Genomic DNA, 71,651 nt, shown 5'->3' on the forward strand with positions numbered 1-71,651 from the left:
ATCTGAGTCATGCTATGCCCAGCACTTTTTTTTCCCTTTAGGTGACTTTTCCCATGAGGTCTCACACTAGCTAGCTCCAGACCACAATCTCGTCCCTACACTTCTACATAGCTGGGATGACATTTGTGTATCATCACACCTCGTTGATTTGTGGAGATAGAGGCTCTCTGTTTGCCTGGATAATCTTGAACCACGATCCTTCTGATCGCTGCCTGTTGGGAACTGGATTGCAGATATGAATATACCTGGCACCCAGGTACCTTCTGTGCGGTAGATGGAAAAGCTAAGTCCTCAACGCCTCACAATTGAACATTGGTTGGTACTGTTTTGTGTAAACTTGCGTGTGACAACCCACCGCCTCGTGCCTCCGTCTCCCATCACTACTGCAGCTCCTCTACGGGAAGCAACTTTCCAGAAGTGACTCTTCCATTCTCAGTTATAATTAATGAAAGACAAACATGTTTCTGACTTCCCAGCCATGAGAGACAGCAGTCTACTTGTTGACAGGCCATAGATGTCTGGAAGCTCTCAGCTATCAAGAAATTCAGAAATGTTCTTGAAGCTCGTGGCCAATGACTGCTTATGAAGTTAAAAAATTCTCACATTAAATATGAATATCTGAAACTATTGTAAATGCTGTTTTAAACTTGACTTCCTTTAATTTTATTTCATTTCCCCCTTATGTCATTATTATATTAAGCCTGTAGATATTGAGAATGATTAAAGCTTGATTATTTGCTGACTTAATTAGGTAGCTTCGAGTCTCAAACTGTCATCTGCAATTCAAATGTGAAGTGCTATTAGTTTTATTATAGATTAAATATTGTGGGAAACAGAAGGCAAACAAAAAATTTTCCATAACTGGATTTCCCAAACAAAAATAAATCAGGCTAGAACATGTTTAGCATTGACAAGATGTAAGACATAACTCACTGTAGATGCATAAGTAAGTGACAGGCTTGAACTATGCTGTGTGGCTGGTTGCAGCCAGGAATGAGGTTGATAACCATCTTGGGTGTTCTAATGGAAAAACCAGTTGGCTGAGGGCTGGTAGGCCTCTGTTGGGTTACTTTCTAGAATCTCATCCTCCTCTCCAGCCCCACCCAGCCACTCATCCCTCTCCTTCTCTCACGTGATTCTAACCACAGGGCTTTGGCAGATCTGCTGGGCTCCTTCTTGGCTTTACCCTCCGAATATTGGCTGGTTGAGGCATGGTGTCTGCTAAGACCTGCTGAAGCAGGACTCTGGAGGAGCCAGCTCCCTGACTTCTCAGGCTGAGAGCTGAGGGGATCCGAGGCATTGTGGCCTTGTTTCTGGATGGCCAAGCCTTCTGGCGGTTCTGAGAACAAGAAGCACACCTGCAGAAAGACTGCTGGTGGTGTAAAGGCCGCTTCCTCATCCTTCAGCCAGCTGCATCTGTGACCTTCGATTTGGTTGCCCAATCCTTTTAGATTTCAAGGGCTGTTCAATGTCTTTGGTGCCTAAGTTCGCCTGAGTAGGGTTTCTTACACTTGAAGCTACAAATGCTTCAAGGCATGTGTGTGTGTGTGTGTGTGTTTAACTTCTTAGATACTGTGTCAACAATTGGTTAGTGAATTGTGTCCAGATTTGAGTATTCTCCATGTTTGACTAAAGAAGCAGAGTTAAGGATCCAAAGTGAGAAGGAGGTCTGAGTGTCCTCTGGGGGACGGTTGGCTGGTCCCCTGCAGCGCAGCTTCTAGTGGTGTCTATAACCTGGGAGACGATAGCTCCAGGATCTAGGCAGGTTCATGTCCCAAACTCACCAGCTTCACCTCCCTAGACTCCAGGCAGCTCCTCTGCACACACTCTTCAGCACCTACCACCTCGCTAATGACAATTTAACGTGCGTCAGTTGCTTTCTGAGAACATATGGGAGACTTTAAGCTTGTTTCCTTCAGATGACAGACTTAGGAATAGTCGCAGAATGAGCTCCGGCCTTTTTCTTGTGGTCAGTCACTCCTAGACAGGTTTCTGCTGCTTGTCTTCTACTCTCAGGGCTGTGTGGCTGCACTGACAAAGGCAAACACCTCTGACAGACTCTAGGGGAGAAGCCTCCAGCTCCAATTTGGGGGGTCTGTGCATGGGCTGTTTCATTGCATACTTCAGACCTGAGGTCTGACTGGCTGTGCCAGGAGTCTTCACCTTTCAGTTCTCAGGTGACAGGAGGGTTACCAAAACCCTGCTTGAATTTATTTCTATTTCCAGTTTGTGGGAAAAGGAAGAAAAAGGGTGATATGCAATACCTAATAAGCAATTGCTTATGTAATCTCACTTAATCCTCACAACCAGTCTGTGCAGTAGCTTTCACGATTGTATTATTTTCCTAGGATTGCTAATAAAGCCTATCAGAGCTGGCTTAAAGAAGGCAATGAGGCACTTCTGGGAGGAAGCCCCGGAACTGTGAGCAGAGCTCCCCCTCCAGGCTTTCAGGAGCCTGAGCTTCAGCATCATGTCCTGGCTGCCCCTTCTCATTCCTTACCTTACGTAAGATGTCACATGGCCATCTTCCTTGTTTTTCTCTGCCTATCTATGCACTCTCCTTTCTTATAAGGACACAACTAATGGATTTGGGACCAACCTGAATTCACAGTGACCTATCTTTACTTACGAATGTATTAAATACACGTGCAAAGGCACCACCTCAAAAACTCATGCTCACCTGGGTTTTGAGGACCCACAGGTAGGAAATGCCACTATCTGATAGATGACTAAGCTAATAGGAGAGCAAGAAGGTTCTCCGTCCAGCTTCAACTTGTAAGAAGGCAGAGTGATGATTCTAGCCTGTCCTGATCTGGCCAGTGCTCGTCCTGCTGAGCCATGCAGTGACACCTGGCTGCTGGCATTCCCTCCACCATGCCAATCTACCTATCGGCTGCTGGCCAGTCCCTCTGCAGCCCACTCAGGTTTGTGTCCACAGGGCTGCATTGTAACACAAGGCACCAGTGCATCCTCAGTGGGAGAGAGAGCTGTTTGGAATTCTGGCCGGAGAGAGTGGCTGTGTCTATCTGCCCTGGGGACTCCATGGAGATGGAAGGGAAGGACTGCAGACCTTTGGAAGTCAGGAGCAGGCAGGGGCCTCGTCACTGCTGGTCTGTCACTTGAGCAGGTCCCCAGTTACCATGCAGGGAGAACGTGGGACCTTTGGAGCTACAGGGATGAGAGCATTCTGTATTCTCTTTGAATTGTAGAATTGTGTCCTTATTTCCAATGAGGAAATCACAGAGAACAACCAAGGACAGAGCTACACTGCCTGTTGTATATATCAGCTCATTATTTGTATTCCTCATGACACTAAATGATGTCCCATACATCACAGGCTCATTAAACTTTTTTTTTTTTTTGTTGCCAGTCCTGGGCTTGAGCTTAGGGCCTGAGCACTGTCCTTGGACTTTCTCAAGGCTAGAGCTCTACCACTTGAGCCTCAGCACCACTTCTGGCTTTTATCTATGTATGTGGTACCGAAGAATCGAACCCGGGTCTTCATGTATGCTAGGCAAGCACTCTACCACTAGGCCAAACTCCTGGCCATCATTAAACTTTTTAATAATCTACTGTTGAATACCTAATCCACACATTTTTTATCTTATACCCTCCTGTCATTAACATGTATGACATCATTCAAGTAAAAATATGATCTCTTCCTTTGATACCAGAAACACAGGTAGCTAGGCTGGCACTTGTAATCCTAACTGCTCAGGAGGTGGAGATCTGAGGATCACAGTTTAAAGCCAGCTGAGATGAGAAAGTCCATGAGACACTTATCTCCAATTAATCAATGCATGGCTGGAAGTGGAGCTGTGGCTCAAGTGGTAGAGCACTAGCCTTGAGCTAAAAAAGCTCAGGAAATAGTGTGCAGGCTCTGAGTTCATGTCCCAGGGCGCGCGTGCACACACACACACACATACACACACGCACGCACACACGCACGCACGTCAGGACAGAAAAAGTCCCAGTTGTCTTACAGAACGCAGCTAATTGTAACTGTTTTCATGAAGCTGGTGTGTTCATTCCTTATGGTGGTGGCCTGACGGTTAGAACTTTACTGTGGGGCTCAAGCAATGCTGGAGGCCTTGGGAATGCTCTCACCACCTCGTGGCCCAGGAGGGCTAGCACATGTAAGTTTGGAGTCAGAAAAAAACAATGGCAGAAAATGAATATTGTGAACAGTAATTGGTGGCAACGTGGCTTTTCTTGCTCCCATTAATCTTATGAAAATTCTAAAAGAGTAAATGAACAGTTGTCATAGGGAACCATAATGTGACATGTGTGACCTCTTTAGGTGCAGTATTCCCCTTGTGGGCAACTCTGGCATACAAACATGTTGGGGCACAATCATAGCAGTCATGGTGAAAGTCCTGGAAAATATAAATTGTCACTGATACCAGTGGCAAATACTCATGGAAATCTCCATGTAACTCACCACATTGATCCACTGATCCAACACCACCGTGACCTTCGTTTTCAGTTTTCAAATGCTGTGGACCAGTGTGGCAGCTGGAAGAGTGGCTCACGTTCAGAAGCCTGGGCTATGGTTGGCGATATGGTTCCAGTGGTAGAGCTTCTGCCCGGTAAGTGTGGGGCTTTGAGTTCAAACACAGAACTGAAAAAACAAAGCTACAAAAACACCACCCAAAGCAAATGTTTTGATTGTGTGTGCGTGTGTGTGCACGCACACTGGTAATGAGGCGTGAACACTGGGCCTGGGTGCTGTGCTCAATTCTTTTGCTCAAGGTTAGTGGTTTACCACTTGAACCACAGCTTCACTTCCAGCTTTTTGTGGTTAGTTGGTCTCACAAACTTTTCCTGCCCAGGCTGGCTTTGAATTGCCATCCTTAGATCTATTGAGTAGCTATGATTGCAGGCATGAGCCACTGGTACTCAGCTTGACTTTTATTTTTGATACTTTGTCATTTCTGGGACTTGAACTTTGGGCCTGGGCACTGTCCCTGAGCTCTTCAACTCAAGGCTAACTCGCTATTCCTTGGGCCAGCCAGAGTGTCACTTGCGGTTTTTTGGTGGTTAACTGGAGCCAAGTCTCATGTGCTTTCATGGCCAGGCTGTTTTTTTTTTTTTTTTTTTTTTGCCAGTCCTGGGCTTGAGCTCAGGGCCTGAGCACTGTCCTTGGACTTTTTCTCAAGGTTAGAGCTCTACCACTTGAGCCTCAGCACCACTTCTGGCTTTTTTCTATGTATGTGGTACCGAGGAATCAAACCCGGGCCTTCATGCATGCTAGGCAAGCACTTTAACCACTAGGCCAACCCCCCGGCCCCAGTCTGTTTTTTGAACTGTGATCCTCAGAGCTCAGCCTCCTGAGTAGCTAGGATTACAGGCATGACCACCAGCGCCTGCCTTTGACTTTTACTCATATAAGTTCTTCGTTGCAAATTAAAGCAAAATGATTTATCCAGATGCCTATTTGTACTGTCTTTCTACCATCTCTATTTTCATCCATTTATCCAGGTCTCTTTCCATATATGACCTACGTATGTATCTATATATCTATGTGTTATGTATCTATCACTATCTTTCCATCTCGTTATCTTTCTCTGGTTTCAGCCCAGTGGAAAGTAGGAACTCTAAGTTTGTGGCATAAATCAATGGTAGCAACTCTTACTTTACAGCATCACTCAAAAGAGCTGTATCTCCTTACTGATTAGTGGTTTTTAATATTAGTTGCTTTCATCATTATTTCAGCTATTGATGATTATTTATAATTATTGAATGAGATATAAATCATAACTAAATATATATCAAGGTGCTCTTGCTTTTTAGGAGAAACTGAGATGAAATCCTTGGGGAGGAAGAGTTGTCCAAAATGGAAAATTCATATTTCTTTAGAGAAAGACAGTAAATCAAAGGTAAATTAAGCAAGCAAATTAAGTCTTCCAAGTGTTGCAACCCCAGCTGAGGGATTTCTTCTTGCTCTTCTAAGAAGCAAGACACATAAAAGTACATGCTAATGGGTAATGAGGCAAACTGAGAAACACCTTCCAAATGCTTCTGCAGACACACAATGCATTCTCCTCATCATGGAGGACCTGCAAACATTCAGAGCTATATATCTTCAGGAAAAACAATGGAAGAACTGGGAGCATAGTCTAGTGGTAAAGTGCTTGCCTAGCATGCATGAAGCTCTGGTGCGATTCCTCAGTATCACATACATAGAAAAAGCTGGAAGCGGCACTACGGCTCAAGTGGTAGGGAGCTGGCCTTGAGCAAAAAAATTGCTCAAGGACAGTGCCCAGGACCCGAATTCAAGCCCCAGCCCTGCCACCCCCCAAAACCCTCAAAAACCAAACCAAAACAAAACTCAAAAACAAAAGCAGGAGACACATATTATAACCTGCAATGGTATCATGAATTTAGTGGTGCTTTGGCCACGTTTAAAAAAATGACAAGAATCCTGTTTCACAGATGTGAAGAAATCAGGAAATCAAAGGAGAGAACTTAGCAGCTTTGTGCATGTTCTCACTGTGTATGTGTAGTGGGGAGGAGAGACAGAGACAAATGGGAGAACCAGTGTCGAGAGAGAGAGAGGAAAGACACAGTGAGGAAATCGAGGAGAGGGACAGAAAAAGGGGAGAGGACAAAGAGGTGAGAGACAAATACAGAAAGAGAGGAGAGAGTGAAAGAAAAGGGAGAGGAGAGAGGAGAGAAGGGGAGGGAGAAGCAGGGGAGAGAGATCCAGCAGTCCCTTCCAGAATGCTGGGTCCATGCATGGAGACTGGGGAAAGTGGAGAGGTCCTGCCACCCACAGCCTAAGTTTCACTGTGAGATACTTTCCCAAACAAACACTGGGAGCTTCTACAAGGAACCACCGACAAATCTATCACAGCCTGTGGATCTGAAGTAATGGAATTTATTACAAGATTAGGAGGTGAGGGCCGGGAGTTTGGCCTAGTGGTTAAAGTGCTTGCCTAGCATGCATGAAGACCCAGGTTCGATTCCTCGGTACCACATACATAGAAAAAAGCCTGAAGTGGTGCTGAGGCTCAAGTGGTAGAGCTCTAACCTTGAGAAAGTCCAAGGACAGTGCTCAGGCCCTGAGCTCAAGCCCATGACTGGCAAAAAAAAAAAAAAATTAGGAGGTGTACTTACATTCTTGAAGGCAAATTTAAAAATGAAAACAGGGTTTAGAAGAAATAGAATTTTATATTACAACAGCTGCAATACAAATTATTTAAAAATTACTTTAAATTGCCACAATTTATGAATTAATATATTTCATTGCATTCTGATTCGAGTGACTTCAGCACTCCCGAAGCAGCATTTTCATTAGCTCCACAGGGAAGGCCAACCAAGGACACTGCTGAGTTGTGGGGTGCTTGGAGGCCACCTCTACTCCTGGAATGTTTGTTGGCATGGAGGCAGCAGGGCCCCGGGACAACTCGGCCCATGCCCAGCCTTGGGGTGTCAGACTTTCTCTCTCTGTGGCAGGCCTTGCTTCCTTCTCACTTCCCCTCTTCTTGATGGCCCCTGGATCACGTCTCAAATAAACTGGGTTCCATCTTTACAGGTCTCCACAGAACCAGGAGCCTGGGCCAGCACAGGATGCTCGTCCCATAGCGGAATCAGTACTGAAAGGTGTCCGTCCTCCTGACCCCGTTGTACCCTGCAAGGTGAGTGGCTTTGCAAAGTCCTAGACATGCTGCTACTTGTGCAATGGCAAGCTCTCTGTGCTGCAATATTCTTTTTTTTTTTTTTGCCAGTCCTGGGCCTTGAACTCAGGGCCTGAGCACTGTCCTTGGGCTTTCTCAAGGCTAGAGCTCTACCACTTGAGCCATAGCACCATTTCTGTCATTTTCTATGTATATGAGGTACCTTGGAATTGAATCCGGGTCTTCGTGCATGTTAGGCAAGCACTCTAACGCTATGCCAAACTCCCAGCCATGTGCTGCAATATTGATCAAAGCTGCAATTGGTCAGATGGGGTTAAAGGAAAAGGGAAGGAGAGCTTCAGGGCAGTAAGATGGTGGAATGGGATGGATGACCCCGATGGGAAAATACATGGGTGGGGGGACGTGAGCAGAGGGCCCTATCCTAGGATGATGGAGAGGAGGCCGAGAGGCAGCCACAGCCAAGAGCTCCCCGAGGCCCCTGGGAGCTGAAGCAGGTGGGAAGGTAGCCCTGTGGACAGATACCTTCATCTCTGACCGCTGGCCTCCATACTGTGAGCCTGAGTTCCTGTTATCTCAGCCAGGCTAGGGACATTTCTTTGGTAGTTATAGATGAATGAGGATCTGTTCTAGGTCTACTTAAGATTTGTTTTTGGACAACCAGACCGGGCGGGAAATGCTGAGTCAGTTCCTATGCTAATCATTAGGCAGGTAGGGAGATACCATGAGTCACTGGTCTGGCTGTGAGGTTTTCACACAAGGTGCATGGCGAGGTAATAGACAGGCTGGAGAGGTAGAAATCTTCAAGCCCACACTTCCAGAATCTTACTTGTGGCTTATGCTCTACCACCTGAGTCTCTATTTCAGCATTTTGCTGATTAACAAGATAAGAGAATTTTCTGTCTCTGCTGACTTCAAACTGTGATCCTGTGACCTGAGCCTCTTCAGTACCTAGAATTACAAGCAAGAGCCTCCGGTGCCTGGCTTGCCGACAGCATTAAAAAGTCGCACACGTTTAAATGAATCATGTATTTTTTTTTTTTTTTCTCAGTGTAAAGCCTTAGCGCAAACACTGAGGGGGCTGGGAACAGCCAGGGTATGTCTGTAGTTTTGTGTCTTCACACTAACTGGCCATGTGCCCCCAAGGTTCATTAAGTACCTGCTTCAAGCCAACTCATGGAGGGCATGTGTGAAATGGATCCCTAAAGACAATTCCATGTACACAGCTTTTGTAGGAGGAGTTTGTCACACAGGTCACTGAGCTTCTCATGTTCACGTGTTTATCTCGAATCAGATTCCAAAGCATATGGAAGATGCTTCTGATGTCATTTTGACAGCATTAATTTTTTTCTGCAGAATTTATGTAATTATACAATATAAAAAGCATAAAATACTGACATCTTTTATTTACATTGTGTAAAATTTTCAGTAAAAAATTCACATCATGAAAGCAGAGTAGAAATACTATCATGATTGACAAAAAATGTAAAATATACTGTTTCATGATTTCTCACAAGAAAAATCTAAGCACATCAACTATCTTCCTCCATTCTCTTGAGGAGTATACTTGTTCTGAGCAGATTCTGGAAGAGCTGTGAACACAGTTGTGCATCTGCACCCTCCACATCCTTCCAAGAGCAGCCTACTTGCTCGCTTCTTTTAACTGTCTTGAGACCGATTATCTTCAATGATAATTGTTCTTCTAGGAAAGGATTCTGTTTCCACAAATATGTATCGGAATTCATATTTGCCACTCTCTGGGTTCTAAAAAGGAATGTATTTGTAAGTGTTAGTTCACTTTGTGAAGCGTAAACAGCACTACTCCAAACCACTGCGTCACCCCCAGCATTCTTCCCTCCCCCCCTGCAGCCCTCCATCTTTCACTTCCACTGCCCCCACCCTTCCCCCTGCAGCCCCCCATCCTCACACCTCTCTCACTTCCACTGCCCCCACCCTTCCCCCTGCAGCCCCCCATCCTCACACCTCTCTCACTTCCACTGCCCCCACCCTTCCCCCTGCAGCCCCCCATCCTCACACCTCTCTCACTTCCACTGCCCCCACCCTTCCCCCTGCAGCCCCCCATCCTCACACCTCTCTCACTTCCACTGCCCCCACCCTTCCCCCTGCAGCCCCCCATCCTCACACCTCTCTCACTTCCACTGCCCCCACCCTTCCCCCTGCAGCCCCCCATCCTCACACCTCTTTCACTTCCACTGCCCCCACCCTTCCCCCTGCAGCCCCCCATCCTCACACCTCTTTCACTTCCACTGCCCCCCACCATCCCCCGGCAGCCCCCCATCCTCACACCTCTCTCACTTCCACTGCCCCCACCCTTCCCCCTGCAGCCCCCCATCCTCACACCTCTCTCACTTCCACTGCCTCCACCCTTCCCCCTGCAGCCCCCCATCCTCACACCTCTTTCACTTCCACTGCCCCCACCCTTCCCCCTGCAGCCCTCCATCTTTCACTTCCACTGCCCCCCACCATCCCCCTGCAGCCCCCCATCCTCACACCTCTCTCACTTCCACTGCCCCCACCCTTCCCCCTGCAGCCCCCCATCCTCACACCTCTCTCACTTCCACTGCCCCCACCATCCCCCTGCAGCCCCCCATCCTCACACCTCTCTCACTTCCACTGCCCCCACCCTTCCCCCTGCAGCCCCCCATCCTCACACCTCTTTCACTTCCACTGCCCCCACCCTTCCCCCTGCAGCCCCCCATCCTCACACCTCTCTCACTTCCACTGCCCCCACCATCCCCCTGCAGCCCCCCATCCTCACACCTCTCTCACTTCCACTGCCCCCACCCTTCCCCCTGCAGCCCCCCCATCCTCACACCTCTTTCACTTCCACTGCCCCCCACCCTTCCCCCTGCAGCCCCCCATCCTCACACCTCTTTCACTTCCACTGCCCCCACCATCCCCCTGCAGCCCCCCATCCTCACACCTCTTTCACTTCCACTGCCTCCACCCTTCCCCCTGCAGCCCCCCATCCTCACACCTCTCTCACTTCCACTGCCCCCACCCTTCCCCCTGCAGCCCCCCATCCTCACACCTCTTTCACTTCCACTGCCCCCACCCTTCCCCCTGCAGCCCCCCATCCTCACACCTCTTTCACTTCCACTGCCCCCCACCATCCCCCTGCAGCCCTCCATCCTCACACCTCTTTCACTTCCACTGCCCCCCACCATCCCCCTGCAGCCCCCCATCCTCACACCTCTCTCACTTCCACTGCCCCCCACCCTTCCCCCTGCAGCCCCCCATCCTCACACCTCTTTCACTTCCACTGCCCCCACCCTTCCCCCTGCAGCCCCCCATCCTCACACCTCTCTCACTTCCACTGCCCCCCACCATCCCCCTGCAGCCCCCCATCCTCACACCTCTCTCACTTCCACTGCCCCCACCCTTCCCCCTGCAGCCCCCCATCCTCACACCTCTTTCACTTCCACATGCACTGTTCCTTGCTTCCCTGGCTCAGAACCCTCAATGTAGAACTTCAAACGCATGTGTTTCAGCCCATCTTTAACATATTCAATAAAACTGTGGAGAAAACAAAGGTTTAAGTGTAAGGTGTAAGTTCCTGTCATTTAAAAATCATTTCTGGCTTCCCAACTCCAAGGTGGGTGTGGTACCTGACATGCTGCCTCCGACCCCGTCTGGACATTTCCCCGTAGCCTCTCAAGGGCTTACCGAACACACTGACCACCTGCAGTGGAGATAATGCCGATTCAGTGTCACTTGTTAAATGGGTCCTAGGGAAATATTTTCTGACAGTGAAAAAAATCAATGAGGCTAAGGCCCTTTTAAAAATGATGACTTCAAGGATAAGAAAACTGGACCAAAAAGAGCTAGGCAAAGAGCATTCTGTAAGTAATCCATGCACAGAAATGGTTATTTTACTATGGCAGGCATCTGTCATTTAAAGACAACGGAAATATTGGTTTCTTTTCACAATTAGGTTGTTTTGTGTCCTCACTGCATGTTTTCACTATTACTTATCAGGCATAAATGAAAAAGAACAATATGCAAGATATCTGACAGATTTAAGATCCATGTAGCGAAGCAAATGGAACAACTGTCTAAATAAGTGACTTTAATAAATTATCCAACAGTATCAGACACTAGGATTTCTATTTTTCAAGCAGACCCAGCACCTGGCAGAATGGCTCTTAAAACGTACTGGCAAGCTGGGCACTGTGGCTCACGCCTGTCATCCTAGCTACTCAGGAGGCTGAGATTGGAGGATCAAGGTTCAAAGTCAGCCCGGGCACAAAAGGACCTGATACTTTTATCTTCAAGTAACCTCTAGAAAACGGGAAGTGGGGCTTGGCTCCAGGGTAGGGTGGCAGCCTTGAGCTGAAGAGCTTAGGGGCAGCACCCAGGTTGAGTTCAAGCCCCATGAGTCCTCACCCCCCAAAAAAACTTACTGGCAAAACTAAGTGGTTAGGGCTTAATGATTAATCACAGAGCTCCTTTAAGGCAAGATATTAAGTAGTGATCTTACTAATATCTCACTTTTTGTACTTATTCTGTTGTAACTGGCTTGTATCGAAGTATACAGGAGGGGATTTCACGGCTATACCTCCATCCAGGTCCAGATTGCATCCCCTTCATCTCACCCCTATACCTCGCTCCCTGCAGTCTTCCCTCTAGGAAACAGCATCCCCCAACAGACTTCCTCCTTTCATTTTCATTGTTGCAAATACGTCTATTTTGGCAGTATTTACTTTTCTTTATCCCCTCCCTCCCCGTTTCCCTCTCACCAGTCTACTTCTCTCCACACCCCCACATCCCACTGATTAGCTTTTGTTCCTTTTCTCTGGGATGCTCTCACTCAAGCTTGACACATTACAGTTATTCACCCTGAAAAAACATTTTTTGTCACATATAATTTGGATTCCTAATAACTGCCTTAGTTTCAGCCACACTTTCAGCTTTCTTCCACACACATCTCCTATCCTTCCTTCCTCTACATGTTCCCATAGGCTTCCCAATCAAGAGACATCACTAGATTACTCTTATTTGACTTATTAGGAAGTAAAACTGGCGGCACTTGCTGGCAGCCCAATTACACACAGAAACCAGTGTCTTCCAGGAAAATTACAGTTGATTTTCACTATGAGTGTCAAAGCAAAGGGGTGACCTGTGGGCTCACATCTTTCCCTGCCCAGGGACTGCAGAGTCTCTCTCCTCTGCTCCACTGCTCGGTGAGGAGCAGCCTGGATTTTCTCTTTCGAACGCTCAGGGCACCAGGATTAGGATTTCACTGAGGATTGTTTTTTTTCTCAGTAAGAAATTTGGCTTGGGACAGGGAGTGAGCCACAGGGGCTTGCTGTCTGTGGCTATGATGGACTGCCTTCCTTTAGGCAGGCTTGTTCAGAGAACAGAGCCAGCCTGTCCCCACATCTGCTCTTCCAGGGAGTAGCTGTGGTGGGCTGTGCTGTGGAAGGCAAGTAAGATCTGGAATCAGACAGACTTGGGCTCAGTTCTGGGTGTCCCATTTACCAGCCCAGAGACTACGGCTGTGTTAGTGAAGAGTGCAATTATTGGAGAGGCAAAGGGCTTTTATGAGATTTAGCAAGATGATGTACTGTAAATCTCTGCACATGATACATGGGGACGGGCCAACAATTATTGTTATGAACAAGGACCACAAATCATGACTACATTTATCACTTGAGTTTGCTGCTTCGGTGTGTTTCAAGCATTTAGCATTTATGAACAACCAGTAAAGCAACTCATTTGCCTAGGATGAAAACACCTTATACTGACCTTTGAGGGTGTCATCAACGTGCTTCCAGTACAAAACAAAGGCCTAGTAACACAAAACCACCCCCCCATGCAGTTTATATTTTTACTGGTTTCGGACCTGGAATTTGATTTTGCATTTTTATATGGGGTGTGTGTGTGTGTGCATGCAGATTCTGGGACTTGAACTCAGGGCCTAGGTACTATTCCTGAACTTTTCTGCTCAAGGCCAGTGCTCTACTACTTGAGCCACATCTCCCAGCATTCTGGTGGCTAATTGATAAAAGTTTCTCATGGACTTTTCCTGCCTGGGTTGGTTTCAAACAATGGTTAGAATACACCATTCCTGGCTAGCTAGGATTACAGGTGTAAACCACCTGTACCAGCTGGGATTTGAACTCTTTCCACTTCTTTCTCCCCAACATGTTCTCCCTCTCATTAGAGGACTAACCTCAGGATGTATTCTGCATTTTTCTAGAGCTTTCCCATATATCTTATTAGGACTGGATGAAGAAAAAAGTTCTTTGAAAATCGCGTATAACAAGCTACCTGAAATCACAGAAAAAGAAGATGAACCAAAGCAACGTAAGATGAAGAGGTATGTTAAACGTTATTATTTGGGAGTGTGGTACTTGCTGTGTTTTTCAACCTGTAATGCTGATTCCAATGAGCACGACTATTAAGTACGTGAAATCTCTCCCAGCTTCTTTCACTGCAAAGAGAAAAAAATGGCACTAAGTTTCCTGTGTCCACTGTAACCCGACTCATACATGGCTTCAGCATTTCCAGCAGGTGACATGTGTTAGGGCTCAAAGGGGGGTTATGTTTTCAATAGTTATTCTCCAACATCCAGGGGCACCCAAACTTTGCAGGAGCCTTGGAGCAGGGCCTTCAACTCTCTCAAGTGCTAACTAGGACCATTCCCACTGAGCTTTTAAGATTCGATGAGACCAGGCATGCTTAGGGTGGCATGGGCAGACAGGGCCCGGGAACCTGTGTTTTTCTTTTAAATGTTATTAGAATACTATTTACTTTCAAGTCCCTCAGAATAACTTCCACAGGTCTGCCTACGTGCTCGCTTTGTCCACTGAAGGCCAAAAGTCCAAAGGGAATTTCAATCTGTGAAACTAGGTCTGTATTCTGTGTTTCTAAATAAGTCCTGTCCAGTGGGTTTTCTCTTCTTTTTTTCCAGTCCTGGGCTTGAGCTCAGGGCCTGAGCGCTGTCCTTGGGCTTTCTCAAGACTGGAGCTCTACCACTGGAGCCTCAGCACCACTTCTGGCTTTTTTTTCTATGTATGTGTTGCCGAGGACTCGAGCCCGGGTCTTGGTGCATGCTAGGCCCGCAGTCCACCGCTGGGCCACACGCCCGGCCCAGGGCGCTGCCTTCTGGCTCGTGCGAGTGGCTTTTCCTCGTTTGTGGAGTCGTGAACCTGGTGCGCCAGGGCGGCGGCCACGCTCCTGTACCTTTCTGGGCCGGCGACACGGCGGAGTCCCGTCTCTCGGTCCTGAGCGCCGGCACCTGCTTGCCGCCGCCGTCCTTGGCTTGCCGGGGCCCCCGGGCCTGCGACCAGAGGGTTTTCCGGGCGAGCGTGAGGACGGCCTGGGGCCGCACGGCTCCCCGGGGCTCCGCGCCGGCCGCCGCGCTCAGCCAGGCCCGGCCCAGCACACAGTGGGGCCGCAGCAGTCGCCCCGCGGACTCGGCCTTCTCCGCAGCCCGCAGCACCGTACGGATCATGGCTCCAGAAAAGTCCCGCTCCGCACTCTCAGCCAGACGCCAGCCCGGATCTACACACTCGCATGGCGGGGCGGGGCGCGAGCCCACTACCACCGAGCGGCACGTCCGACAGCCATCGGCCTCGTCCGCTTCCCCGGTGACTATGCGGACACTCGGACCTTCCCCGCCGCCATAGCTCCGCAAGGCACCCTGGGAAACGCCCAGGAGACCTGGGAATCGCAGTTTGACCACTGGACCTCCAACCCTCCCGGCGCACAGAAAAGAGGGGAGGATGGACTACATCTCCCACAGTGCCCGACGACGAGTGCCGCTGGCGGCTCGGCGCTTCCCAGGTAGCTTTGCGCTGGCGGCGGTGCGCACGCGCCGCACGCACATCCGGCGGAGGTGCGGCCTGCCGCGGTGGCCCTCGTGCCCGCGGGGCCTCGTGCCTCGAGGGGAGCTCACGCGTCCGCGGGTCTCCGGGACCTCCTGGCGTGGGCTTCGGCCGTCGAGAAGCGCGCCGTGGCGTCATGGCCCTGCCACACGGCAGATGACCGATGCCCGCGTTCCTTCTTGAGGAAGCAGTGGCCGGTGGAAACGCATGGGGCCTCCCCGGGACAGGCCGGGGTGCAGTGAACCGCGAAGGGCGCACTCGGGCCCGGGCCTGCCGGGCGTCCGGGCGGCGGGAGCCCGGGGGCGAAGCCGGCTCCGGAAGCGCCTGCGGCCCCTCCCCGAGGGCGCACGCGAGGACCCGGGCCTCCGGCTCGACGCCGCGCACGCGCGCGCCGCCTGGCGCCGGGGCCCGGGCGCCCCGCCTCCGAGCGGCCGCGCCGCCGGGTCCCGCCGGGTCTCCATGGCGACTGGACGCGGTCGGCTGCTGCGGCCGCGCTGGCTGGGCCTGCAGGCGCTGCGCGGGCCGCTCCCCGGCGGCGGCGAGGCCCGGGTCGGCGCAGAGGCCGCCCGGGGGTGCCCCGGGGCCTCCGGGTTCAGGTGAGGGCCCGCGCTCGAGGTGGGGCCGCCCTTCCGCGCTCCTCCGCGCGGCGCTCCCGGCCAGGATTTTTTTTTTTTTTTAAAGTTTCGTTGGTTCCGCTCTGGCACGGGTCGTAGTGGTTTTTAAACTTTTTAGTTGTGTGTGTTTTCTTTTAATTTTAATTTTTTCTTTAAGCGCGGGAAAGGTCGGAAGAATGCCGGTAGAACTTCTCTCCGTGGCGGGAACAAGGGGTGTCCTGTGTTGATCCAAGTGGAGGCACTTGGGAAGGAGACAGCGCCCTGGCACTCCCATCAGTTGGTTTGGCGGGAAGCAAGCCGCGGGGGAAGAGAGGTGCTGTCCACCAGTCCGCCTGTCTGGGGCGAGGCGCTCTGCGTGGATGTGTTCACAAAGGTCGCTGAGGCTCCTCTACTTCGTGTGTTTGATGCCTAGAGTCAGGAATGACCTTTTTTCTCTTTCAATGTAGAGACACAGGCTTCACCCATTTACATGCCTTCTTCCTCTACGACCCTCCCTTCCCCACCTTCCCCTCCAAGTAAGGCCAGCCTGCTCTTTACCTGGAGACCCCTGGCGGGCTGCCAAGGGGCACGGTCCTCTCCAGCAATGCTTTCTACAAAACCTGTGACCAAGGGCATATTGCTTGGTAAACAGTCACACTTAGATGCTTAACCCAGTTGCTTTCCTGTCTTCCCAAGTACCTGCAGAATAAGAACATTCTGGCCTAGAGGCCCTGTCTTTTCCATTTCTCTTGACTTCCAGTATCCGAAGGGTGATTCTTCTCTACCAGCTTCGTTTACTAAGTGGAAGAATAACCCATCAGAATTTACATTGTTGAAGATTCTTTTTGCCTTTGAAGTTTCTTGATCTGTAGATGCAAAAGGTGTCTTGAGTAGTTTGATTTATAATATGCGTCTTTGTGTACACACAAAACAGGATTTTATTATTACTTTACCAGCTTCAATTCTCCCTCCCCAATATCTAGTACGACATCCTCCTATGTCTCTCAGCTTTACCACAGTCTAAGAAATGCAGTCCTATTCTAACATAGTTCATCACTATAATACTGAATAAACCACAAAGTTTGTGACACAAAATGGTATCAGTGCTTTCAAAAATCCTATTATGTGGAAGAGAAAGATTGAGTTTTCTTCTGCCACTAAAGTTAATGTTTTTGTAGTGCCCTGATAGGGGAGGTAGAATGATTTTAATATGGTGATCCTTTATGCCTATAAATTGAACTTCCTGGTAAAATGGTGTAATTAAGGCCCCGTCATGTCACTAGACATAATGCCACTAAACATAATGAACCTACATTTCATCCATCTGTAGGTTCTTCCTGGTATAGGAAAGTCAGTTTCTAAAATTGTGGATTAATTGATTGATTGATTGATTGATTGATTGATTGATTGCCAACCCTGAGGCTTGAACTCAGGGCCTGGGTACTGTCCTTAGGCACTTTTTGCTCAAGGCGCTGCCACTTGAGCCACAGCAAGGTACTGAGGAATTGAACCCAAGGCTTTCTTTGTGCATGCAATGGGAGCAATCTACCACTAGGCTATACTCCTGGCCCAGAAGATGGTTATTTTTAATATCTTATTATGAAAATTTGGATATTAATAATGGATCTTTTTATTTTTTTGTTCCAGCCCTAAGGCTTGAACTTAGGGCCTGGATGCTATTGCTTGAGCTTATTTGCTCAAATCTATATCATTTGAACCACAGCTTCTGTCAGTTATCCTTTATAACACACTATATGAATGAATATCACAAACTAAGAAGTTAGATCAGAGTGAATATCAAGATGGATTAATTTATATATAGTCTAATTGATTTGATTTACTAGCCACTAAGAGTCAGGCATACACATAAGATTTCTTAAAATATTGAATGTGTTTAAAGCTATCAGGTAGTATAGAAATAAGATTTTACTGTTTTGAAACTTCAAAACTCTCAGGTGAAAATCTTTAAGTTGAAAAATGTTTTTAAATATTTTCAAATTTAGACATAAATTTGCATAAAGGCATGCAGTTTAGTCATTTGTTATATAGTCCATTACAGTGTGAAATTAGTTATAGGGAGAAATGGACTCGTGTTTTCAATAGTGACAAAAATTAAATTGATATAAAAAGAGCTCTGTCAGGGATGTGTAGCCTCTGCCCAACTTGGTACTATTAAGTTTGTTCCTTCCTTCCTTCCTTCCTTCCTTCCTTCCTTCCTTCCTTCCTTCCTTCCTTCCTTCCTTCCTTCCTTATGCTGATACTTGTACTTGAGATCTGGGCGTTGTCTGTGAGCTTTTTTACTCCAGGCCAGCTTCTGGCCATTTTTTTTTTTTTTTTTGCAGTTAATTGGAGATAAGAGTCCTAAATTTGCCTGCCTGGGCTGGTTTTGAACTGTTAACCTTAATTTCATCCTCCTGAGTAGCGAGGTGTGTGTGAGTCACCTGTGCTGGTTAAAGTTTTCTTTAATTTTTTAGTTGGAGCCTTAGGCTTCCAATCTGTGATATAGGGATTACTTGAGGTGTTTTAACTGGAGAAAGACAAAATAGCATAAAGGAGGCTTTTACATTGTAAATAAACCATGTAATAAAATAGCTTTTATTTTCCAATTAAGTGAAAGAAGACGCAGTTCTTTTTAAAGAAATAACTAAATGTTATCAGTAGAGAGTATGCCATTAACAAGTATTTGTACCATTGAACTGGATAAGTAAACCTTAGGTACTTTAAAGGAACTATATGCATTTGTGGTTGGGCAAAAGCCTTTGCTTTCAGTCAAAAATAACCAGTACCAAGGGGACTAACTTTCTTAATCATCATTTAAAACTACATTTGGAAGTTTATAGCTTAGTTGTAATCGTAGCTATTGCAGATTGCAGCTCACATCCTGCCTGGTCAGGATATAAGAGCCTCTCTTAAAAATAACCAGCGTGTGGGCCTGGAGTTTGGCCTAGTGGTTAAAGTGCTTGCCTAGCATGCATGAAGACCTGGGTTCAATTCCTCGGTACCACATACATAGAAAAAAAAAAAAAAAGCTGGAAGTGGTGCTGAGGCTCAAGTGGTAGAGCTCTAGCCTTGAGAAAGTCCAAGGACAGTGCTCAGGCCCTGAGCTCAAGCCCAGGACTGGCAAAAAAAAAAAAAAAAAACCAGCGTGAAAAAGGGCTGGAGGTGTGGCCTAGTGCAAAGAAGCTCTTTCTGTGCCTTCTTAGAAGCACAAGGGAATGCTGAACGTGGCAAATAGAAGCTGTAGGATGCTTTGGGTGCTTATGAGCAGATGTATCTCATGGTACTAACTTGGCAGTGAGCGGCCAGGTATTGACACAGCTGCTTGATCAGCTAAAAGCTCTGGGCGAAGGGCCTTCTTAATTGTGCTTCCATTAGCAGTGTGTGCTTGGAGTTGAGAATCATCTTCTGTTATATTTCCTAGTTCAGCTTGTGTAGGTTTCATAGTTAATCTTCCAGAGAGCTAATCAGCCTCCTTTTGAAGTTCTTAGGACACCTTATTTTTGCTCCTAATAATTCACATTTCCTGGGCAGTCAACTTGGTATTAAAAAAAACGCTTGATGCACAAACTACATATTCAAAACAATGGTGTTGGTAGATGGAGCGAATTGGGCAATGTATACTTTAGATTTTAGTTGCTTAAATAGCATGTTGGGAGGTGGATCAGTTGACAAATGTGTTTTGTAAATTCTTCAAGAAGCCACTTCTAGACTTTTTGGAGAGGTAGCATATCGATTGCTGGCAATGGAGCTGTCACTTTCTGTGTGTTTCAGATGCCCTTCAACTGCTAGTGAACGTCACTGGCTCTAGAGATCTTCATAAAAAGTTACTTAGGAACTCTGGAAAGAACTAACTATAAAACATTGTACCTATTTCACAAAATCTAAAAAGCTGTTAATTTTAAGATACACTATTTTATGGATTACTGAAACTTAAAGGTGTCATTCATTGTACAATATTAAGATGTGAGAAAGCTTGGGGATATGGGTCTTTGTCATAAGGTGTAGAATATTATCTATATGCTGCCATGATTAGAGTTGGAATCAGTTTCTATCCCTCAAGGAACAGTAAAGTTGTATGTATCAACAGTTCTAGTTCACAAATCTAAATTCAATTGAAGCTGGTCAGCCAGCGCATTGTAAAATCCTTTTTGTTTTCATTAAGTACATTTTGTAGCATCTCTTTGACTTGCTGGTTGCTTATAATGAGAGCAACTATTAAATCTTGGATTTAAATCAGAATAGATTGAGGCTTTACATATGCTTACTCAATGACAACCCATGTTTTATAGCCTCTTTTTCCCCCCCTCTCATCTTTTCCTTCTATCCCACCCTCCTCCCTCACTTTCTTCTCAGAAATGAAGTTTTAATGAGCAATCTTTGGCATTTATGGTCTTTCGAGGAATTTTGTAGTGGGAAACAGGTAATTCATTTGGAAATTACATTTGGATTTCCCACTTTTACTTGCAGAAAGGGACCAGGTATCAGATTTGCGGCAAGCTGTACTTGCGTGAGCCAGTATGCCAGATGTGGCCACCACTGTCAGAAGTCCTCCTTTAATTATTTTGTGTCCCTGGATGGGTAAGTAGCAGAAGTAGGGTGCCATTTTTTTGGAGGGTGGGAAGACTCTCTAGGCATACAGCTTTTGGAGAAAGTTGTAGTACAGCACATGTCAAGTTGCAGTTTTGAGCTCTCTAAGAATAGCATTGTGTAGGAAGAATGTACAACGCAAAAAGTTTGATATGAGTCATGAGCTTGTCACTATTATCCTTATTAAATGAGGTTTTTGAAACTAAACTTCTAACAGTGACAAGTAAATTGAATTTTCCTTTTATTAAAATGTTCTTTAAATTACTCACTTTTCAATTTATAAAGACCCTCAAAAAAGCAGAAAGAAGATCAGAGTGTACTTTCCTAAAGGTGTGAGAGCACTTTGAATTTCATAGCTTTCAGTAGTTTGAGATTCATTTTGTCATTATATGGTTCTATACTGTGATCCTCCAGATGAATATCCATAGAATCTTTTTTCTAAAAAAGCTTTAAAATTAATGCTAGTGGAAAATGCATATCAAAAGTGCCTCCAGAAAGTGAAAGAATAAAAAAAAAGGTATTAATTTTAGGGACTGATTACTTACTAAACATTGGATCACCTGGTTCCCTAAGTAAAAAAAATATTTTAATCATTGAAACATAAGAAGAGAGTATGCACAAACCATTTGAAGTAACTGAACATTTTTTTCTCCAATCCTTTCTCTGTAGATCCCTTCTGTCTTCATTACTTTCTGTTCATTTGCCTTTTACAGAATGCTTACAAAGGTGCTCAAAGATACATTCCTAGTAATGCCAGGCTTCTTAAGGTTCTTACAGTTTTGCAGAATTTTGCAGTTACGGGTATTGATGGGATCTGGAGAATACATCACAACATTATTTAGGCCTGTAATTGAAACGCTTCAGAAAAACCAAGCCAGAACAAAATTTTGTCTCCTTGAGCCTAGGAGGAAGTATAGTGTCCTAGTATGGGGGATATTAAGTGGGAAGATGCTTTGAGGGGCACAGGGTAGTTGAGAAGCAAGTTGACTTTTCCACTTCATTTTGCTGTGTGTGTGTGTGTGTGTGTGTGTGTGTGTGTGTGTGTGTGCGTGCGTGTGTGTGTGTGCGCGCGTGCGCGCGTGCGTGCGTGCACTGCCTTGAAACTCAGTACTGTGGCTTAAACTCAAGACCTGGGTACTATCCCTTAGATTTTTTTGTTCAAGGCAAGAGCTGTACCACTTGAACTATAGCTCTACTTCTGGGTTTTTGGTGGTTAGATAGTCATGAGTCTCACTGAACTTTCCTGCTTGGGTTGGTTTTGAACAAGGGATCCTTAGATCTTACTCTCCTCTCTTGGGTAGCTATGATTACTGGCATGAGCCATGGGTGTGTGTCTGCTGCTGCTTTTTTTTTTTTAAGGGAAAGATTCAGTGTCTTCCAAGTACTAGTTATAATGTGGCCTTTCTCCCTTAGTCATCTCACTTGAGAATAAAACACACTTTATGGTGTCCTTACTGATGTATGCTATGAGAATTGTAATAAACAGAAAAAAACAGTTGAGAAAATGATTGATGATGATGGTACAGTTTTCCTTTTATACAGGAAGAGTTTGTAATCTCCTATTTAGAGATGAATAGCCAGTTTTCTGGGTAATTTGTTATTAAGCATGGGTCTGATGCTTTCTGATGCTTTCTTCTCTTTCAGAATGCCTTCAGAGATCTTGCTGAAGATATTTTCCTACTTGGATGCTATAAGCCTGCTGTGTACCGGATGTGTGAGCAGGCGCTTCTATCATTTGGCCAATGACAAGTAAGGAGAAAACCAACATGTTTATATTTTGATGACAGTGATAGAAATCATGAAAGCTAGCAATAACTTTTTAACCATATTTTAAATTTTAAGAGAATCACTTTCAATACTATTTTTAGGTATAAATAGAAATATGCCTAATGCCATATGTAATCTCATTCTAAACAGTTACATTTATGTACTTAAAGATGGGAGCATTCTTTCATGGACTGAGAAAGTTGACTTGTTATTGCTACAACTATAAGCTGCAGCTTTGAGGGGCTCTGGCTCTGCTCACCCAAGAGCTGGACAGACTAATCCAAAATCTCCAGAAGTAGTGTAAGGACGTACCCCTAGTCTTGGCTCTGAATTTGTACACCAGATGATGTACCCTCTGCTCGTGGCAGTCAAGTAGTTCTTAGAGAAAGAAGCAGAACTAGCCATGTTAAATAGACTTCCTGCCTCCTCCCACCCTTCTCATCAAGTAAGCTTATTCTTTAGGGAGAATAAAAGAGGTTAGGAGAGGCCTTACCCCAAGAATCTTGGTTTATAGGATATCTGTTAATAAAAGTAACAAAAACAGGAATTTTTCTCTTTAATTTTGGAACACTATGGCCAAGAAACATTACCTGATACAATGGTTCTGAAATGCTAGTCCAGAAAAGACTGTTTCAGAGCAAGCCAGGAAATTAAAAAACAAACACTTGTTTTGAATCTGTATTTCCAGAGGTTATAGTTCAGTTCTTTGGAATCTACATTTTAAAATTTTCTTCAGATCATACTAATGAGGGTGTACTATGCCCTAATCTTTTTTTTTTTCTCCTAGTCCTGAGGCTTGAATGCAGGGCCTTGAATTTTCTCAATGCTAGCACTCTACCACTTGAGCCACAACACCACTTCGAGCTTTTTCTGTATATGTGGTGCCTAGAAATGGAACCCAGGGCTTTGTGCATGCTAGGCAAGCACTACTACTAAGCCACACTCCCAGCCCCTGGAAACCTTCTAATATAGGTACTCCCATTTGTCTTAGTGTCTAGGAAAAGAGTCCTATTCAGGAGTCTAATACTGATAATTTACAGAGTTTTCCCTATGTTTTGTTGTAGTGGATTTTCAGATTCTCCCCTCCCCCCCCTTTTTTTCTTTTTGCCAATATTGGGACTTCAGCTTGGAGCTGTGGGCTCTTTGCTCTGCTTTTTGTGTTCATATCTAACATTTTACCACTTTAACCATTCCTTCAGTCTAGCTTTTTTGGTGGTAAATTGGAAACAGAGTTTCAAAAACTTTTTTACCTGTTCTGGCTTTGTTGTGATCCTCAGCTTCCTATGAGTAGATATGAATTACTGGTATGAGCCATTGGTGCCTGGCGAAAGTTTCAGGTTATAGGGACTCTAGGATCTGTTTGGAGCTGGAATTTTTGTATAGGTGAGAGGTAGGGATCAAATTTAAGTCTCCTATGCACACAAGCAGTTTTGTCAGTACTATATATTAAAGAAGCTGTCTGTTCACGTGTATTTTTGGTTTCTTTGTCAAAAATGAAATGATGGAAGTGGTGTGATTTTTTTTTTTTTTTTTGCCAGTCCTGGGCTTGCGCTCAGGGCCTGAGCACTGTCCTTGGGACTTTCTCAAGGCTAGCACTCTACCACTTGAGCCTCAGCACCACTTCCGGCTTTTTCTATGTATGTGGTACCGAGGAATCGAACCCAGGTCTTTGTGCATGCTAGGCAAGCACTCTGCCACTAGGCCAAACTCCCGGCCCAGGTGTGTAATTTTTATTTCCAAGTCTTCTCTGCTCCCATTAGTCTTTGTGTTTTTTGTTACTATAGTTTTGTTGTATAATTTTAAATTTGGCATTGTGATTATTTGCTTTAAACTTGACCTGTGGAATTAGACTTTTCTTTCTTCCTTTTTTTCGTGGGAATTGATGGTTCTGAAACACTTCATTTCCAGTTGCAAGTGACTTTGGCATATGAACCAACTGATTTATTTATGGAATTGGGCTTTAAAAATTATATCTAACTTAATGTATTACTGTTTTATATATATATATATATATATGATGTCACTTAGTTAATATATTTTCTCCTTTGCTCCTAGTTTTATATGGATCAGAATCTATTCAACTGCTTTTTCACCTAAAAGATCGAATTGGAAAATTAATTCAGTAGAGGAGACGGCTATGTCTGTAAGCTTTCTATCAGTTGAGGATAAAGAAGCTGGATACTGGAAGAAAGAATATATTACAAAACAGATTACATCTGTGAAAGCAACACTAGCACAGATTCTCAAGCCTGTCAGCCCATATACAGGTCTTCCAGTGAAAACCAAAGAGGCTCTCAGGTATGTAATGTGCTCTTGCATAGTGGCCTCAGTGGCCCCCATACAGGGCTAAGAAATCTTTCCATTTACTAGACACTGGTAAAGAACACTGCCAGCTGAGGCTGTTATGTCCATGGTTATATGTACAAGGTGGATATACAGTCTAGATTGTAGGGGATTTCTCCTATATTTTTGTAAGTTTACAAAATATTTTCCTATTTCATATTTATGGCTAAGGTTTTTTTTCTTAAATGACAAAATAGAACTTATTTGTAAAGCCAGGGAGTTTGAGGTATCCTTACTGGGCAGAACCCTTGCCTTCTGTGTATATTGCCCTTTCTTAGACATCATAATATTCAGTGAGTGTATTGAAGATACTGTTGATAAAATGAAAATTATGTTGGTTATATTATGAGAATTCTTGATGTTGATAAAATAAATGTTTTGGAGGTAATACTTGAAATGATCTTTAGCTTTTGTTTTGTTTGGTAATGAGGTAAACATTGTTAGCTTTCTTTTCTTCTTCTTCAGAATCTCAGGCTTAGGTTGGGCAATTATATTGAAAGAAGAAAGTGGGAAAGAGCATATGATGCAGCATGTGGATCTTTCCTTAAATGACACATCTGTTACTGTTGTATGGTATGGCAAAACCTGGCCACGTTTAGCCACATTGTCAACCTTGGATCTGTGTGGTATGACACCAGTTTTTATGGACCGGTATAAACCCCCTGCACAAAATGCGTAAGTCCTAATGTAGTGGAAATTTCTTGTACAGAAATATTAGTTGGCTTCAGTTTTGTAATTCAGAAATACTACCATGATTTTAAAACTATACTGTATCTTATAGACGTTTTTACCATTCTGCATCACTATGGAACAGGAAAAAAATGGGGTTTTTACACTTTGTAGATACCACACTGTTGTATATTAAAAACATGAGGAACTTTAATTTAGACATAACCTGTATATAATAAAGTTAATAATAGGTGTAACTTTTTTATTTTTATTTTTATTTTTTTTTTTTGCCAGTCCTGGGCTTGAGCTCAGGGCCTGAGCACTGTCCTTGGACTTTCTCAAGGCTAGAGCTGTACCACTTGAGCCTCAGCACCACTTCCGGCTTTTTTTTTTTTTGTATGTATGTGGTGCCGAGGAATTGAACCCAGGTCTTTGTGCATGCTAGGCAAGCACTTTAACCACTAGGCCAAACTCCCAGCCCCTAGGTGTAACTTTTAAAAATTCTTAGAGACATAAAGCTAGCATGTTTTTTCTCTAGGAAATAATATATTAATTGTAGCTTAAATCTGAGGTCATAAGTTATTTCATGTGCCTTTCTCCTAAACTTTCTGGGATGTGATCTCATGCACATAACTTTCTGTGCCTCCATTTTCACTTCTGTAAGATGAAATAATACTGATGCCAGTATGGTGTGTAACATGGATGACTGCTAGGAGAAAAATTTCCAAAAATACTGTAAGATCAGATCAGTATGCTGGGCACGGAGGCTTACACCTGCAATCCTGGCTGAGATCTGAGGAGCGCCGTTCAAAGCCAGCTCCGGGCACTAAAGACCAGAGGCTCTTATCACCAGTTAACCACTAGAAAATGGGAAGTGGCGCTGTGGCTCAAGGGGTAGGGCAGTGGCTTAGAGCTGAAAAGCTCAAGAACATTGCCCAGTTCCAGAGTCCAAGCCCCACGACTGATCACCCCCCCCCCCCAAAAAAAAATCAGATCAGTGTACCTCAAAGAGCACTAATTATTATCCTGTTGTCAGGTGGTTTTTACATTGAAAGTTGATCATTTTTCCTAAAAGCTGGCTGTGCCATGATGGAATATTCATCTCTAGAGCAAGCTAATGAATAGATCATAATCTGTTGCAAATGCAAAGCTAAAATCAGCCTTTTCCTTAGTTGGTGTCCGCCAACCTCCCATCTCGTTTACCTGTCTCAGTTCCCTTTGACCTTCTACCAGCATTTTCTCTATCACTTTTCTTTCTGTCCTTACACACTACATTTCCAAGGGTCTCCCTCCTGTTTGTTGCAGTGGACAGTTTCTTTCTCTTTCCCTGGAGCTAGGGAGGTCTGTGTTGGACCTCTCTGTGACCCTTCCATCTTTTCAAGACTGTGTGCTGATTAGTGAGCTCTCTATATTCTGCAAGTGTGAGGAAACTTGGATCTCACACTGCCAGTGAGTGAAAAAAGCTAAGGGAAAGCATCTTGGTCTTGAGTTAAAGTCCTGTTAGAGAACCCCCATAATAGAATAGGACCCCCCAAAATAGAATGTTTAAAAAATTGACACAAGAAAAACTACCTATGATTTAAAAATGCTGGAATTGACTGGAGGAGTTCATTGAATGTAATTTGTTTTTATTAGCCTTGAATGAACTGTGCTAAACTAAACTAAGGAATGTGTTTAGTGGGCCACCTTTCATTTGCAAGAATAAAAATCCTTGTCCTCATCTGGGTGACATCTAGGAAGATACTTTGGAACTTGAATGTAGGTCTTCTTTTCTTCCCTGTTTCTTTTATGAAGTTCTTTTGTGGAAAAGTAAAAGCTATAGTTTGTAAATTGAATTTCCCTGAAATTCTATTTCTAGTTGGATTGTTAGGTTTTCTTCCTTGATAGGTTTACAGTTTATGTTATCCTGTTTTATGTTTATGTTATGCTTGTGTAAATGTGCACCTCAGTGTGTCAGTGGTCATTGGATAAGAGTTTCATGGACTTTCTGCCTGGGCTGGCTTCAAACTGCAGCCCTCAGATTTTTAGCCTCCAGAGTAGCTAGGATTAGGCCTCACCAGTGCCCCATGACTCCAGAGCACTGTCCTTAGACTTTTTTTTTTTTTTTTTTTCCAGTCCTGGGCTTGAGCTCAGGGCCTGAGCACTGTCCTTGGACTTTCTCAAGGCTAGAGCTCTACCACTTGAGCCCCAGCACCACTTCCGGCTTTTTTCTACATGTGGTACCAAGGAATCGAACCTGGGTCTTCATGCATGCTAGGCAAGCACTTTAATCACTAGGCCAAACTCCCGGCCTGTCCTTGGACTTTCTTAAGGCTAGAGCTCTACTTGAGCCTTAGCACCACTTTTTTTTTTTTTTTTCTATGTATGTGGTATAGAGGAATAGAACCTGGGTCTTCGTTCATGCCAGGCAAGCACTCTACCACTAGGCCAAAATCCCAGCCCCCCCCATCATAGATTTTTATGTCTATGTAGTTATGTTTATATCTCTAAGACTGTGTCTGTAACCTTGGGTAAACCAAATATTGAGCCATGACTCCCAACTTTTTAAAAAAATTTGGTCTCACTGGGCTCAGTGGCTCCCACCTGTAATCCTAGCTACTCAGGAGGGTGAGATCTGAGGATCACAGTTCAAAGCCAGCCTGGGCACTGAAGTCCCTGAGATGCTTATCTCCAGTTAACCACTAGAAAACCGGAAGTGGTGCTGTGGCTCCAGGGATAGGGTGGTAGCCTTGAGGCTGAAGAGCCCAGGGACAGTGCCAAGGCCCAGAGTTCAAGCCCCTTAATCATTACCACCACCACCAACAAAAATATTTGATCTCTTAGATTGTGGTCTTACTGCCTTTATAATTTTCCAACTAACTCTAGGTTAGTGGAACTGTAAGACTTTTGATTCATCATTGTAGACCTATTGGTAGGACTTGTTAAATGCTACTGAGTTAACGTTAAGTCTTAGGCTGAGAAACAGTGAGACTTCCTTTTCTTACATGCTCTTGGGCAATGAGAATTTGAATTCAGTGTATCTCCTTCATAAAAAGATGTTGTTTTAAATTGATTTTCAGTTTTCACAGTCTGAGTTTTTCCTGATAACTTTGAAAGGCACATGTGTTTTCATATAGTTTGCTGTAAGGACCTACTTTAATGCTACTTAAAGTATTTTATCTTATATGTTATTTTACTCACTTGGTATTTATTTTTGATTGTAGTTTTAGGAAGAAAGAGTAGAAAATGATTTTTATCACTTTATCATCTTAATTGTAAAACTTACTTCTGGTAGACAATTTGAGAAACAGCAAGGGGAAAGTGAAGAAAGACAATAGGATGAGAATCGTATATATCTGTTCTGCCTTTTATTTATATAAGTTTTTGTGTCCCAATCTAGAAATAAGCCACTTTAGACACATTAGTGTATATATATATAAATTGCTCTTCAAAGATATTTTTAGGTGCAATAATGAGACTTGAAATGATATCTATGTATATCTGTACACACACACACGCACGCACGCGCACACACACACACACACACACACACACACACGTATACGCACAACTCATTTCTCTTTCTCCTTTCTTTGGTATGGATGTTCAAAGACCACGGTGGCATTCTTTAATTGCAAAGTACAATCTGAGTCATCTAACTGAATCTGCCATGATTGGCTGTGACAGACTTGTTCGGATTTTCTGCCTAAACCCTGGCCTCCTGGTGGGGTTGTGGAAGGTAAGACATGTCTCATATGTACTGTGTCATTTCTTCACCACAACTTGGCAATTACATGTCATTCTGTGAGGTTGAATATGAACTTCTTGGTGAGTTTTTTGTAGGTTCATCTTAACAACCTGATCTTGCTGGCTATGTGACCCTCTGAGATAGTACTGAATTGTGCTACTATTCTGCTGTCACACGTGGGAAGCCACCTCCTCCTGCCTATATTTGTTAACATTATTTCTTTAATGTCAGGGTATTATCTCCTGCTGCCTTCCAATATATTTTTTTTCCTGTTGCTTTCATGATCTCTTTCTACCAGAACCCCACTTACTAAAGCTTGTGTCCTGGAAGTGGCATGGGGCATACTCTGCTTTTCATTGTCAAGTGTCTATAAATGACAATGTAAAAATCAGAATGATATGATGTACCTCTAGTATAGTATAGGCTTGTTTATGTTTGTGTCTTTGCCACATGGCAGTTTTAAAGAGAAGCTCACAGATAAGAATCTGAGCGTGGTAGTGTGTCTCTGTAGACAATGTCTAGACAGAATCAGAGTCTGTAGTTCCTTGAAGCTTCATACTCTTCTACCTTGCCAGTTGTGACAGTCATTGTTAGTTCTCTTTATGTTGAGGGTGACGTGGGTGAGGCAGAAGTTTGCTTGCTGAACATATCTTGAGCTGAATTCTTGGATCCATGTTGCTTACAGAATTACAAGGACTGTTGTCCTCTGTGTGGCTACTGGAGAATGGCCCTATCAGGTTTACTCCTCAGGTTTCTATACCAGTCAGCATTGCTGTGGATCTGGGAGAGTTGGGTCAGTTTCTTTTTGCTCTTTAATCTGACAGGCAAATGGCAATGCCAAATCTAATTATTCCCTCTGCATTTGCCAAATCAAGTGGCAGTATAGAAAGGAGCATTATGCCAGTAATGTTCAGTCATGTTCATATGTGTGAGATGGAACTGTTATCTGCAAATGTGTTTTACAGTGCTGTTCTTATCTCTAAAAAGAGTTTGAAGCATTCTGGAATCGACAGTATATCAATAAATGTTTTTGCAATTATTGTATATAATAGAATATTTTGGTGTCTCATGAGCACTAGATTGTTAATTCTTTTGGAAATACATGTTCTGTATATGTGTAAATTATGGTTTTACTGTCAGGTTGATATGTGAATCTTATTAGATAATACTGTATTAGTAGTAATAATGATTATATTGAGGTGATCATTAGTTCAAAGAATCCGCATGCATCTGCAAGTTGAATTCTATGATATTCACAATGACCTTGTGAAAAATTTAAAGTATTTCAGTTGAAAAATATATTTTTTTCAATTAACTTTTCAGGAGGAGGAAGAGCTGGCTTTTGTCATGGCAAATCTTCATTTCCATCACCTTGTGGAGCGGAGCACATTGGGCTCAGCCACTCTGTATGTATCTGTATGTGGGTGTATGGTCAAATATAGAGTGTTAGAAGTTGATACCATCTAAACTTCCAAGAATAGCTACAGAGATATTGTACTTTTAGTTTGTAGACACATGCCAGTAGGCACAATTAGTTATCTGTTGCTGAAATAGTTGCATTATTCGTGATTATATATTTATTTACCCTAGGTTAAGGAATTGGTACTTAGTAGAATATTTATAAGGTAGGAGTATTTCATTACTATAAGATGCCACCACTGTTCATCAAGTTCTTGCACTTAGTGAATATTCGTATTTTGTGAAGCGTGCAGACCTGTACCTCAAACTGAATCTGGCCTGCAGATGTGTTTTGTTTGGGTGTGTTTTATTTGTATATAATTAGAAGGGGAGCATATTTTCCATTCCCCTTCAGCCTCTTACACCTGTGGACTTAGATGCTTTCTTATTCACTTTTTAAATGTTATTTTAAAAGCTTCTGGATGCTTTCAAGTGTGTTAATCTTTATGTGGTAAGGTTTTTCTTATTGAAAGATTTGTTTCTTCTTGGCCTGAGATTTGCCTGGGTTCCTAACATGTGAATCTGTTGTTTTATGTGTTCATCTACTAACTAAGTACCTTAATCCCTGGCCACTGAGAAGAATGCTGAGGTCAGAGTGACCTTTAATTGCTGTCCTGGGGTTGGTCTCAGAAATCACATTCACTGTGGCAGTTCTATATCTGCCTATGGAACTCATATCTCTGCCTGTTTTTTTTTTTTTTTTTTGGTGGGTCATAGGACTCTTTAGCTCAAGCTACTGCCCTACCCTTGAGCAGAGCCCCACTTCCCATTTTCTAGAGGTTAATTGAAGATAAGAGTCTTAGGTTCTTTTGTGCCTGCGCTGGCTCAGATCTCAGCCTCCAGAGTAGCTAGGATTATAGGGGTGAGCCACTGTGCCCAGTTTAACCCAGGTAGTTAATTTCTGATATTGACAAATTTGTGTATGTGTTTTTCAGCCCATATGAACTTCCTCCTCACAGTCCCTTTTTGGATGACAGCCCAGAGTATGGACTGAATGGCTATCAACTCCATGTTGACATGCACGGTGGTGGTGTTTTCTACCTGTGTGGCACATTTCGGAATCTCTTCTCCAAGAAAGGTGAAGTTAATTAACTCTTGTTTCATTTTGAAATTAAAAGGTTGTAGAGAACAGGGAAGCCATTTTGTATGTGAGTTAAGAACTATCTTCCTACTGGCTACAGTATAATCTATCAGTACAGCTGTGTTCCCTGACACAGGACATGTGTCCCTCATCTAGGACATGTGCGTTTCTTCACCAGAGCAAATCTCTTTAGCTTCTGGCTCTGTGTCCCTCATCATCCCCCCTCTCTTACCTTCTGGATATGACCTTCATTCATCTTTTCTTCAGATATTTCCTTATTGTTCTCCTCCCTTATCTTCCTGTCTTTCTCAGAAATATGGTTAATATAGCCACAAAGCAGTGAAAATAAAGGCAAACTACCCTTTCTTCTGGATGTACTGCATCAGTTATTTCTGCCAAAAATGAGAGAGAGGCAAGGGTAGTTAAAGGAAAGAAAAGAACTTGAGCTCATCCAGAGAAAAGTTGGGTAGAATGAATGCCTTCATTCTCTCTGTTCTATTGATCAATTAGTTTCCTTTTGACACCATTTTGCTATATCCTATAAACTTGGTGTAAAGACTTATCTATATTGAAGTTGAACATTTATGGTAAGCATATTTTATAGGAGAAATATATACTGTGTTATACTTCTTAAGAGTCATATATCATCAAGTTGTCCTGTTAACCATACTGAATTTTGTCATTTTGTTTGGAAGATGGACACTAGATCTCTTCAATGTAAAGGCAATCTTTTCCAAACACAGTATTCTCTACAGTTTTCTGCTTAAAGGACCTGACATCCATTAATGATCAATTTCTTTTGAGTTCAGGAAATGTTGGTTTCCTTATTGCTGGGTTTATTAGTTGAACTTTATAAAACATGTTCTTTCATCAGTGGATAAACTATGCACTGGGTACCTGTAGCTCATACCTGTAATTACTCAGGAGTTTGGAATCTGAGGTCTGTAGCCTGTAAGTTCTCATCTCCAATTAACCACCAAAAAGCTAGAAATGAGGCTGTGGTACAAGTGGAAGAGATGGAGCCTTGAGCATAAAAGTTCAGGGACAGCATCCAGGCCCTGAGTCAAGCTCCAGTACTGTACATGCACACATACAGAAAAAGTAGGATTCATGCTTAATTGTTTCCCTTTTAACTACCAATTTCCGGATTAAGATGATTGCCATTTACTATGGTAGTAATGATTTTGAGCTCCCTTTTCCTTTTTCTACTCCCTGTCTTTTATACTTTTGACTCTAGGATTTTTTTTTTTTTGTTGTTGTTGTTGTTGGTTGTGGGGCTTGAAATCTCTTCCTGGGTGTTGTCCCTGAGCCCTTCAGCTCGAGGCTACTGCCCTACCCTGTCAGTCTGTGAGTCAAGGGCCACTTCAGTTTTCTAGTGGTTAATTGGAGATAAGAGTCTCTCATTCTTTAGGGTCTTTAGTGCTTGGTCTGGCTTTGAATAGCAATGCTCAGATCTCAGCCTCCAGTGTAGCTAGGATTACAGGCACCCGCTGCCTGTAGGAATTTTATGTATTTGATAATCATCAGTTACAGGCATTATTCTTTCTGAAGCTAAAATTGTCACTCCTTTGACCAGTGGGATGTACTTTCAGCTGGCTCCATGCCCTTCAGATTCCCCTTCATTAGTCTACTGGCCCCCTTCATCTTTTTTTTTTTTTTGTTGATGTTGTTGTCAGGTTTTTTTTTTTTTAATTTTTTAAATTTTTTATTGTAATTAGTAAAAGGGTTACATGATATTTGCCAGATAGAAGGTGCATTAATTCACATACATTGATACCCTTTCACATGTCTTGGTACCCATTTGTTGTCAGGTTTGAACTCAGAGCCTGGGTACTATCTCTACTTTTTAATTTGTAATTTCTTAAATAGGGATTTGAAGATATTGATTCAAAAAGTTTGCTCTTATGGGCCAGGGGTGTGGCCTAGTGGTAAAGTGCCTAGCATGAAGATATTGTTTCAAAATGTTTGTTTTTATGGGCTGGGAGTGTGGCCTAGTGGTAGAATGCTTGCCCAGCATGCATGAAGCCCCAGGGTTGGATTCCTCAGTACCACATACACAGAAAAAAGCCAGAAGTGGTACTATCGCTCAAGTGGTAGAACACTGGCCTTGAGAAAAAAACCCAAGGACAGTGCCAAGGCCCTGAGTTTAAGTCCAAGGACTGATTTAAAAAAAAAAAAAGGTTTGCTTTTATAATACAGAGACATTTAGTGCTATACATTTCTATCCAATTACTGCTTTAGTGGTGTTACACCTTCGTTTTATTGTCATTTCTATTTATGTATCAGTCAACTTTCTGTCTCTGTAACAAGTACCTATTATACTCAACCTCTGAAAAATAAAGCTTTATTTTGATTGTTGGTTTTAGAGGTTCTAGTTCATCATTGGAAGACATCGAGTGAAATGAAGGAATGGGAAATCAAGATAGAGTAATTTGTCTCTCTTTTTTCTTTTTTTTTTTCTGATCAAGCTGCGAATTTTATTTTTCACACAGGGGCTCATATGCCTCTTCAGGAGAGGCAAGAGGGGGTTGGGGTACTGCTCAGGGTATGTCTCTCTTTTTTCTTCTCACAATAAGAAGGCTTCCCATATGATCTCAATTGCATTTCTTCTTTATTCATTTCTAGAAGAGTCACCAGAGGGCACTATTGTCATCACAGTTTATAATATTTAAAAAAAAACAAAAACAGCTAGAATGTCCTTTATAGTTGTTGAGAAACTCTCTTGGTACCTGTGGTATATTTAGTGAATTTCAGCTGTGTCATTGCAGTTGGGGATGACAGAACTTTGCACCTATTCTATTATTCACTTTCTCCATATCAAGGAGAAAATGTTTTATCATTATGCCCCTAGAATTAAGTAGCTCTGTGCTCTCTGCTCATTGTTAGTGAGACGTGAGAAAACTGGCCTGTCCCTAATGAGGCAGTTTTGATGGAATGTCAGAGTAAAAAGGTTGACTTTTTTGGTTCCTTTGTTAGAAGATACTTCTGGAATGGCGAGATGAGCCAGGCATGAGAGGAGACAAAATTCTTACCCCTTATGAGGTGTAATGTGGAGAGCTTTGTGGGGCAGACACTGGCACATGCTGGGAAGGTGGTCTTGGAGCTCTGAAATGGCTCTGAACAGGGATACTGAAGAGTTGTTTGAGGTTGGTGGTGAGGAATAAAGCAACCACACTTCAGTGTTCGGACCCACATGCATCCAGGTCCAAGGTCATCTATGAGTAGACAGGAAAAATGTTAGTATCACTGGAGTTGACTATGCAGGGAATGCAAAGAATATGCAAAGAATGAATGATATGTTTATTTTCAGATAGTATAGTCTGAAAATAGAATAAGTTCCAGCAATTTGATTCTGTCTACCTCTTTTTTTTTTTCTTTGTGGACCATGGGGCTTGAACTCAGCCTGGGGAGCTCAAGGATGCCGCCCTACCCTTGAGCCAAGCCCCACTTCCCATCTTCTAGAGTTTATTTATTTTTTTGCCAGTCCTGGGCTTGAGCTCTGGGCATGAGCACTGTCCTTGGACTTTCTCAAGGCTAGAACTCTAGCACTTGAGCCTCAGCACCATTTCTGGCTTTTTTTTCTATATATGTGGTACCAAGGAATTGAACCCGGGTCTCCGTGCATGCTAGGCAAGCACTTTAACCACTAGGCCAAACTCCCGGCCCCCCATCTTCTAGAGTTTAATTGGAGATAAGAGTCTCAGGTCCTTTTGTGCCTGGGCTAGCTTTAAACCTTGATCCTCAGATCTCAGCCTCCTGAGTAGCTGGGATTACAGATGTGAGCCACCATGCTGGGCTGTCTACCTTTTAGTAACATTTTTTTGAATTAAATATACTTTAATTTTCTTAACTATCCCATGTAAGATGTAAGGTTCTCTGAATTCTTTGCTTTTCAGTTCATGAAGCTAAAGCAAACAGGAAGTCCTTTGTTAGCTCTTGGTACCTGGGGTCAGATTCTTAGTCCCAGAGGCCGAGGCTAGCTGAGTGACAGATCCTCTGTGATGATTATTGCTTTACTGTGATGTTTTTACTCATCTTGAGGTTGTAAATGATGCTCTGCGGTTCTGATTTCAAAAATGGTTTTAGCAGCCTAGCTCTTAAATGTGAACACCAAGTTCTTTTCTGTTTACCCTTCACTACCTTCTCAGATCAGAACATGTTCCGTTCTGTGTGATCAGGAGTGTAGTAGATCTTTTAAGTTTATAATATGCCATTTATATTTCTGGACATTATTGTCCTTCCGTAGGAACTTGGGAGGTTTCTCTGCCTCTCTACCAGAGAGTAATTATCACTGTGTTCTTTCTTCTTCCTCAGTGGTTTGATTACTTGCAACTTTATGATATTCCTTCCCCAAGGAACTAGGAAATTTCCTTCCTTTGTATTTTTATGATTCTTCAACTTGACAAAGTCATGGCAATATTAAAAGTTTAAAAAATGGACCTACACAACCTCTTTGAAGAAAAATTTATGATCCTTGAACCAGAACATACTTGCTGCCTGTCTTTTGTGTATTGTTGGTGAAATTAAGCTACGAGGAAAATTAGGTGAGGAAACATTTTGCTACCTGAATTGAATTTATGAGAGACAAGGGGGTAGAAGGATAAAAATAAATACTGAAAGAATAATTTGTAATAGAGCTCAAGGTAAGCTTATGAAGGTGCTGTGTATGTTTCCTCATATACAATTTGTTTTGTATTCATAGAAATACAAGTGGACAGTTGACAGGGCCACAAAACCAGCCCAAAGTTTAGTGATTTCCCTAGGTGGACTTACAGGACTTAGGTGACAGATTGTTTCAGTGAACTACTACAGAGCAAATTCAGTGAAGAGGAAAGGTACGTGAAGTCCAAAGGGGCCTTGCATTTCCAAGAATCCTCTTCCTGTGGAGTCATAGCTGTTTCATATTTCAGATTTTTATTTTATTATTTTTTTGTAAAGACTTTGGAGCTTGAACTCAGGGCCTTGGATAGTCCCTGAAATTTTATGCTAAAGGCTACTACTAGAGCCACACCCCACTTCTGGCTTTTTTGGTTCTTAGAGATAAAGAGTCTCATAGACTTTTCCTGAACCATGATCCGCAGATTTCATCCTCCGGAGTAGCTAGGATTACAGGCATGATCCACTGGTGCCCATGGGAAGGCAGAGTTTCATTGCAGGGTGGTCATGTTGGCTTCTACTATCTAGTACTACCACTTTTCCTGATCCTAGAAAAGAGGATGTTTAGCATAACTCACATAGTACAATTAGGCACAGTGAATCATCCTTACCTGCTAAGAAATGGTAGGAGAACACTTTTCTCCTACTAGATAAGTTCCTAGACATAGAGTCAGCAATGTAAACAGGCCTTATGAGTAGAATAGTCAGATTCAGGCCTGCTATATTAGTATTTTCCTGTTCAACTCTCCTTTAACATTTTTATGAGATTATTGGGTAGTTGTGTCTTTGAAGTGTAAATGGACCTTGCTAAAGGGCCTGATCAGCAATGCAAAGTATAAAGGATTGTATATTTATTTGATCTTAGTATCAAACTAATTATTACCAATTTTCAGAAGCTGAAGGAAAAAGATTTTGCACAGTACAGAATATTGTACCCTTATCAGTATTGATAGGAATAGTCACAGTAGAGAAGCAGAGGGAAGTTATTTTGAATAGCAAAATATGTGTCTCCCTTCATTTGACTTTTTAATAATTATACTTTAATTTTTAGAGCAGTTTTGGGTTCACAGCAAAATTGGAAGGAAAGTACAGAGATTTCCTATACTGCTATTCTCTGTTACAAAGAAGATTTAATATCTCCATCAGAGTAGAACGTTTGTTATAGTTGTTCATCACAAATTGGCACATCATTATCACTTAAAGACCATAGTTTATAGTAAATTTGGACTTGGCATTGTGTATTTTATGGGTTTGGATAAATGTTATATAGCTACCATTAAAGTATTAGATTACTTTTACCTTAAAAGTCTTTTGTCGGTCAGGAATTTGGCCTAGTGGTAGAGTGCTTGCCTAACATGCATGAAGACCCAGGTTCGATTCCTTGGTACCTCATACATAGAAAAAGCCAGAAGTGGTGCTGTGGCTCAAATGGTAGAGCTGTAGCCTTGAGAAAGCCCAAGAACAGTGCTCAGGCCCTGAGTTCAAAGCCCCAGGACTGGTGCAAAAAAAAAAAAATCTTTTTTCTTCTATCTGTCTCTGCCTTCTTCTTCTTCTTTTTTTTTTTTTGCCAGTCCTGGGCTTGAGCTCAGGGCCTGAGCACTGTCCTTGGACTTTCTCAAGGCTAGAGCTCTACCACTTGAACCTCAGCACCACTTCTGGCTTTTTCTATGTATGTGGTACCGAGGAATCGAACCCGGGTCTTCATGCATGCTAGGCAAGCACTTTAACCACTAGGCCAAACTCCCGGCCCTGTCTCTGCCTTCTTATACTATATGTGAGACTACAGAGACTCTTTCCTTATAGCCCTGTACATCCCCCTCATTAATGGTCTAAAATATGAGACTGTCTTGATTTTTAAACTTTAAATAAATATTTAATCATTTCTTAAAGAGAACTCACAAAGTCATTCCTGTTAGTTAGGGCTACCACATTTCAACTTATCCCTTCTTCCTATTCAGAAGTCTTTTAATCAATTCTTCCTAGTACCTCTTTACATTTTACATAAAGGGTTTAAAAATACCATCTGGTATCTTCCTCCTCTACCCTTATTCTTGGGATATGTTAAGGAAAATCATCACTCTGTTGTGCTTCCTGATCTTCTTTTGCTGTTACATCTTCATGGAATCACAAGCTCTTTATATTCTTGTGTTTTTCTCTATTTCTCTGAAACAGAAGAAAAAAGTCTTACCTCTTTCCAAAATGAACTTTCCTTTTTTTTTTTTTTTTTTTTTTTTTTTTTTTTTTGTTGTGTGGCTTGAATTCTGGGCCTGGGCCCTGTCCCTGAGCTCTGCAGATCAAGGCTACCGCCCTACCCCTTGAGCAACTTTCGGTTTTCTAGTGGTTAATTGGAGATAAGAGTCTCAGACTGGCTTTGAACTCTTGGAACTGAGATCCTCAGATCTCAGTCTCCTGAGTAACTAGGATTATAGAGTGAGTCACCACGCTCTACTTAATTTGTTTTTCTAAATATATCTACTTAATCTCTGCTGTGGGACCTTTATTTAGTCATTTGTTCTTTACTTTTTTCACCATCTCAAATCTTTTTCCATCATTCATAAAAATTATTTTACAAAATACCCCAACTTCTGAATTAGGCAATTTTTAAGTTGAATGCTATGAAACACTGGATAACTCACAATGGCTTAGCAAGAGGAGATCATGTTGTTAAGTATTCTTAGTTCAAGTACATGATACAGTCTCATTCTTGTCATGACATTGGACATGTAGATGTTTCCTTCTCTCTTCTCTTTCCTCCCTACCCCTCCCCTCTCGTGTGTGTGTGTGTGTGTGTGTGTGTGTGTGTGTGTGTGTGTGTGTGTGTGTGTGTTGGTTGTGGGGCTTGAACTCTGGGTTTGGGTGCTGTCCCTGAGCTCTTTAGCTCAAGGCTGGCATTCTACTACTTTGAGCCACAGCACCACTTCTGGTTTTCTGGTGGTTAATTGGAGCTAAGTCTCACAGACTTTCATTCCCAGGCTGGCTTTGAACTTCAATCCTCAGCTCTCAGCTTCCTCAGTAGTTAGGATTACAGGCATGAGCCACTGGTACCTAGCTAACATGTTTCTTTTTTATTTCTTGTTATGGTTCTGTTTGGTATACCTTTTTCAGTAAGGTTCGAGCTTTCATTTCAGCATTATTTACCATACCTAAGATTTGGAATCAACTCAGATGATCCTCAGAGTATAAACTGATAAAGAAAATGTGGTATATATACATAATGAAGTTCTATGCTTCCATCAGAAAGAGTGACATTCATAAGGACATGGAAAGAGTTGGGAAAAAATTAGGTTTCCCTCAATATGCCTATAAATCTACAAGTTAATCCAATGGGTAGTAAAAGACAAATACTTACACTTGGACATGATTAATTAAACAGAACTCTAAGCATTCATACAGTGAGAACAAAGAGGATATTCTGAGGAGATCATAATGGCTCAATTGCTATGTGCATATAATCATGTAAGATGATGCTTATCAAAATGAACTCCAAGAAATGGAAGCAAGAGGTTTTTTAAAATTGTACCATTTGAATTTATTCTCTCTCCCTCTCTTCCCCCCCTCCCTCTCTCTCCCTGTTGTCACTGCTTTTGAATTCTGTACCTTTATCATTATAAAAGCACTGTTGTTCAAGTAGTAGAGTGCTTGCCTTTAGGTTCAGGCCGAGTGCTCAAGTGCAAGCCCCGGGACTAGCAAAAAAAAAAAAAATTATCTAATTGGGGAAGAGATGGGGAACCACAGAAATGTGGAGCATAGGGTGAAGCAATTCAGTGGTGGTAGTTACTAGAGGTTATGTTGGAAGTGAACTTTTACAACTTGGTAGGTGTACGGGTATTTGGAGGGGAAAAAGTGCGAGAAAATGAGGGATGGGGTAATGCTGTTCAGAAAGAAATGTCCTCATTACCTGACTTATGTAACTGTAACCCCTCTGTACATCACCTTTACCATGAAATTTTAATTAAAAAAAAGACAAGCTTTTCTTGTGTGAGGTCACTCTCTGCCTTAGTTCTGAGGCTCCACATCTGAGGGGATAGATATCCCTTCAAGAGTTTCATTGTATTTCCTTGGGACTGGTTGGGCCATGAATTTATCTCTGACACAGTGGATAGCTGGGTGAAAAGTGGGCTTAATAAGCAAGCCTAGCTTCTTCCACCGGATATATACCAGCCTGACCTGCTGTGTTACTATCAGAGATACTGGGATACCCTTAACAAAAGAAGCAGAACAAGTGTCAAAGAATGCAAAACTAGTATTTGTATATTTTCACCTATGCTTCCAAGGAAGGACTTGTTCATAGGCAAAGAAAATAGAATTGAGTCTTGGAAGATGCCAGTCTGAACATTTCCTTGAAGGCTGACGATGTTAATCACTTTTTATTGTATCTATTGGCCATTTGTATATTATTTTTTGGAAATATTTCCTGAATCCTTTTGATTGAGGATATAAAAGGATATATCTGTAAACTTACAAAGATCCTTTTATATATGTGAATTATATATATTATATGTATAACTCATATACAATTTTATTTGATAAAATCTGATTTATCAGTTTATTTCCTGTTTATTGTTTACTCCTATCTAATAGTCTTTTCCTTCCTGGTTGCAAAATATTCTCAGTTGTTTCTTCTAGCAGTTTTAGAGTTTTAGCTTTTTCTTTTAAGTCTTTGACTTAAAAGCAGTTAATTTGTGTACAGCACAAGGTAAGAGCTGAGGTGTTTATTTTCATGCTGTACAGTTCTTTGTGTACTATTTGCTAAAAAGACTTTCTTTTGTGATTGGATTACTTTGTTTTCTCTCAAATATCAGTTGCTTGAAAGAGTATAGGTCTGTTTCTGAACTTGTCTATTCTATTGATGTATTATATATCCTTAGAAGCAGTACCACAGTGTAATGTTTCGAAGTCAGCTTTTCCCTTTTCAAGATTGCTTTGGTTATATTAGATCTTAGTATTTTCACGTGACATTTAGAGTCATCTCATGAATTTTTATTATTTATAAATTTAAATGACTAATCTATTAAAATGCCTGCTGGGATTATGATAGTGATGACATTAAGTCTATAAGTAAATTCAGATAAATAGACATCTTAACAGTATTGAGAATTCCACTCCATGAACATAGGTCTCTTTTCTGCCTGACAGTGGACCTTGCTCTTTACATAGAGTGTCATTATTGAAATAAAGCATGAAAGTGTTTCAGTACATTTAGCCTGACAAGTATCATGAGTTACCCTGGAAGGTTTAATCTTTATTATTGGTTCCATTGGTCTTCACAAAGCCTTACAAAGTACTTTCTATTTATATTCCTGGTTTGCTCAGTTTGGAACTTGACTGTGGTTACACAGCTAGCAAATATCTGGGCAGAATTTTTTTTATTGTAATTGTAATTAATAGAAGGGTTACATTATATTCACCAGAAGGTGCATTACTTCACAAACATTGATACCCTTTCCCTTGTCCTGGTCCCCATTTCCCTCCCCCCACCCCTGCCCCTCATCTTGTTTTTCCCCCTTTCCTATCCTATTTCAAATAACCAAATAAGCATATATCAATATATTAGATAACAAGGTGAAATACTGTAACAATTTGAGATAACCAAGGGACAGTCAAAGAGATGAGAGATAACATAGTACAATCACTCATATGGCTTTTGTTTCCATATCCTAGACGTCCTTTCATTTAGTGTCATCCTATATGGCCTTGTGTATCTAGGTTTTGCTCTATTGTAAATCTCTGCTAGGAGAGTCCAAGGTTTCTACTGATTATGACAAATGAGGGAAACCAGTGAGCTATGTTCCTCTGAGTCTGGCTTACTTCACTTAATGTGATTTTTTTCTAAGTCTTTCCATTTCCTTACAAATGGGGCGATGCCATTCTTTGACAGCAGCATAGAATTCCATTGTGTATAAATACCACATTTTGTTGATCCACTCATCAACTGAGGGACATCTGGGTTGGTTCCATATCTTTGCTATGGTAAATAGTGCTGCAGTGAACATCATTGTGCTAGTGGCTTTAGTATGTCCTTGTTTCTGGACGATTGGATAAATGCCAAGTAATGGAATTGTTGTGTCATAGGGGAGCTCTATGTTTAGTCTTTTTTTTTTTTTAAAGTCTTTATTTTCCTATCATTTCTTTTTTTTTTTTTCCCAGTCCTGGGCTTGAGCTCAGGGCCTGAGCACTGTCCTTGGATTTTCTCAAGGCTAGAGCTCTACCACTTGAGCCTCAGCACCACTTCTGGCTTTTTTCTATGTATGTGGTACTGTGGAGTCGAACCCGGGTCTTTGTGCATGCTAGGCAAGCACTTTAACCACTAAGCCAAACTCCAGGCCTATGTTTAGTCTTTTGAGGAACTGCCATACTGCTTTCCATAGTGGTTGAATGAGTTTGCACTTCCACTAACAGTGTAGTAGTGATCCCTCCTAGCCACATCCCCTCCAGCATCTGTTGTTATTAGATTTCTTGATCATGGCCATTCAGACAGGAGTCAGGTGGAATCTTAAAGTTGTTTTGATTTGCATTTCTTTTATGGCCAGAGATGTCGAGCATTTCTTCATGTGTCTATAGGCCATTCTTATTTCTTCTTCAGAGAAGACTCTCTAAGTCTTTAAAAGCTCATGTTTTTGAGTGTATTGTCATAGAAGCCATAATGCTGATCCTCAAATTGTATTTTACTGTATTTTGAGAATGGTCTTCTGAACTGACAAGGTTAGCATGTAAGGTTAGTACCTTCAACAGCAGAATTTATTCTGAGAAGTTTAAGAGCACAGGAGTGTAGTAAGAATATATTGGCTCCATTTTTTTTTTTTTCATTTACTTGTCTGCTTCATGGTAAGGCTTCTTTTCTGGAAGCATTACCGTATAACTCCAGGGTACACTCTACAGTTCCACCCCCATCTGTCAAAGAGTACTGTTTCTTTGTTACTATATTTGTCAGAGGATGACCTTTCTCATTCACCACACACTTAGGATGCCAAGTATCCAGGGGCATGTTTGTCTTGTTGAAAGCACTCTGGCTGCTCTACAGTGGCAGAATATCTGCTAATAATAAAACAGCTGATTTTGCGCCCTACAAGGGTCTCACATTTACTAGCGCAGGGAGTTGGCATTGCTCTTATCCATCACAAGAAGCCTGGAAAGCAACTGTGTGTACCATGTGGACTGGTGCCTCCTCCGTGATGGGTGGGTTGCTAGTGTCCTTTGGTACACTTCCGAGAGGAACAGGGTTTGGTGAGTGTTTGCATGGGTGAAGATGTTTATTTTCTGGGCTCCTTCCTTTAGCTTTTCTTGCCCATCTATTCTCCAGTCCTTCCTTTCTTGGGGTGCCATTCATTGCTTTGTCTTTTTTGGTTTCCTCTTTTCCTTAACCATCCTACATATGCTTTCTTGTTAAGCTCAGTATTTCTGATTTTTCATTTCTATGAATATTGGCTTGACCAAGTAAGATGATTTAGATATAGAGGGACCCCAAAAGTGCATATTAAAAGTCTTGGTCCTCACCTTGGCCCTGTTGGAAGCTGGTAGGGCCTTTAGGAGGATAGCCTAGTAGAAGGTCATCAAGCCCTGAGATAGGCATCTTGTTCTGCCTTGCCAGAATGAAGCTAGGAGGTGCAGACAGCATGGTCTTTAACATTCAGCACTGTGAGCCAAGTGACCCTCTCATCATTACAATGGGATTATTTCAGGAATTGAGTACAATAATGGAGCTTTTATCTTTCTAGTAGTTTCATGGTATGTATCCAAGTTCACCCCCACCATCCTCCCTTGACTTAGCCCTTGACCCCACTTCCTCAGGGCATGTCCCTTTTTCCTACCTCTGAGACATGGGGTTGCACTGCTGTGGCCTCATGCTAGTATGTAGGATGAGCTGTGTTGAGGTAGCACAAAGACTCCCTGTGGAGTGGCTAGCTTGAAGACTGAAGATTTGATATTCTCAATTGGAATGTGGTCATTAAAATAACCTTAGTTCCTTTCAGGGTGCATTGAAGATGGTTATGTGAAGGTCATTGTGATCAATTTTAAGAACAATAGAGAACATCTACCTCTCATTGGAAAAGTTGGCCTTGTTTGGAGAACTAATGTTTTTGATGGCTTTATAGAGGTAAGAAGAACTTTTTATTTTTCTTCAGATAACCTAATTTATGTATAATAGAAAAAGTATCTGTTGATGTATATATATAATGCTTTAAAGTGTTAGGTTTATTCTACTTTCTTTGGATTTTATGTTTCTTACCAGAGAGCTTATTGAGAACCGTTGCTCTTGCGGTGGGGTAGAACTGGTATGTACACTGCAGCAGTTTCTGAATAGGATTGACTGCAACCTTTGTCCCTTATGTCTTGTAAAAAAGGGGAGCTGAAACTCGGACGAGGCAAGTAGCATTTGCAAAGAGACATTCTTTATACCAATATAAGGTGTATTATCGTTATGAGTTCTTGATTCTGATTATAGGTATTTTCTTTAGAGTTAAATAAAAAAAAAATAGTCCCATAAAGGGTAGAGTTAGTTTAATGTCTGGAATTGTCAGGGAGGGAGGGAAGAGAAGAGGGTAGGGAAAGATCTCACGTAGTTCCCTTTTTTTTTTTTTTCGATCATGGGACTTGAACTCTGGACCTGGGCATTGTCCCTGAGTTCTTGAGCTCAAGGTAACCACCCTACCCTTTGAGCCACACCGCCACTTCCAGTTTTCTGGTGGTTATTGGAGATTTGAATCTCATGGTCTTTAGTGCTGGGGTTGACTTTGAACCTCAATCCTCAGATCTCAGCCCCTGAGTATCTAGGATTACAGGCGTGAGCCACTGCACCCAGCATGTAATTCCCTTTCTTGTGTGACTTTATACCCTTACTGTCCTGCATCTCATTATTCTGCATTTGATGAGATGAATAGGAATTCTTCATCGCCTGTGACTGCTGTTCCTCCTGTGCCAAGTTAGCTGTACCCTATAGGTCTGTGTTGTGCCAGCACCTTGGTGCTGTTAATGGTGGATACTACTTCTCTTGAGCAGTGCTGTCATAGAGAACTAGAATTATCTCCCCAGACACTTCGTGTTTTATTCCTGCTGTTTGTCTATAAACCAATGTGTAAGTTTTGGAAAAATTATGTTTATCATACACAAAAGATAATTGTTTCATATTTTTAAGAATGCAGACTTATTTTCTTTTCTAGAAAGATGGGCTTACAGTGAAAATATAGTCTAAAAAACATTGAAAGCGCAACAGACAAATTAAGAGAGGCAAGATGACAAATGGTCAGGATTATCTTTTTCCATTTAATTTTATGTTTTCTGATAGTTTAGAGTAAGGTGAAAGCAGTTACTTAGTTATCTCTACAAGGAAAAAGGAAAGTGTAGGAATTATTCCAAGGAACAAAGCTTTATCCAAGCTCAGTTACTGAAAACAAAGTCCTCATGTGTAAAGGTACACTAAATACAAATGTAGGGTTAATTTCTCAGCAGCCCTCTCAGAGTCTGAATGTACTGCTTCAAATCTAAACCCTGCAAGATGCTCCAGGCAGTGCCTCTGCAGGCTGTTAATGTGGTTTGACTCAGGATCTGAAGAGGAGATTCTGGGTTCTTGAAGTAGAAAATTTATGGCCTGATCCTCAGAAGTTTGGGAGAAAGAGTGAGTAATATAGCACAAGTCTGCCCTCAGCACTACTTCAGCTTGGGTAAGAGGTGAGTGGTTGATCTGCATTTGCCATGTATGTATAGAACTAGTGTTATTAAAACTAGTCTAATCTTGGAGTTCCAGGTGAGTATCATGTCATTGTTTATATCCTCCGTATTTCCCCTGAGGAATCTGATTACCCTAAGACAGTAATCAATAAAATACATTTTCTTTTTGGAAGTACTGGGATTTTGAATTTAGGGCCTCATAGTAGTAGTAGGTGTTGTACTACTTGAGCCATGTCCTTTGCCTGATAAAATACATTTTGCTTTCAAGGAGTTACACACCTTTTTTAAAATATATATATAAACAAGCAAGGGCATAAGATAGAAAAAGTTTCTTAAGTATAGAACAACTGAAAGCAGACATAAACACTGTGTCCCCTGGATATTGTAGATAGTACTTACAGTGACCATTTGAGCAAAGGCTGATAAGAAAAGTGTGTCAACCAAATCTGATTTTGATCCCAAGGTACAACAAATGGTAAAGAAATAGTAAAGCAATGTTAATGTTGGAGGCAGTGCCTTGTTGCATTGGTTTATTTGAAGCAGCACATGAGTCTTCCTGCCTCTGATCGTCTGGACTTCACTGATCCGTAAGAAGGTTCCTTCCTGCAGTTTGGTATATGCAGGCTGCCGTGCATGCTGGCTTGGTAGTAATGCAGATGAGAAGTCTGTTGAGCTGGAGTTGTAGTGTCTAGTTTCACAGTCCAAATGTCCATGTGGTAAATGATCCAACTTAAAAACTGGGAATTATATTATTTGTGCATGGTAGTTTTTTTTTGTTTTTTTTTTTTTTGTTTGTTTGTTTGCCAGTCCTGGAGCTTGAACTCAGGGCCTGAGCACCATTCTTGCTTTCTCAAGGCTAGAGCTCTGCCACTTGAGCCACAGCACCATTTCCAGCTTTTGTCTGTGTATGTGGTACAGAGGAATTGAACCCGTACCTAGGCAAGCACTGTACCACTAGGCTAAACTCCCTGACCAAATGTGGTGGGTTTTTTTTTCCAGTCACTTTTTTTTATTGAAGAATTTATTAACATTGATTTTTATATAATATTTCAAATGAAATATTTAACAAACAAGTATTCAAGAAGGGAATCTCTGTATACAATCACTGGCACTTAGATTTTAGAACATAATCAAAATTAGGCTAAGGGTTTGTATATCATAGATACGTATTAATCTATGTAATAAAACATGTCTATAGAGTCATAAATTTTTATGTCTATGTAGTTGTGTTTATAGTTCCAGTACCATGTCTATAGCATTGGGTATGCAAATATTGAGTCCTCGCTCTTATACTGTTTGGATCTATTAGCCACATATTAAGGATCCCATGTGCCTTTTGTTCCTTTGGTCTTGACTTGTCTCACTCAACATGATTGGCTCTAGATTCATCCACTTCCCTGTGAATGCCATTATTTTATCTTGTCTGTTGGCTATGTAGAATTCCACTGTATATATATATACCACATTTTCTGTATCCATTCATCTGCAGTAGGGCATCTGGATTGTTTCCATCGCCTGGCTATTGTGAATAGTGCAGAGATAAACATAGCTGAGCAAGTGTCCTTATCATATCCTGGGTTATGATGTTCAGGATAGATGCCCAGAAGTGGTATGGTGGGATCATAGAGAAAGGTCAATTTTCAGTTCTTTAAGAAACCTCCACACTGCTTTCCAGAGTGGGTGAACTTGCTTACAATCCCCTCCCCCCAGCATTTGTCATGGTCTGAGTTCAAAATCTTGGCCATTCTTATTGGGATAAGGTGGTATCTTAGTTTTGTTTTTATTTGCATTTCCACTATGACCATAGGTGATGAGCATTTTCTCATATGCTTTTCTACCATTTTAACCCCTTCTTTTAATAAGTCTCTCTTTAGTTCCCTTGCGCATTTAGTGAATGGCTTGTTGGGTTTGGGGGGGATTAGTTTCTTGAGTTCCCTATAAATACTGGATATTAAGCATTTGTCTGATGTATTATTGGTAAGTATCTTTTCCCAGTTGGTTGGCTGTCTTTCCACTTTAGTAGCTATGCTTTTATCTGTGCAGAAACTTTATTTTTAGCTAGTCCCATTTATCGAGTCTCTCTCCAATCTGTTGTGACGCTGGGATTCTGTTCAGGAATCTTTTGCCTGTGACTATGAGTTCCATTGTCTCTCCAACTTTATTGTGTAGCAGTTTCAAGGTTTCTGGCCTGACATTGAGGTCTTTGATCCATTCTGAGTTAATGGTTGTGCATGGCGAAAGGCTAGGGTCAATTTTTAGTTTTCTGCATGTGGCTGCCCAGTGTTGCCAGCACCAATAATTGAATAGGCTGTGTTTGTTCCACTGTATATCTTTGGCTCCTTTGTCAAATACAAGTTGACTATAGGTATGTGGTTCTATTTCTGGATTTTCTGTTCTGTTCCATTGATCTTCTGGTCTGTTTTTATGCCAGTACCATGTGGTTTTTGTTATTATGGCTCTATAGTAGAGTTTGAAGTGTGGTATTATAATATCCTGCATTGCTCTTTTTGCCTAGAATTGTTTTGGCTATTCTAGGTCTTTTCTTGTTTCATATGAACCTTTGGATTGTATCTTCTATTTCAGTAAAGAATGTCTTTGGGATTTTGATGGGAATTGCATTGAATTTCTATATCAATTTTGGCATTATGGCCATTTTCACTATATTGGTTCTCTCTACTCATGAACATGGGCTGTCTTTCCATTTCCTGGTGTCCTCTTTAATTTCTTTTGTTAGGAATTAACTAAAGATATAAAGGAATTATTTAATAAAATACTTAGGCTTTTATAGTTTTCATCTTTTGGGGGCTATTGCAAATGGGATCCTTTTTTTTTTTGATTTGGCTTTCTGTTTGTGTATTTTTAGCGTACAAGAAGGCTACTGATTTTGCAGGTTAATTTTGTATCCTGCCCCTTTGCTAAAGTGGTTTATTAATTCTAGGAGTTTGGGAGTGGAGCTTATTGGGTCACTCAGGTAGAGGATCGTGTCATCTGTGAATAGGGATAGTGTGATCTCTTCTTTCCCTATGTAGATCCCTTTGATGTCCTCTTGCCTTATTGCGCTGGCTAAAGGTTCCAGCACTATATTGAAGAGAAGTGGAGAGAGTGGGCATCCCTGTCTAGTTCCTGATTTTAAAGTGAATGGTTCCAGTCTTTCTCCATTTAGTATTATACTGGCTGTAGGTTTGTCATATATGGCTTTAATTATTTTAAGGAATGTACCTTTTATTCCTATTTTTTTTCTAGTGCATTCAACATGAATGGATGTTGTATTTTGTCAGATGCCTTTTCCGCATCCAGAGAAATTATATGATTCTTATCCTTAGCTCTATTGGTATGATGTATTACATTAATTGATTTGTGAATGTTAAAATAGCCTTGCATTGTGGGATGAAGCCTACTTGATCGTAGTGTATAATTTTTAAAATTTGTTTTTGGATTCTGTTCGCTAGTATTTTATTGAGTTTTGCATCCATGTTCATTAGAGAGATAGGTCCGTAGTTCTCTTTTTTTGGGCGGGGGGTCTTTCCCTGGTTTGGGGATGAGTGTAATATTAGCTTCATAAAGTGAGTTTGGTATTGCTCCTTCTGCTTCTATTTCTCAGAAGAGTTTCAAGAGTATAGGTGGTACTTCATCTTTAAACGTCTTGTCGAATTCCTCAGTGAAACCGTCTGGGCTCTTTTTGATTGGCATTTCCCTGCTTGCTTCCGCTATTTCATTGTATGGAATTAGTTTGTTCTGTGGTGTTTTTTTCTTGCCAGTCCTGGCTTGAGCTCAGGGCCTGAGCACTGTCCTTGGACTTTCTCAAGGCTAGAACTCTACCACTTGAGCCTCAGCGCCATTTTTGGCTTTTTTCTATGTATGTGGTACTGAGGAATTGAACCCAGGTCTTCATGCGTGCTAGTCAAGCACTCTACCACTAGGCCAAACTCCCGGTCCCACTGTGGTGTTTTTTTGAAGTTAGGTTACAATATAAAATGCATTTGTTGGTGCACACAGGACAGTTTCTGTGTAGATGGGTGCCATGCTCTTTGCTGGCATCATTGACCATAAACCCTTCCCTTGAGTATCTGTTCTCCATTATATCTGGATATTCCATGGATATGTTTCTCCTGGTGATGCTTTTCTTTACATGTCTTTCTTTTGCATTTTTAATTTCATGGCTTGGCATTTTTGATGTTATTTTAATTTTGATGTTATCTGTATAGTGCTTGACATCAATTCTAATTTAAGTCAGATTTTTAGTATTGCTCTGTGGTGCTGCCTTATGCAGGAGGGCTTGAGTTCATCAGAGCTTGTTATAGGTGGATCATGGGTTCATTATGGGGAGGGAGTCGTACTCCTAAGAGAGACGCTTTGGCCATTTTTCTGGAGTGTGTGCTGCTGGTTGCATGTATGATTAAGGCAGGTGTGTTTTGATGTTGGAAAGGTAAGGGAGTGTGTTTCTGTCCTCTCTCTCTCTGTGGGAAGAGCCAGGAGCACCACTGCCATGGTCAGAACTTCCCACAGAGCTTGTTGTGCTTCTCTGGGGATTTTGCCCCCCTTCCTCTTGAGTCCCCAGACCTCAATCCCTTCCCAGGACATCTGGCACCTCCTCTCAGTGTCCCTGCAAATGATCTGCCCACAACAGGCCCTGCTGAGCTCTGAGGCTTCAGTGCTGCCCTGAAACTCCAGTGTGCTCAAGGGTGTTTAGATGAGTGTGAGTGCTAGTGACTAGAGACCCAGAAGTACTGACTGCAGTCTACTGATGACTAGGGTGAGTGCTAGTGCTACCATTCTAGATTTTGATGACACATGCAGCATTTCCAGCTGGGCTTCACATCGGATTACAGCTACCTGTAAAGGTAGGTGTTAACTAGCCATCTTATTCTAAGGCTTGTGAATCTGTGTCTGCTTTCAGAGGTGCCCTGTAGTGGATGTGACTCTCCTGGATGAAAACAGAAAGCCCTTTTGGTGCTTCAGTTCTCCCGTTTGCATGAGGCCTGCTGCCTGCCCTTCTGATGGCCCCACTTTCTTGGGACACACATACTATGTCGACTACAAGGATGAAGTAGGAAAAGTGCACGCAGAACTTGTATGGATTGAAGAAACTGAAGAATACTTCATTGTCAGCCTGGTCCTTTACCTCAGTGTAGCAAAAATAAACTATTGGTTTGGGACAAAATACTAAATGTTAGAAATAGGTAGCAAAGTATTATTTGTTAACTGTTTATTTTTTTACTATCAGGTTCGTTCCTTCATATTGAAAGTTAAAATAAAGCATATCTATGAAAAGTCTATTTAGTGCATTATTTTGCATTGGATATTATTAGTATTTATGGGTATTAGTATTTAAAATCAACAAATTAAGGGAAAATCATAATCATGTGTTCTAGTGAAAATTAATAGAAGATGAGAGGGAAGAAAGTTATCTACTTCTTTTTTTTCCATTGGTATAAAAAGAAAAAAGAAAAAGAAAAACTGGGTATGTGGCTGATGCCTGTAACCCTACTTCCTTGGAAGGCTGAGATCCAAAGGATGTGATTATCAAGTAGTCTGAAAAGAGTTTGTGAGACCCCCACCTTAGCCAAGGAACAGTTAGACACAGTGATGTGGTTTGTGCCTGTCATTATAGTTATGTGGAAATCTTTTGCTTAGCATGGGTGAGGTCCTGAGTTCAACCTCAGTAGTGACCCCTTGCAAGAAGGGAGTTTACCTAAACATGTGATCGTGTGTGTGTGTGTGCGCATGTGTGCGCACTCATGTGTATTCTATATGGATAAGGCTTTTTTCCCCCTTAAAGAAACCCAAATGCAAAGATATACCAAAATATCTTTTAGAACTGGGGCTATGTTCATAACATTCAGCAGCCACATGAGTATCTAAGGAGTAAAAAATCCCATGGTGAAATTGATGAGGACAGGTTTTCTGTGACATCAGAAGGAACAAAGTCTACTATAGTACATCAGCAGGGGTGGAGATGGGAGTTGTCTGTTGAACACTTCTTTTTTTTTTAGAATTAATACTTCATTGTCATTTATAATCAGATAGCAGTTGAATAGTCTCCATACTTCATACTTGTGTAAATTAAAAAAAAATTACAAGTTTTCAAACAGCTGACTGGTAAAGTTTTTTAGAAAATGTGATTACACTAATTCATTAATAGTGGCTTCGAGCTTTTCCTTATTAGCTCCAGAAAATTCTCCCATCTTCTCACCCTTTTAAAAAACTGGAAAGTTGGCATGCATTTGATTTCACAGTCTGCGGTCACATCCTGACAGTCATCCACACCAACTTCGAGGAACATCACGTTGGGATACTTTTCAGAGAGGGCATGAAAGAAAGGCTTGATCATTTTGCAAGGCCCACACCACGTGGCTGAGAAGTCAACTACTACAAGTTTATCTCTTGCAGCGTCCTTGCCCTCGATCTGCCTCACCATTTTGGCTGTGGTGGATTAGTTGGAAGGACTATAAGGAGAAATGGAAGTGAATCCAAGATGCGGGACCAAGCTCTGTTGAACACTTCTTGTAGAACTATTTCAGGAGAATTGCTTGGATTCAAATAGTGGTGACATACCTAAACACAAATTACTTTAGGGCATTTGGCTCTTAATTTTGTAGTGATTTTGCTTAGATTATATTTTTATCTCCATTTTAGAAATTATCCTGAGGGAGGGTTTATGTTTTTTTTTTTTTCCTATTCAGGCAATCAGAATTAACTTTGTCCCTTCCTTTCTTTCATACTTCTGTAGTTCAGTTCTCTGACGGTTTTTCCATTGTGAGGTATGGGCATGATAGTGTATGAGAATACAGAAGAAAAGGCCTGAGGATAGCAATAAAGGATCAGAACATATACTAGGTGCTCGCCCAAATAACTGTGAAAGTAAAAAGATTCCTACCACAGCCACCATCCTCCACCCCACTGTCCTTGAGCTCTTGCTCATGCTTTTGGGAAGAGAGCAATTGAAATCCAGATTAGACTTGGAAGGTACTGGGCGGCAGCACCCCAAGGCATCACCAAAGGGAAGCCGGAGAGCACCTGCCCTGGAGTGTGAGTTGGCAGAGGCTTTGTCTTAGCAGTGACTAGAGAGGGTAGGACAAGGAGTCCGAAGAGACGGTGACACCATGGAGCCAGGAGAGGAGGTGCCGTGGAGCTTGGTGTCATAGGAATGAACCTGGAATCCATTAAACCACATGTGAGGACGCTGGAACTCACTGGGGTACATTGCCCACAAAGTCCTGGAGTACCAGAAGAGCCCCATGAATGATAGGAATGAGTGGGGCTACAAGGCACTGCTGCCCCCACAGCCCCTTCCATTTTCCAAATACCTACGTGTATCAATTACCATGAGTTGTAGTGTGGTTTTTCCTCAGAGAATTTCATCCCAAGGACTCTGCCTCTGACATGCTTCACACAGCCTGTCTGTCCTCCAGCCTTGCTCGGTGGCCGTCACCTCAAAGTTTCCTGTGTATGTCCTGCCTTCCTTTTTCTTGGTCCATGCCCTGCTTCAGTGGTACACATTCCCTCGGGAGCTGCATTGGATCCATAGGTTTCTGGGAATGTCTGATGGAGGTTTTATCTTGGTACCGAATTGTAGCAGGTAAAGTAACTTCTCTAGAGACTGAATAACTTTTTCATTGGCAGCTGTCATCCTAGTATTATGATTTGTGTATATAATATCACTCTGCTTCCTCCTCCCTCTGTATACAATCTGCTTTCTCAGCTCTCTCTGGAAGCTTTTAGAATTTTTTTTCCTAGTATTTTGAAATATTAAGATGTCATGCTTTTGAATGAATCTTTGCTTTGATTATGGGCCATTTTTCTCTAAGAGTTATTATGTACTTGAGTTCTTTGATTCTTAATACCTAGTAGCGATTATACTGTTGTTCTTTCTGATAACTTTCATTAACAAACTGTCATTCTTAATTTTTTTTTCTTGATTTAGTACTGGGTTTGAACTCAGAGCATCACACTTGCTAGGTAAGCATGCTACTACTTGAGCCAGGCTCAACCTTTTTACTTAAATTCTTTTTTTTTTTCCAGTCCTGGGCTTGGGCTCAGGGCCTGAGCACTGTCCCTGGATTTTCCCAAGGCTAGGGCTCTACCACTTGAGCCACAGCACCACTTCTGGCTTTTTTCTATGTATGTGGTACCGAGGAATCGAACCCGGGTCTTCGTGCATGCTTGGCAAGCATTCTACCACTAGGCCAAACTCCTGGCCCCTTTACTTAAATTCTTTTTGAGATAGGGTCTCACTGTATGCTAGGGGCTGGCTTCAAATCTCAACTGTTGGGCCGGGAGTTTGGCCTAGTGGTTAAAGTGCTTGCCTAGCGTGCATGAAGGCCCGAGTTCGATTCCTCGATACCACATTCATAGAAAAAAGCCGGAAGTGGTGCTGAGGCTCCAGTGGTAGAGCTCTAGCCTTGAGAAAGTCCAAGGACAGTGCTCAGGCCCTGAGCTCAAGCCCAGGACTGGCAAAAAAAAAAAAAAAATCTCAACTGTCTTGTGAGTAGCAGGGACCATAAATGTGGACCACTATGCCTGGCTTTTGTTTTTTTTTTTTTAATTTTATTTTTTTTTATTGTAATTAGTAAAAGGGTTACATGATATTTGCCAGATAGAAGGTGCATTAATTCACATACATTGATACCCTTTCACATGTCTTGGTACCCGTTTCCCTCCCCCCCCACACCCCCCACCCGTCTTGGTTTTCCCCCCTTCCCTATCAAATTTCAAATATCCAAATACAAATAAGTTCAATATATCAGATAACAAAGTGAGATACTATACCAATATGAGATAACCAAGGGACAGCAAAGGAGATGAGAGACAACATAGTACATTAAGGACAACAATCATTCATTATATGGCTTTTGTTTCACTATCCTGGAGGTCCTTTCAATTAGCTTCACATTATATGTCCTTATGTATCAAGATTTTGCTCTATTGCAAATCTCTGCTAGGAGAGCCCAAGGTTTCTACTGATTATGACAAATGAGGGAAACCATTGAGCCTAAGTTCCTTTGAGTCTGGCTTACTTCACTTAATATGATTTTTTCTAAGTCTTTCCATTTCCTAACAAATGGGGCGATGTCATTCTTTCTGACAGCAGCATAGAATTCCATTGTGTACAAATACCACAACTTGTTGATCCACTCATCAACTGAGGGACATCTAGGTTGGTTCCATATCTTTGCTATGGTGAATAGTGCTGCAATGAACATGGTTGTGCTAGTGGGTTTAGTATGTCCTTGTTTCTGGATGGTTGGGTAAATGCCAAGTAGTGGAATTGCTGGGTCATAGGGGAGTTCTATGTTTAGCCTTTTGAGGCACTGCCACACTGCTTTCCATAGTGGTTGAACGAGTTTGCACTCCCACCAACAGTGTAGTAGTGATCCCTCCTGGCCACATCCCCTCCAGCATCTGTTGTCATTCGTTTTCCTGATCTTGGCCATTCTAGCTGGAGTGAGGTGGAATCTTAGAGTTGTTTTGATTTGCATTTCTTTTATGACCAGAGATGTTGAGCATTTCTTCATGTGTCTATAGGCCATTTTTGTTTCTTCTTCAGAGAAGACTCTCTTTAAGTTTTTGGCCCATCTTTTAATGGGATGGTTGTTACTTTGGAGGTTAGTTTTGGAGTGATTCAATTTTTTGAGTTGTTGATATATTTTAGATATGAGGCCTTTGTCCGTTGTTTGGTTGGTGAAGATCTTCTCCCACTCTGTAGGCTTCCTGATTAGTTTACTAGCTATGTCCTTTGCCATACAAAAGCTCTGCAGTTTAATGCAGTCCCACCAAGTTTTGATTGGTGTTATCACTCTTTCTTTTTGTGCAGTTACGGACTAGTCTAATTATTCACTGATAAGCGATTTATATCCAAAACAATAAGCCTCTCAATCCAATCTCTATTGTCTTTAAGTCCCTCTGAGCCTAGAGAATGATTAAACACCTAGATATACACTGTTGCTCAACAGCCATCAAGTGTAGATCCATGCAGTATAAGGGTTGAAAGAGGAGCAGAGGTCCAGAGATAGGGAAATAGAATGAGAGAGGTCAGGGGGTAAGTAGGTAGAGTATTTGAGTACAAAGTTTGGAAAGTGTTAGAATAAAACTTATGTGTTGCTGCGCGACTAGCTCTTAGCCCAACCAGTGGCCTCACAGTGGACCATGGGATGGATCTGCGAGCTTCCGTCTGAGCGCTGGCTTTTGTTTTGATATAGGGTTTTGCTAACTTTTTCCCAAGCTGTCTTCAAACTATAATCTTCCATTTTCTACCTCTTGAGAAATGAGAATTATAGGTCTACATCACCATATCCTGCCTTCTTCCCATTCCCCCAAAGCATCTGTACCTGTTTTTGAAGTTCAGTTTTTAAAGCAGGGGTTGGCAACATTTTTCTATAAATGGCCAGATACTAGTTTAGGCTCTATGGCCCATATGGTCCCTGCTGCAGCTCCGTCATTGTAGTGTGAAGTCAGCTATAGTGCAAGTGAACCCACAAATGCTTATTTACCAAAACAGGCAGCAGCTACATGTGGCCTTGAGGCCAGTATTTGCCAGTCCCTGCACAAAACCTTAGGCATACCTAAGGTTTCAAAGAGGACTACAATAATCATAGTTTGTGATAAGATTCATCATGGCTGCTAAAGGTTTGTGAGTGACAATGAATGATATAATCTCAAAGTTTGATGACATAGATACTTATTATAGAGGATTGAATATTAAGTTCACTGGGAAGGGAGGTGGAAGGAAAGAACCAGAGAATTGATTAAGTTAATCACAGTAGTATGCAAATGATTAATATTTCATCCTTTATACTTGTCTTCTGAAATGGGTACCCTTGCAGGAGGCAAGGGAGTGGGTCATATGGGAACAATTATAATCTCAGATGTGGTCTCAGATCAGAAAATGACTTGAAGCCGGGAGCAGTGGCTTACTCCTGTAATCCTAGCCACTCAGGAGGCTGAGATCTGAGGATCAAGGCTCAAAGTCAGCTGGACACAAAAGGACCTGAGACGCTTATCTCTCATTAACCTCTAGAAAATGGGAAGTGGTGCTTGGCTCCAGGCTAGAGCAGCTCAGGGACAATGCCCAGGCGGAGTTCAAGCCCCATGACCCACAAAAACCCCCAAATAAACTAGAAAATGACTTGAAAGGAGCAGTGACTTGAAAGTCAGTAGGTTGGACAACAGTATCATTCCAGTGTTAATTTTCTAGTTTTGATATCAAATGTGAAATGCTAACCTTTGGAAAATCGGAATGAAGCCCATATGGGAAATCTTTGCCATATTCTTACAACTAATTATTTTATTCTAAGGCAAAAAGTTAATACATAAACTGAAACTGTCCTCTTTCCTTCTGTTTGCCTTGATGATGGTTTTCTTGCTAGAGAAAATGAAGCTCTTTTGGAGCTGATCATATTGATCTAGTCTCCTTGACAGGCCACCAGAAGTAAAGAGCAGTATGCTCGTCATGGTTGTACCAAGTAAGTATCACATGGCATGGTATGTATTGTCATTACTCATACACATGCAATGCTCAGACAAGTCTTTTCTTTAAGCTGCAGGTTTCTTCGCTGGAAAATTCTCCATTCCCCTATAGTTGTGCAAGAATACCCAGCATAAAGGGGAAGGTTTGGGGAGTTACCGCCTGCAGGAGGTAAAGTTAAGCCAGGTCTCTTTGGTTTAGGACCAGCGTATTCAGATAGATTTGAACTTTGTTCTTTAAGCCAAAAGCTTTGATGTTTTTGCTTTGTTTTCATATATCAAGGCAGCACTTTCAAAGAATAAGAATAGAATGAGCAGGATATCAAATCTGTTTTTTTTCACTCCCCTTTAGCAAAAGCAGTTGAGCTTTCTCCAGCATGTTTGCTGTCTCACTATGTGATGCCCTTTGCCAGGCTAGGGTACAGTAGGAGACCCTCATCAGATTTTGCCCAGATGCTTGTACAATGTTCTTGAATTTCTCAGCCTCTAGAACTGTGTGCTAATTAACCTGTTTTTAATAAGTTACCCAGTGTCTGATATTTTGTTACAGGCACAGAAAACAAGCTAAGACACTATTTTGATATCGCATGTGTTGAAATTAAGTTGTCAGATACATGAAGTAAAAGCATTTGCTAATCATACTCCTTTGTCAAGAAGAAAGCCTTTGGTTTGCAGAGCAAGAGCAATGATTATGCTTGAGCATCCTACATACAAAGAGAGAATCACGAAGCAGCACTTGTTATGGTGAATCAATTCAATAAGAGTAACAGGTGCAAGTACTTAATTATGCTGTTGGCAAAGAAAACAAGTTTGAGTTGCACACAGAAAATCATTTCTACCCTAGTATAGGATCAGAGACATATTTTATTTCAATATATTCAGATGCAGAAACCTCCTCTAGTTTGAAATCAGTTCATTGCTTCTCAGCCTTTTGGCAAAGATAAGTATAAAATCAAGTCAAAGATCTGATCGGCCTTTATAAGGATGACTTTTTTTTTTAATATAAGACTGTCTTTATTCACAGATGCCACAAGCTCATATATAGAAAGTCCTAAGAATTGTATGAAACAGTATAACTACTACTAAAACTAATAGTTGGGTTTAGCTTAGTTACAGAGCCTAGAAATAAACAGAAATTAATTGCAGTCACATAGACATACATTCAATTGCTCTTCTATATAATAGCGAGATACAATATTTTTTTGAAAAGCTCCATTCACAGTAATAGATAAAATAACAATTTAGGAATAAATTTAACAAAAAATTTCAAGCAAAGCAATACACAAATGAATATACCTCCATTCTTGTTTCAGCTTTGCCTCTGACTAGCTGTGTACAATTCATATGACTTCTCTGAACCTTGTTTCCCTCATCTTTAAGACTCAGACTGTAGTACTACCTGCTTCACAGGGAACATTTGAATATTTTCACAATATAAAGTATTACGTGGTGATAATTATTCTTACTAAAGCACCCAGGAGCTGCTCTAGTTGAAATAGTATTAGATGCCCTTGGGAATCTTAGCAATTTTGTCTCCTCACATGCTGTAGATATTAGAGACTAGGCTACTGTACTTCAGCTTGCTCAGTTTTACCATGAGATCACCAAGCAGATATTTTTCCTGTTGTGATTTATCCACTTTGTAAAATGTCGCAGCTCTCTTGCTTTTTAGAGTTGTTTTTTTTTTCCTGCTGCTTCTTATAAAGCTTTATGAGGAATTTGAGTTGTATTGAATTGAATCCAATTTGGGGGTATTTTGATGTGTTCCACTGAATTTAACTTTACCTTCACTTTTCTCCTCTTAGAGTTTAAGGTAGCTGGCTCCTTTTTCTGATGAAACTGACTTGATTGTAGTAAGCCTTATATCAGGGTAACTATGGAAGAAGCCAGCAAAGGAGCAACTTGTAAGTAAATGTATCTAATTGTTTGTCATGTTTCCATAGTTTTTTTAGCATTCCATTGTATTTATCAACTATGTTCTCTCTTCAGTTTACTTGTAATAGCACATTGAGCCAGGGGTTCCTCCCATCTGCCTGCTGTTCTATTAGGCACTAAAATTTTACAGTTGTTTTCTGAGGTGTTGTCACAGCTCTGAGATACAATGGAGCAGAAACATTAGTTTGAAGACTAGGGATATAGATTATTGGTAAAGCACCTGCTAACATGTACAAGGGCTTGGATTCAATCCCTAGCACCTATATATATATATATATATGATATATATAAAGAATATGTTAATATATAATGCTAGTATATTATAAACCTGATCTGGGTTATGATCTTGTTTATGCTTATGGTATTAGGGATTAAACTCTAGGCCTTACTCATACAATGCAGGTACTCCAAGCACCTAATTTACTTACGTTGCTAGCCCATGATCTTGTCTATTTTTTTTTTTTTTTTGGTTGTGGGGCTTGAACTCTGGGTCTGGGCACTGTCCCTGAGCTCTTTAGCTTCTTGTCTATTTTTTTAATTGAGATTAAATGGTTATCTGTATTTTACAGTACTGTGGCATAGTTATACTTAGCCAATATCACAATCACAAAGATGACTTTTGTAAGGAGCTTGAGAGTTATCTGTTTTTTATTTTTATTTACATCTACTGAAAAAATCTAATAACTATAATTGCTCTAGAAACAAAATGTTCTCCCAGGAAAATCAATATGAAATTGTATCCTGATACTTGTAAAGAAATTCTTCCTTGCACAAGTTGGACAGGAAACTTACTCTTACGTCCCAGTGTGCTTCTGTGTGGGGATGGTGTGGCACCCACCTTCAGCTGGGGAGAGTTTCATACTTTCCTGCAGCTTTAGGAAGTAAGGTTTGGGATTTCTGGGGGCTATAAGAAGATGGTTGCTTGACAAGCTCCCCTAGTGACTGCAGCCCATGGCTAAGAGGCTCCCTCCTGGCCCCTGCTCACTGGGGCAGTACTGTACAGGGCAGGCAAGGCTGGGGGGAGTACACTGGGGGATGAAAAGCTGCAGGAGGAGCACTGGAGTTCACTAACAGGGAACCTCCATGTCATCCTGGCTGCAGGGCCTATCAAACTGCCAGGGAAGAGCCAATAAGAGAAGCCTTGTCTGGGGTCAAAGGTTAAGAAGGGTTAAAGATGCACTGCTCAAGCAGAAAGCCTGAGCTCGCACATGCATGGCGTCTGGATTTGCTGCCAGATGTCAGATTAGAGCATCATTACACAGGGGCCTTGAGAGGTCCTCAGCCTCCTCCCATTGACTCCATCTGGACAGCCAACCTTGCTAACATCTGACGTTAGCCTTTGGGCGATTGTTCAAATCAATCTGGGGAGGAGCTCAAAGGCAAATGTGTGTCCATCGGTTGACATATGCTTGTTGCAGTGAAATGGGCAGACGAAACACATTCATCTGTATGTGTGTAATTCAGAAAAATGCTCTCTGACACAAGATAAAACACAGGTAGTCTCTTACTGACTTAAACATTGAAAGGAGGTGAAACACATTATAAAAATAACTGCTGTTGTTCCTCAAAAGACTAAACATAGAGCTCCCCTATGACCCAGCAATTGCACTTCTTGGTATTTACCCAATTGTCCAGAAACAAGGGCATACTAAATCCACTAGCACAACAATGTTCATTGCAGCACTATTTACCATAGCAAAGATATGGAACCAACCCAGATGTCCCTCAGTTGATGAGTGGATCAACAAGATGTGGTATTTATACACAATGGAATTCTATGCTGCTGTCAGAAAGAACGACATCTCCCCATTTGTAAGGAAATGGAAAGACTTAGCAAAAATCATATTAAGTGAAGTAAGCCAGACTCAAAAGAACATAGGCTCAATGGTTTCCCTCATTTGCCATAATCAGTAGAAACCTTGGATTTTTCTAGCAGAGATTTGCAATAGAACAAACCTAGATATGTAAGGCCATACAGTATGACGCTAAATGAAAGGACCTCTAGGATATAGAAATAAAAGCCATATAATGATTGATTGTTGCCCTTAATGTACTATGTTATCTCTTATCTCTTTTGCTGTCCCCTGGTTATCTCATATTGTTACAGTATTTCACTTTGTTATCTGATATATTGAATATATGCGTATTTGGTTATTTGAAATTGGATAGGAAAGGAGGGAAAACAAGATGAGAGGCAGTGGTGGGGGGAGGGAAATGGGGACCAAGACATGAGAAAGGGTATTAATGTATGTGAAGTAATGCAACTTCCATCTGGCGAATGTAATGTAACCCTTCTATTAATTACAATAAAAATATATGGAAAAAATAACTGCTGTGATTTTTAATAATTGAAGGCCTATTGCATACCAGGCCCTACACTGTAGCTTTCCCTATATCTTAAAATCCTTCTGAAACCCCAAGAATTTGATTTTCTGAGTTTATACACACGAAATAACCAGAGGAGCACCTCTGGCAGTGGTCAGCGGTAAGGTTTGCCGGGGCAGATCCATCATGCACCACTGCCACACAGGAAGCATGCAGGGGTTTAGCAGAGGATAAATAAATGTGTTCAGTGAAATGACCTCTGCCAACAGGGATAAATCTGTTCAAAAAGAACTATTTTTTGTCAGTGATACTGTTCTCAACTGAGAAGTTAGCATAGCCAAGTCACGTTGAAGAAGCTCCAGGTGACTGGGCTTGGGAGGGCTTTCTAAACAGTGCCACACTACTGCTTGCCCTGATTCTGACCTTCAGGGCAAGCAAAGAACAAATGGCCAACCAGAACTCAGAGACACGCTGGACAGACTGTTCATGGCAAAGGTGGATCACAGAGCAGTGGGGACTGTGAAACTGATGGCACTGTTTTAGCTATAGAGCCATCTGGACAGAAGAAAAGCTCATCCATTTCACCTCAGGCACAGAGACACTGTCTATGTAGATTAGATGGTAGACTGAAATGTGTAAAGCAAATAAACTCCTGGGAGACAAGGTGGCAGCTTGCCCCTCCATGGTAAAAGGACAAATAGCCAGTTAAAAATGGACCAAGGCCTATGAATATATCTTTCTCCAAAGAAGACACAAAGATGGCCACAGATATAAGAAACATGTTCAACATAAAAGATATGCAAATCAAAATCAGTGAAATTTTCTGCATGCTAGATCTGTTAGGGTAGTTATTATCTAAAGAGCAAAAGACAAAATGTTAGTGGTGATGTGGGAAAATTAGAACATTTTATACTATTGATGGAAATGTGAACTATGAACACAGCCACTATGGAAACTAGTATAGAAGGTCCTTGAAACTTAGGCTCAGTGGTTTCCCTCATTCGTCATAATCAGTAGAAACCTTGGGCTCTACTAGCAGAGATCTGCAATAGAGCAAAATCTTGATACATATGGCCATATAATGTGAAGCTAATTGAAAGGACCTCCAGGATATTGAAACAAAAGCCATATAATGAATGATTGTTGTCCTTAATGGACTATGTTGTTTCTCATCTCCTTTGCTATCCCTTGGTTATCTCATATTGGTATAGTATCTCACTTTGTTATCTGATATATTGAATTTATTTGTATTTGGATATTTGAAATTTGATAGGGAAGGGGGGAAAACCAAGACCGGTGGGGGGTGTAGGGGGGGAGGGAAACGGGTACCAAGACATGTGAAAGGGTATCAATGAATGTGAATTAATGCACCTTCTATCTGGCAAATATCATGTAACCCTTTTACTAATTACAATAAAAAATAAAATGATATGTACAAAAAAAGAAGTTCCTTGAAAAATTAATATCGTTAACACATGGTTCAGTATTTCTATGTCCATGTGCATAGTCCAAAGAATTGGAAGTTAGCATTTTGAGGAGATATCTTCACTCCCATGCTCACTGAAGCTTTATGTACATTAGTCAAGATCTGTAGTCCACCGTGTGGATAAAGAAATCTGTCTTTCACATGCACACACAGTGGAATGCTATCAGGCCTAAAGACATAAAGAAAATAGCATGGGTTAGTCAAGAGGACATCATGTGAAATGAAACCAGACACATACTGACACATCTGGAATGATATCACTTATATGTGGGTATAAAATGTGGAACTCCTTGGTGGTTCCAAGGAGAGGCAAGACTGCCAGGAGAGAGAAATGGGGCAAACTGCTTAGAAATACATGGGGCTGCATTGTCCTTTTAGTTAAAATTATGTGATGCGTGTAAAAGTTTTTAAAGATTGTAAATTTCATGCTAATGGCTCTTGTCACAAGAGAAAAGAAAATGACACAGGCAGTAGTTCCATAGGCCACCATTTCTGATAAACATTTGATTCACACCCTATTCTTTTAGACAAGACTTTCACTTTTCTTAGGAAACATATCCTTTTTTTTATAGGTCTTGCTGGAATATTCCTCTTCATGCTGGGTCAACTTAGAGCCAACATCTGTTTCTATGTTATTAACAACATAGGTTGTATTTTTCCCACTGGAGAGGAATAGAATAGATTCAATTCCACTTTGAGACCTGCCTCCACTTCCCCTGTAAAATCCAAAGTGCTAACTGAAGAAACTGGCTATTAATGTGGACCATATTTAGACACCTACAATTTTCCTCCCAGAGAAGGAAAGGAAAATCTTACCATGTAAAGTTGTAAAAATTAGTATATTTTCAGTCTGCCATTTCTATTACAATAATGCTTATTCTGTGCATCATTAGTTCAATTTAGACTTCATAGAAATGTAAATCCATAAATTGATAGCTGAGATGTGAGGTTAGTCCATTACAGTTGGAAAAATAGTATTCTTTTAACAAAGTGTTCAGTGGCAAAAATATTAATAAAATTGACAGGAATCAAAAAATCAGTGAATATAGTCATCTGTGAAATGTGTATGGATGAGAATTGGTCATGATGATAATGAAAACTTGCAAGTAGTTTATTTATATGTCTGGAAAAGTGGTCAAAAATTGCTTTGGTTTAATGGTGTTTAATGCTGCTATAAGGAAAATAAGAGTCCAAACATAAGGAGTCCAAACATTCTTCAGGTCAACATGTTGGGGTTAAATATTTCGGAGCACTTTGTACTCATTTAAAATGCCAGGTACTTCTTAAATGTAGTGTACTTTAAGCTAAGTAAAAAAAGCACACAGAGTTTTTGTTTAATAATAGGGACTAAAAGGAATAATGGCAACATAAATTCAGGTTGATTTGTTGAAGTCATGGGATTGGGAGTACATTTTATTTGTAATATTATTAATGCTTTTATAATGAACTATTTAAAATTAGAAATTAAGTTCATGATTACATTACTCCTACAATTAAATGCTGATATAACCAGATTGTTGAGCCTGCAAAGAAAACTATTTCATATTTTGTTTACATACAGCTTGCATCTCAGTGACCTCCGTTGCTTGTGGCTCTCAGCATTTGCTGGATATGGAGGTCTTTCTGCCTTAGAAACAGAGTGGTAGTTATTATGCAGTGAGGAACTCAATGGGGTGTGCATATCAATTTATAAATATCAGTTCACCGTTTCCCCAGAACAAGGCACTGCTGTTTTGTAATAGATTTTATTGGCCACTGTTCTGCTACCAAATTGCAAATTTTGCTGTATTGGTTCTACTTAAGTGGGGATAAATCACGAACAAGAGAAATTTGTTTCTGAAGTAGCCTCTAAAGTGTCTGCTCTGATGTTTCTATGGAGTGCATGTTGCATGAGCAGCAGAAATGGATCCCATGATGCTGGCCTTAGAGTCGCAGCGTTCATGCTTCTGTCTCCCAAGGATCCTGTTGTAGTACATTGGCAACTGCTTTAAAAGTCTATTTCAGGAAAAAGTCCCTGGATGACAGAACTTGGTTTCATGCATGGAAAAGATGGAAAACTGTCTATGGTGGCACTAGAAATAGATGAAAAACTGCATTCTGGAGGCAGACAATGTAATGCAGTCTCGTGGATTTATGTGAGCATTTACATTTATTCCTCAAGGGTGTCGTTAGGTTCAGGGGGCATCACCATGCATTTTAATCCCTGTGATTTATGTCAAGAATATAATAGCAAGAAAGAGCATTGCTGCTGCTTGCAGGATCTCCCCACTCATTTGTGGATAGGAGAAACTCATTCCCTTATTTTTCTAGAAAGGTTTAAATTGGGTTCTGTGTCAAGCATTGAATCTGGCTTGTTGGACCTAGTACGCAGCAGGTGCGCTCAGTTATTTAAAATGTACTGGTTTCTCTGTGAAAAGAGTGAAATTATCATATAGCAGATGAATACGCACCTTTGTTTGTGACTTCTGCACCAGCTCTGAATTTTAAGCACATATATCCTCTTTGAGCGACAGCTAATTATTTATGTTTCAGTAGCAGATTCTTGATCATGGCACAGAGCCAGAAATAGAAAACTTTTTTTTTTGCCAGTCCTGGGGCTTGAACTCAGGGCCCAAACACTGTCCTTGGACTCTCTCAAGACTAGTGATCTACCACTAGAGCTACAGCAAAACTTTCAGTTTTTTTCTACGTATGTGGTACTGAGGAATCAAATCCAGGTCTTCGTGCATGCTAGGCAAGCACTCTACCACTAGGCCAAACTCCTGGCCTGGAAATAGAAAACTTTTGATTCCAACATCAGCCAGTGGTCCCCACAATGAAGTTCATTTGGCATTTATTATGTACCAACTCAATACAAAGCAGCAGGCTATGTGCAGGTTATATTCACAGCTGGAAAAAATGAGTCCTGAAATACTGGTTGATTTTTGTTTTGTAAAACTGAAGTTGTCCATGTGGGGAGAAAGACATTAGAAAGATGGGAAGGAAGAAACTAGAAAGATATAGGCAAAAGCAGCTTTCTTTTCAGTGCCCAATAGAGAAGACTGAGCAGTGAGCCTGTCTCCCCACTTCAGAGGCTCTTGAGTGTGGAAAGGGAATTGAGATATGGTAAAGGATATGGAAAGAGCTGTGGACAAAGAGAGGCAGAAAGAGCAGCAGAGAAACTGGAGAAAGAGAGATGGGTTTAGAAATGGAAAAAGACAGGAAAAATTGGCTCAAAGCTGTTGAGGAAAAGGCATGTTCACCAAAGCAGTATATTCAGTGTTCTAATTCCTGTTCTTGTAGTAAGATTGTCTTATATCTATATCTACATCTACATCTTGCTGGTACTGGGGTTTACACTGAAGCCTCATGTTCTTGCCCTGTTTATGACCCTCTCTCTGACTTTGGCTAGGTGTTTTGGCTTGTCTCTGCCCAGTTTGCTCATGTGATGGGGATATGCTTTCCTCGAGGGATTGTGGGCGAAATAATGATGTCCGGCAGACAATCTAGTAACTGACCCTCTGTGCACTTATTGAATCACACCCAGCTTTAATCTAGGGGCCACGTCTAGGCACAGATGCTTAGAGTACAGCGTGTGGATGCAGTGGGGATAGCAGAGATTACCAGCCAGTCCTTGATCTATCGAGCACGAGACACTATATGTGGCAGTTCTGGAGTACTGAAAGTTGTTCCTTAAACCTTAGTGAACATGGCCTGTGTGAATATCCTGGAGCAGGAGTCATTTCTTTGCAGATTTGCCCCTTGTCAAATGGTGACTCATCTCTGCAGTCAGCAGAGATGAGCAGAGCCTTGATGCTGTGCGCATGAAGGCCGAGCAGCCCTCAGGTCCTACCTGCCACACCTGTGGGCAGTGACAGTGATCCAGCATAACTGGTTTCAGCCAGTTCCCAAGTATCCGTCCTGAGCAACTTGATGAGGATTTTGGGTCCATGCACAATAGCCACTGGATGACGTGTCGTTATGTTCAACCCCAAGATTAGGATCTAAGAAGGGAAGAACAAGGAAGCATAGGGGAAAAAATAAAGGTTTGGCAGCTAAACTACAAGATCAGAGCTGGACCTTCACTTTCAAATATACAGAGTGACCGTGCTGTGGCTGCGGGCAAGCAGAGCAGACGTGTGTGCTGTCTGCTGTGGCCCGTCTAGTGTCCACAGGCTGCTGGTAGAGCCATCAACCCTGGCGTGCATGGTGCCGTTTCTTCTGAGGTAAAGGAGGGCAGTGTCCACTCACAGAGATGGAGTGGAGAAAGCAGAAGGCAGCGGCTTCTGACATACTCCACATGGGACATGGCACGTAGGCACTGGGGACGTAGGCACTGGGGACAAGAGTGAGGCCCCGCAGATGCGAGCCTAGAAGTTAGAGGTGTCACTGCTTCTGCTGGAAGATTTTCTTCTCCTTAGTTTCCCTTAAACATGGCATTGCTGCTTGGCCCTTAAGATTCACTCACGTAGTGCTTGTGGAATAAATACGTAATGTTTCCCATTGAAAGGCAGGCACAGTGTCAGACTCTAAGACAGCGATGGATACTCCACTGGGGAATATCTATCCAGGGAGACATTTTCTTCTTCTTGTGTCTGCCCTAAATCTACCAGATAGAGTTTGTACATCCTCACTGAGAAACTCTGGCTAGCAAAATGAACTGCAGAGCAGCATTCTAAATGCTTTGTATTCTTCCATTCACTCCCATAATTCTTGTTATGTTCCTGGTGCACAGGAGATATTGCTTACACATATGAGGGCTGTGCCAAGCCCTCCTTGCTTTTGTGACAGGTGCACAGCTTTGCTGAGGATGGCTGAGACCCCAGGTCTCTCACAGGGCTCAGTCCCACCATCAGCAGTCTGGCTATTCTGGGGAGCCCATTGATTCCTTCATATCCAGGCACACAGAACTTCTGGCCACTTGGCAGGAGGGGGGTGCAGGCCAGCACCCCGGCACTCACTACCCTGATGGACTCCTTCCCTGTTGGACAGCATACACAGACCTGTCAGCCTCCTGATTCAATGAGAATCCTCCTGCCGTGTTGGAACAGGCAGCACTTCAGGGAAGTGAGGGGATGATGAAAGCAGGGCGTCTGCTGGGACAGGGACCATAGCACACGACGAAGGTTGAACTGCTGAACTGGCGGGATGGACGCTTTAGGAGCTTGCAGTGAGAGACATGTAATGGCCGTTTTTTTTGGATAATTCTCAAAGATATATTATGCGGGCTCATGCTGTCTCCCCAATCTTTCCTTCAGAAACATTAACAGGGTTAATATTCTGGAAAACCATCCCTATGCACTCTGAATTACAAATCAAGGCTCCTAGGAAGTGAGCCTGAGGTAGATCCCTGTGTGCTCCCTGTTTCCTGGAGTACATATGAGGGATCACTGGGTCACCCTCACAAGCGATTTCCATCCTTAGGACAGTGGGTGGTGAGAGCCCAGTGCTAAAAAGAAGTGCAGGCCATGGAGCAGTGAGTGGAAAGAGTGGCTTTTACTTAGGCTCTGCCTTAAGCTACTGTCCAGTTGAACATGCATTTTCTGAGTGCCTGACAGGTATGAGTTGCGATCTGATGACTTGCAGCGTTTACTCCAGCACAGTATACTACAGCAGCAATATTGTCTATCCTTCAGGAGCAGACTCCCTGTTTTTCATCATCCATTTCTATTTACCTTGAGAATATATATAAACCTTCAGAGTCCAGATTAAATTTCCGGTACAACTTTTAGCGAAGAAGTAACGCTCTCCATGAATTAAAGATAAGCTCCTAAGTGTTCTTCATTTGCTGTGTTGAGAAGTTGTTCCATTTGAAAGGAAGTTGATTGTGCCTATTCTGGAATTGGAAATCCATATCCATATATCTATATCCATATCTGTAAGGATATGGATATGTATCCATATATAAATATATATATATATATATGTACATATATATAGATACCCATCCGTGTGTGTGTGTGTGTGTGTGTGTGTGTGTGTGTGTGTGTGTGTGTATTTAGGCAGCAGATGGCATTGAAGGCTATAGTGTAATTCTCTCCTCAGCAGCTAGCTTGTATCTGGAGGAAGATATTGGATGTGTAGATGAGAAAGGCAGGCTGCACTTGGAAGCATTCAGTTTTAGAAAGTTAGGAGCATGTGGCTCCAGAGAGGGCACAGTGTTCATAGAGGGGCCATGCAGAGCATGAAGGACACCGGTCCTGGATGAAGTGTTGAGGCTGGCTCCAGAATGGCCTTAGAAGACAGTCTTGCTGACCATGTTGCCATGCTAAATAAAGCCAACAAAGAAGATACACTAAATTGAGAATGCTTCATACTTCATTAAAGTCTGACAAGGGGCAGAAGTTACAGTAATCAACTGGGGTTATCCTTCACAGAGACATCAACAAATGTTGAAATGAAGCAGATTTGTTTTTTTTTTGGCTATAATTTTTTTATTGTAATTAATAAAAGGGTTACATGATATTTGCCAGATAGAAGGTGCATTAATTCACATACATTGATACCCTTTCACATGTCTTGGTACCCATTACCCTCCCCCCATCCCCCCATCTGTCTTGATTTTCCCCCCTTCCCTATCAAATTTCAAATAACCAAATACAAATAAATTCAATATATCAGATAACAAAGTGAGATACTGTAACAATATGAGACAACATAGGGACAGCAAAGGAGATGAGAGACAACATAGTACATTAAGGACAACAATCATTCGTTATATGGCTTTTGTTTCTATATCCTGGAGGTCCTTTCAATTATGAAGCAGATTTGTTGAAGTGAGTGCAATTACAGGTTTTTTCCTGACTCAACTCAGATAATTAAACCGCTAATATCTATTAGAAAAGCCATGCTTTGTTTATGTGTTTAGGAAAGCTATTTCTAGAGGTAAGTGAAGACTAGAAATTAAACTCAAGTCTCTGCCCACAGGACATTTTACAGCTGCATGTACTGAGGGACATTCACTGCCTGGGGCAGTTTCATCACAGAAATATTCACATACAAAACACTGGGAGAAGCCCTCTTTTGTCAATCTGATCCTCACACTTGACTAACTACTATGCCTGTTACTTTCAGGATTCAGTCTTCCTCTTCTACAGATTGTATACAACAGGGAAGAAGAGATTGTCCTGTGGAGACCTTTTGTGTCCTGTGAGAAGTAAAATAAGAAAGTGATCGATACTAACTAGCCTGTGAGGGGGATGTTTTTCACGTTTGTTTGTGCCATAGTTTAAAATATAAGATAAAGATAAATTGAGACCATATGGTGTCACTATTTAAAATCAAAACTTGGATACAACTAAGGAAGGGTTGTGACAAGTCAAATATTGATGGATGAGCCTTGTTTAAGAAGCATATGAAGTCATTTTCCTGATATATGGCATTTCTACAGTCTCTCACAGAATATTAGTTTTTGGTGAAAAGAGATTAACTCACTTTTCCTGGAAGGAAGTGACTTTTCTAACAGGTTGAAAAATTTCATTCTCTTACCCAGATGACTTTAAGAGCCAGTGGTGATGGGAAAAAATGTGATCTACACTGTTCCAACCTACTGAATCCAGAAACAAAGCCATACACAATGGACACAATTTATGGTAGAATAGTATCAAGCAGATCAAAATCATAGGTTATTGACTAATGGTGCTAGAAAAACTGGATATCCATATAAAACACTAAAATTAGCATTAACATTGTACTTTACCCTCCAAAGAGAACACTCTAGGTAGATTACAATTATAAGAAATTATAGATCTGAGAATATCCAATTTCAGTATAAAGAGGGATTTTAAAATTGACATTGGGAAAGTATGCAGACAAAATTGAATATTATCATACCACATACATAGAAAAAAGCCAGAAATGGTGCTGTGGCTCAAATGGTAGAGTCCTAGCCTTGAGAGAGCTCAAGGACAGTGCTCAGGCCCTGAGTTCAAGCCGCAGTACTGGTAAAAACAAAACCCCCCCCCCAAAACCAAAAATAAATATATATTATATATATAATTATTTTGTTGTTGTTTGTGGGGCTTGAACTCGGGCCCTTTGCACTGTCCTTGAACCTCCTTGTAATCAAGGATAGCACGCTATCACTTCCAGTTTTTGAGTGGTTAATTGGAGATAAGAATTTCATGGGGACTTTTCTGCCTATGCTGGCTTCAAACCATGATCCTCAGATTTCAGCTTCCTGAGTAGCTAGGATTACAGATGTGACCTCCCACTGGTGTTGGCAAAATTGAGTATATTTGAAGCAAAAAAAAAAAAAACCTTTAAAAGACCAAACATATGAATTATAATCATAGAAAGAGAAGAACAGAGCATTAAGTGAAAGAATAACAGAAAAGACATGTTATTTATATTTATATATTATATTTTTTCTAGCATATAGCCTTTTTGTTTTTATTTGTTTAAAAAGGTACTTAAAATGATGTTTA

At 41.7% G+C, this 71,651-nt stretch overlaps 2 protein-coding genes and 1 pseudogene across 2 annotated transcripts; 1 reads left to right on the plus strand and 2 right to left on the minus strand.

Moving 5' to 3' along the window:
- Window positions 1-9,023: 9,023 nt before the first annotated feature.
- Timm21 (translocase of inner mitochondrial membrane 21) lies at window positions 9,024-15,184 on the minus strand. The gene is made up of 6 exons (XM_090352964.1): window positions 14,847-15,184; window positions 14,032-14,094; window positions 13,834-13,931; window positions 11,267-11,340; window positions 11,069-11,174; window positions 9,024-9,401 (listed from the first exon to the last, which is right to left on the minus strand). The coding sequence occupies exons 1-6, from the start codon at window positions 15,115-15,117 to the stop codon at window positions 9,297-9,299; spliced, it is 717 nt and encodes a 238-aa protein (XP_090209090.1). The 5' UTR covers window positions 15,118-15,184; the 3' UTR covers window positions 9,024-9,296.
- A 759-nt stretch (window positions 15,185-15,943) lies between these two features.
- Window positions 15,944-51,311, plus strand: Fbxo15 (F-box protein 15). Its single transcript, XM_090352965.1, has 10 exons — window positions 15,944-16,086; window positions 20,551-20,661; window positions 22,315-22,419; window positions 24,493-24,735; window positions 25,246-25,455; window positions 29,041-29,167; window positions 30,500-30,582; window positions 31,570-31,712; window positions 44,342-44,466; window positions 50,935-51,311. Exons 1-10 carry the CDS (start codon window positions 15,950-15,952, stop codon window positions 51,202-51,204), a joined length of 1,554 nt encoding a protein of 517 aa, XP_090209091.1. The 5' UTR covers window positions 15,944-15,949; the 3' UTR covers window positions 51,205-51,311.
- Window positions 51,312-52,159: 848 nt separating this feature from the next.
- LOC150049557 (thioredoxin pseudogene) lies at window positions 52,160-52,455 on the minus strand (annotated as a pseudogene).
- Window positions 52,456-71,651: the final 19,196 nt, after the last annotated feature.

Source organism: Megascapheus bottae, chromosome 19, assembly GCF_031878675.1.
Source record: "Megascapheus bottae isolate mThoBot1 chromosome 19, mThoBot2.hap1, whole genome shotgun sequence".
Classification (NCBI taxonomy): domain Eukaryota; kingdom Metazoa; phylum Chordata; class Mammalia; order Rodentia; family Geomyidae; genus Megascapheus; species Megascapheus bottae.

Excerpts from the sequence above, each read along its gene's own strand:
- Timm21 (XM_090352964.1), bottom strand. The coding sequence starts at position 15,117 with ATGATCCGTACGGTGCTGCGGGCTGCGGAGAAGGCCGAGTCCGCGGGG. Across the intron at positions 13,932-14,031 it reads CATTGGAATCAGCATTACAG|GTAGCTTGTTATACGCGATT; the intron begins GTTGAAAAACAC and ends CTGTGATTTCAG. Across the intron at positions 11,175-11,266 it reads GGTCGGAGGCAGCATGTCAG|TTTTATTGAATATGTTAAAG; the intron begins GTACCACACCCA and ends TTTTCTCCACAG.
- Fbxo15 (XM_090352965.1), top strand. The coding sequence starts at position 15,950 with ATGGCGACTGGACGCGGTCGGCTGCTGCGGCCGCGCTGGCTGGGCCTG. Across the intron at positions 30,583-31,569 it reads ACATTGGGCTCAGCCACTCT|CCCATATGAACTTCCTCCTC; the intron begins GTATGTATCTGT and ends TGTGTTTTTCAG. Across the intron at positions 31,713-44,341 it reads GAATCTCTTCTCCAAGAAAG|GGTGCATTGAAGATGGTTAT; the intron begins GTGAAGTTAATT and ends AGTTCCTTTCAG.